This window comes from Chinchilla lanigera, unplaced genomic scaffold, assembly GCF_000276665.1.
Source record: "Chinchilla lanigera isolate Chin_1 unplaced genomic scaffold, ChiLan1.0 scaffold00012, whole genome shotgun sequence".
In the NCBI taxonomy this organism is placed as follows: Eukaryota; Metazoa; Chordata; class Mammalia; order Rodentia; family Chinchillidae; genus Chinchilla; species Chinchilla lanigera.
In genome coordinates, this window is record NW_004955413.1 from 22778900 (window position 1) to 22850148 (window position 71249).

At 47.9% G+C, this 71249-nt stretch overlaps 2 protein-coding genes and 1 pseudogene across 2 annotated transcripts; 1 reads left to right on the forward strand and 2 right to left on the reverse strand.

Annotated features, from left to right (window-relative positions):
- Positions 1-2040: 2040 nt before the first annotated feature.
- LOC102018376 (apolipoprotein L2-like) lies at positions 2041-24184 on the reverse strand. The gene is made up of 4 exons (XM_013511518.1): positions 24165-24184; positions 10783-10869; positions 6802-6928; positions 2041-3714 (listed from the first exon to the last, which is right to left on the reverse strand). Exons 2-4 carry the CDS (start codon positions 10865-10867, stop codon positions 3015-3017), a joined length of 912 nt encoding a protein of 303 aa, XP_013366972.1. The 5' UTR covers positions 10868-10869; positions 24165-24184; the 3' UTR covers positions 2041-3014.
- Positions 22262-25327, forward strand: LOC102007214 (annotated as a pseudogene).
- Positions 25328-47554: 22227 nt separating this feature from the next.
- Positions 47555-58656, reverse strand: LOC102017758 (apolipoprotein L3-like). The gene is made up of 4 exons (XM_005379156.2): positions 58499-58656; positions 56203-56289; positions 52089-52215; positions 47555-48868 (listed from the first exon to the last, which is right to left on the reverse strand). Exons 2-4 carry the CDS (start codon positions 56285-56287, stop codon positions 48070-48072), a joined length of 1011 nt encoding a protein of 336 aa, XP_005379213.1. The 5' UTR covers positions 56288-56289; positions 58499-58656; the 3' UTR covers positions 47555-48069.
- Between the last annotated feature and the right edge of the window lie 12593 nt (positions 58657-71249).

Here is a 71249-nt window from a genome sequence, read left to right on the forward strand (position 1 = left end):
TCATAAGTGTGTTATTTGTTGTCCACGTATTTGTAAAATTGCTCTGGTTTCCTTTGCATTTGATTCCTAGTGTCAGTGTGCTGTGATCTGATAGTAGCATGAGGCTAGGGCATGGCAATACTGCTGAGGCCATTGGGCACAATCTAACAATTGAAGACTTGTTAGCCACAGGCACAGAGCAACAGCACCCTAGCCTGACATGAGATCAAGCCAACCCCTGCACCGGTACCAAACTTCTCACACAAGAACACACCAAACTTGGCCCCTCATATCAATCTTCTTGCACAAGATCAAGAGGAACCACCCAGATCACCTATCAAAAACTATAAAAGGATGGCAGGAATTGATTTCGTAGACACTCCCCTCTTATTCTGCTTGCAGGCCATACCTTCTCTATTTCTCTCACAGCACCCTCTTCTCCTTGAGCACTTCCTTCGGCCCTTCTTTTCCCTTTTTCTTACGTTTGCCCTATGGAGATGACCATCTATCACATTCACCAGTTGTTCCATCTAGTTCATTGAACAGAACAATGAAAACCAGGAATTTACTGCTAGTCCTTATCACATCCAACAATATATGTGGCAAAGCCTAACAGGAGGGCCAGGAGGTGAGGTCTTTGGGCACAAGTATGTCTCTGAATCTGTGTCTGTCTCTCTGGTCTGTCTCTGTCTTTTTCTGTGTCTCTCTGTTTCTCTCTCTGTGCCTCTCTCTCCCTCTGAAGCAATGGACTCAGGTTTAGAAGGACCAATTTAAGGACTGCTTTAGATTTCTTTCTCTGTTCTTCCCGTAGGAAGGCCCCAATCCTTTCTTTTTTTATTTTGTTATTTTAAAAATTTAAAAAACTGACAAAACAACAATGAAGACAAATCAAAACAACACAAAAAACAACAAAAATGATACATGACTTCAAGAAAAAGTGATAGAAATTTACAATGGTTGCTATACTACATACTGTTATCTTCAAAGAAGGTGCTCAGTCTATTAGATATATGAATGAAAGATTGGTCAAACAAGCAAAGACAGTAACAAGTAAAAAATAAATAAATAAATAAAATATAGGTGTATTGCTGATGTATGTAGTTTATTGAGAAGAACAGTACATGTTTAACATTTTCTTTTTTCTTGACCAATATTACACGCTTGAATTTGGTAATTATAATGACTGATCTGAAAACAATATGCAGTATAAGAACCATTTTTGAACTTCTACCATTTTGTATGCTGAAGCTCTGCATCATTTCCAGTCCTCTCCTAAGTCTTTTCTTATCCCTTCTCTTCCAAGACAGGCAGGGAGAAGGGGTAGCTAGAGGACGGTAAAAAAGAACTAGTGGAGGTTGGGACCCCTGGTCCTGCCAATCACCATCACAAGAGAGACGCTGGTGTGCACAGCAGAAAGCCTGCTCACCTTCAGTCTCAATACCACAGGGCTGAGCCATGTAAGGGGGCTCCTTCAAGTCCTGCCACAGTACACTTGTGGCAACAGCTGGAGAGATGAATGAGTGAACAGGAATGCTGAGACCCCGGGAGAAGGTTCATAAGAAAAGGAGATTGGGCAAGGGGTTCACAGTTGAGGCAGTCAGTCAGGACAGCAAAGGCTCAATGTGTCACTATAGGGGCCATCCTGACCCAACCACAGGGATCTTGACATGTAACCAATATGATCCCTCCTCAGTAACCCTTACCTCTTTTCCCTCTGCAGTTTTCCACATACCATAGCTATACACAACCGTTAGAGTCGTATCTGGGATTTCACTCTCAGATCATAGCGATATCAGTGCCAGAATGTACCTTCTCACATCTTTGTTGTCTGGTTAAGGTAAAACAAGGTGCAGTCTGCCTTGGGTGAAGTTACTTCTGTCCTGACTATTGTGTCAGCACCTCCGTCTGCCCCAAGTAGTGGAATGCACTGGGTTTGCTGCTGCCCTTGAGCAGGACTCTGTCCCTACGTTCCCAATAATGATTAGACTCTGTATTCATGCATCTTTTTTCCTTGGCCTCATGGCAATTTATGCCTATGGACATTGGTTAATTTAAATCCAATTTTTCCAAAACAATAAGAAATATTTATTAAACTAGTCTGCAAAATGTAATACAGGAAGGAGAGACAAATCTGAGCTACCTCTTGTCCAGCATTCCGTTTTCCAAAGCATGAAGAGAGTGAAATTCATAGAGGTTAATTTTCTTCAGGCCTCATTGTTTTTTCACCACACACCACCAGCGTCCTTCATTGGTTCTCAACTCTGCTGAGCTGGCCATGTGTGAAGAGCTCCACCAGCTCTACTGTCTTTACTCCCCACCGCCCACCACCATCAGCAGCACCGTGATCACTACTATCACTCCCAACATCATCACCAGTATCATCACCCACCACCACCATCATCATCATCATTATCACTGTCATGGTTGAACTCACTGCATGACAGAGATAAGCATTTATTGACACTGGAAAGAAAGAGACACAGACCAGGAAGGGTATACTGTGCTGTTGTTGGATGTCAGACTGTGCGAAAGGTGAGAAGCAGAGTCCTGTTTTTGAACTTCTGTTTCCCTGAACTTCCCACTGCTTCTTCCTGCAGCTGCTTCTATCCAGGGCTCCAGTGAATCTTTATGAAAAAAGAAACTCTTTCCTCCTATCTCCCACACCCTTTAGTCACTGCTTCTCCCTTATGTCAGACCCCAGGGCCCTACCTTCTCTTTAATCCACTTCATCTGCATTAACCCCTCCCTGCTTGGGCTCAGCCACAGAAATGCACAGTTCCTGAACACCCAGTTGCATAGACTTGATCTCACCCTCTTTTTCCCTCTGCAGCACTTCCTGCCTTTGTGCATGTGCTTGAAATGCACCTGGGCCCTGAGCTCTGCACTGCTTGGGGACTCTGTCACTTAGTCAGGTCCAACTGCAAACTCTCATGGATCTGGATGAGCTCCTCCAGCTTCCTCTCCAGATCCTGAGCCCGCTTCCACAGCTCTGCAGCTGATTCTGTCTTTGCCCCCTTGTGTAAATGCACTGAGTCTTACACAAGGTTGTACACATCCCACAGAAGGGTAACACCAGCAGTTGCTGCACCTGTGATTGAGGCACCTCTTGACATTGCCAGAACATTGCTTTCAAGGGTTCTCTGCACCTGCTCACCATTTTGGACTGAGATTTGCCGAGGACTCATGAGGCGGGGGGCTTTAGCTAGTAACTGAGGAGTGGATTTGGGCACATTAATAGCACAGATATTCTTCTCAATGACTTCGAAGACTTGCCCACACTTCTTGGTTGCAGAAACAAATTTGGGCGTGGCCTCACCCACAATCTCTAGAACCTCCTTCTCTGTGTCCATTTTGCTTGACAGCAGGCGACTGGCTTCAGTTTGTACTGCCGACATGTTTGAGTGGTCTATGATGCTTGCAGAAACACCAGTCACAGCAGCAGCTGCTCCCAGCCCTATTCCAGTGGCTGACAGCGCCAAACTACCACCTGCTGTCACAGGTGCCAGAGCCACGCCAAGGATGGTGAGGATGCCAGAGACAGCACCGCTGGAGCCGGCCACCACGTTGGTGATGGTGCAGTCCTTGTGCACTTTGTCAACCTTCTCTGCAAGGGCATAGAGCTTGGCTATGCCCTCCTGCAGCTGCTTTCTCACATGAGGAAATATGTTCAAGAACCTCTCCCTCGCCTGGAGGCTCACCTTAGTGAGAGCATCACGCACAGCATCTGCCTCCTCCCTGGAACAGTAAAGGTCAGGGGGTTAAAAAAGGCAGTTTGTCTGTTTGGAAAATGGGTTCTGGAAGGTCTATCCTGCACACATGACAAAGGTTCATTATAATAAAATGAGAAACAATTACACAGTTGCACAGAATTTTTCTTTCAGAGAGAAACATGTTTTGGATATCATTATTTCATAAAGGGGTCCATGTCTGTACATCACTTTCAGATGCTCTTTTTAACATGGGTATGTGATAAAGCACCATCTCATGCAAGGTCATTGCCGTGATGAGCAACATCTTTGTGGAGCAGAAACTCTGTAGAGGAACACGAAGAATTGGAACAATAGGTGGGAGAGCCTTAGATCAGAGAATCTTAATGCATAGTGAGGGAAAACCTGCACATTGCCCTCAGCTGTGAGGTTGTGATCTGTAGGTCCCAGAAATTCCTCACTGCTGGAGTGTCCGTGTTTGCCTGGGGACAACAGTGGCTGAGCATTCCTACTCCAAAAACATAAATTTGGAAAACACCAAAATCTGAAACCTTTTGAGCACCGACATGGACATGATGCCACAAGTAGAAAGTTCCATGCCTGACCCACAGGATGGGTCTCAGTCAAGGCACAATCTTGCTGAAAAATTGTATGAAATTACATCCTTCCTACCCGCACAAGGTGTAACGAAACATAAATGAATTTCATGTTTTGTTTTGAGTCTCATTCCCAGGCTATTTCTTAATGTTTCAGCAAATATTTGAAAATCAGGAAACATCTATCATGGAAAACCCATGGATTTCCTATATTGGATAGGGATTCCTATATCCCAGGGACTTCCTATATTGGATGCTCATCCTTACTGTGTGATGGATGACAGGGTGTTGGGGATCATTTCTGACTTCCAGAGAAAATGCAGGCTAAAAGGATTGACCTATAGGAACAGATGGAACCTCCAGGTTAGCCCTGAAGTCTGGAGAACACAGCAGAACCAAAATTTAGTTAGGACCCTCTGACCCACTTTCCCAGTAGGCTTTGACCTTGGCTTTCCAGTGCATCCAGCACTTGCTCAGCCACACATCAGGGTGATGTTTCCCTCACAGGCTGAGCCTTGCAGCCCGGCATTCCCTTGTGAATTGTCACACATCACACGTGGGAGCGCACTGTGTCCTGTGGAAAATGCAAGCTTTGTGCTTGACACCTGTCAGATTATGCACTCTGGTGCCCTCTCTATGACTGGTTTTACCCTGGGGATGTCCCCGTGATACATTGTAAGTGTGTAATAAACATTTGTAGTGATTCGCCAAGTCCCTCTAGTGAACTGTCACATCTGCATGAGGTTTTGGGGAGTTCTCAGATTTGCAGTGATGTCGAAAATAAGGGTAGCCTGAAAGACTGTGCCTTTGGTTCACTCTGAGTAATAAGATATAAAAAGTAAACCCTCTCAGGCAAAAGAGATAAAAATTTCAGTTGGCCTCCCACTCACTCTATTCCAATGTCTGGGGCCCTTTGCACTTTGAGCTGAAGGTCAATGCATTCACCTGCTGCCTGAGCTATTTGGGAAGAAGGAGACCTAGAGGTTTACCCTGGCTCCATCCTCTCTGCCTACCCTGGAGTTCATGTACACCCGACTTTATGACCAGGACTTTCTGTTAATGTCATGAGCAGAAATGACACCTTCGCCAGGAACAAATCTCATGAGCTTGTGCAAAGGCCATGTGTAGTGAATTGGGAGAACTTGAGACCCATCTCTGCATCTACAGCCTGAGAACCCTGTAACTGCACATGATAATAGAGAAGTGCTCTCTCTGCTGGGGACTCTCAGTGTCCTCAGACTCACAAACTACACAAAGTAAATTGCACAAAGTTGTCAACAGTTCTACTTGAGGAGTTTGTCACTAAGCCACTGCCTTCCCAAAGGTCAGAGCTACTTTGCGTGAATAGAAGAAGGTCCCAGATGAGAGCAGAGAACTCCTCAGTGATGAGCAGGGTACAAAGGAGACAACCACCCACCACCTCAGCCCTCTGAGCTATCTGCGATGGGTCACCACAAGGGTAGGAAACAAGCCCTCGCCGACTGCGTCTTCTGCTGGGCCAGGACTCCCCATGCTTTCAGCCTCCAGCACCCGCCTTCTCTCACTCTGTCCAGCCCTGCAGCCCCAGGCTTCTTATTACTGCTCCATCCCAGGCCCCATCTGCTCCATCCTCAGTCCTGGCTCTGACCCTGTCACAGGTTGCTGTGGGCCTCTGGAAAGCTGTCTTCCCCCTCTGACCCCCAGCTCATTACAGTCTCATCAGATTGAATCTCTGCTCCCACAGAACACATCACAATCCTGGTGTCCCAGCCATCAGCCTGCAGCCCTACAGCTGACGGTCAGCCAGGGTCCACCCAGCTCTATCCTATTCCATGTTGGTCTCTCTGCATCCTGGCCCAGGACAGTTGTACACACCAGCACTCCCAGCACTCAGGAGGGTGAAGCAGGAGGATGGCAATTTTGATGCCAACCTGGGCAACACAGGAATTCAAGAGCAGCCTGGACTACACAAAATGCAACAAGTGACTTTCTCAAAAGTAAGTGTCCTGTTGTGTTGGTACAATTCCTCAGATGCAAAGGTAAATGGCCTCAGCCAGAACCCCACAAACACCCTGATGAGGTCTACATTTATTTGACTTTCTCAAGCAAGTCCTCCCTGCCTCCCTACTGCAAGGAGCAGCCTCAGCCCTGCTCTCTCCCTCCTGCCCTCTCACAGTTACCTTCTTACCTTCGCTTGAGCCCCTGCTGTGTGTCAGCCACATGCTCAGCACTTTCACGCACTAGCCAACTTTTCTTACAAACTCGATGGTTGAAGAAACTAAGGCAGAATGTGGTGAAGGGACCAGCAAAGGTCCCATAATGTGCAGTTGGCAGCAGGGAGCTATGGGTGCTCTGTCCCTGAACCCTGAGGCCACTCATGGCCAGGAAATGATATGGAGATCAAGTCTCCCAGGGATTGTGGGGAAGGGGCTCCCTGAACCCCAACCACAGGAACAGGCTGGAGGGGGTGTGTCTGTCCCTGACAGCCTGAGTCCAGTGGGGATCAAAGTGGCATTGCTGGGACGCCCCATACAGGTGACCTGGTCAAATCGGTCGTCTCCACCAGTATCTCCCAGGCGACATCGTCAATCAGCAGTTGCTGCAGATGCGCACTGCTCAGTGTGTGCAGGATATGCTCAAGGACGACCTCTAAGAAGCTGTCAGTGTCTGGTGGAGGAGAAAGGACCAGGGTCAGTGACAGAGCAGGAGAGTGTAAACAGCTTTGAGTACAGGTGGTTCATATTCACCTAGGACCTGCTGTCACATCAGACACTTTAGATGGAGAAACTAGTGTTAAGGACCAAAATGTGTGCCCCAAACTTGTATGTTAAGCCCTGAACCCCAGTGGCCAAATGTGGAGATAAGGCTTTAAGGAGGTGTGGTAACTGATATAAAATGAGATGATAAAGGTAGGGCCCTAATCTGTAGGACTGTTGTCCTTTTTTTTTTTTTTTTTTTTGTTTTCCAGTACTGGGAATCGAACTCACAACCTTGTGCTGTGCCACTGAGCTAAATCCCCAGCCCCAGGACTGTTGTCCTTATAAGGACAAATCAATCTCTCTCTCTCTCTCTCTCTCTCTCTCTCTCTCTCTCTCTCTCTCTCTCTCTCTCCTTCTTCTTCTTCTTCCTCTTCTCCTCCTTCTCCTTCTTCTCTCTCCCTCGCCCTGCTCTCAGAGAAAGGCCATGTGCACACACAGTGAGAAGACTCCCTCTGCAAACCAGGAAGACAGCCCTGATGGGAAACCAGCCCTCCCCACCTCATCATGGATTCACTTCCAGAACCAGTAGAAAAGAGGCTTCTGTTGTTGAAGCTGCCAGCCTGTGGACCCTGTGGCGGTCCCAGGAGGGGACTAGCACACCGGGGAAGCGCCTTCAGCACAGAGCTCAGAAAGTGCACCTCAGCCTGGGGAGCGGCAAACTCCCACCATTGGGGTCACCTACCCCGTGCCCACTGTGTGTCACCGGGTGTACCTGCATCTTCCAACGTGAGTTTCAAACCCTTAGTACATTCTGAAATTCATTCATTGGGTTCAGAGCAGCACTTTTAAGAGGAAACAGAAGTATCAGTATCAGAGCATGTAGAGCACAGTAAGGTTGTGTGTTGCTTTTGCAAATTATTTATCTGACATTACATATATGTTTAACTGGTCAATTTTTTGTAACCCTTAGAAGATTCCTGTTTGTAAATTTTCCTATAACTTAAGCAATCTACTTTAGAATTCACTGGTTAGATTTTTAAAAATATATAAATGTATGAAACTATGTACCACCGGATACAACTGTGATGAAAACAGGATCCTTGTGCTCTGAGCCTGGCAGTGGAGGGCATTGCTCAGGTGGGCGGGGAGCAGGTGGGGCTGGACTCTCCACTCTGACCCTTGTGATCCTGGGACAAGGCTGAGAGGCTGCCTCTGTTAAAGCACTGACTCCTCCTGGGGCCTGCACATGTCCAGCGGGAAACTACAGCAGGGTGGACACTTCCTCATCGCTTCGCACAAGCCCCGCCTGCCCAGTGCTGAGACAACGGCCACCAGACCCCCTGACACAGGCCGTGTGACTGTGCACACTGCAGGCCCCTTGTCTGTAGAATCCGGGGCTCAGCACAGCACCTCTGAGGCCGGGCTGACCACACAGGGCCTCGTGTCTTCCCTAGAGCTGCACCCGTCCAGGCTCCTTCCCTGCTTTCCACCATTACTTTGACCAGTTGGGGCTGAAAGGAGTAGCCGGCCCTGATTGGTCAGGAATCAGGCAGCTGGCCTGGGACTCTGGAGACAGTTTCTGCACGTGTCAGGAAACACACTTTCCGGTGGGATCCGGGCCCAGGCTGCCCACTGGTACACAAGAAAGGGTCATCCGGAAGCCAAGCAGCCGCAGCCCTGCTCGGGTCCAGTCTTCCCCCTCCCTTGTCCTTCGCCATCGCTCCTGACGGCACAGTTTGCTCTCAGGGCTGGAGAATTGAGGAGGGACTCAGCTGAAGGTGTGGAGTGGAGGGAAGAAAACAGGACTGAGGGAAGGAGGAGCTCATTGGGGAGGAGCTTGTTTCCTTTCCCCTTAGATTTTCCTTTTGTGAGAGCTCATTGGAACCAGCTCAGTGTGGAAGCAGTTGCACCTGGTGAGCAGGTGCCTGTCATGGCAGGGCAGGGCAGGGCAGGTGCCGGACACAGCTCCATGGGTGAAGCAGGAGGCAGAGAGTGGGCAAAAGATGTAACAGTTCCAGAAGGGGAGAGACCCACACTCATGGAGCTCACCTGCTATAGCTGAGCCTCACAGTACCCTGCAAAACACTGTTCTCCTGGGACGGCGGACGGGAGGGCCTCCAGGTCACATAGATGTGAGGTGGCAAAGGTCTCACTGGGCTCCAGTGCAGTGGCACTCTGGGTCACTCTTCCTCCTGAGCCTTGAGGAGCAGTTGGGCCCCACAGGGCAGGGGCTGGAGGGAGCTGCCTCCTCGTGGGCAGTGCCCCAGGGTCAGTGCCTGGACAGGCAGGAGGGGCCTCCCCCAAACAGTCCTGTTCTCATCTGTAGCTCTGACTAGGAGGAGGGCTGGGGAGGAAGTGTGCACCTGGGCCCTGTCCCTGAGGAAGGTCAAAACAGCTGTCGCCCAGGGTGTGCTCCATCCCCCAGGCTCCGGGCTGCTATTTAAAGGCAGGCAGTCATCCTGCTCCAGTCCCTCTGCCCTCACCCCCGCCAGGCAGAGGCCCCAGGTCTTATGAGGGAACAGAGAGGGTGATGGGGAGAGGACACAGCCATGTAGATCCCATGGAACCCACACACAGAGGAGAGGTGGAAGCCACGTTGTACTAAGAACCTGGCTGGGAACACCCGTGTTTGCTAAAGATGTTGGTTGGTGTTTATCGAGGGTCTGCAGTGTGCAGCCTCCTTCCCTGCACCTCACTGAGTTATCGCACACCGTCCATGGCATGAGGACATCTATGGCCAAGTTTTCAGAGAGGTGCAGGGGCCAAGACGTGAACTCAATACACACAGGTCCAAATCCCACGTATTGAAGACTACACTCTACTCCCTAAAATACACTCCCTATATACTCACGCAAGCGTGTTTATTGTCAGTGACGCTTCTCATCCCAAATCCATATCTGGAACCCTGTGCCCGTGGCCCTGTCTTAGTAATCTTCCCCGTGCCCTGGGTGCTGTCTTTCCTCCTTGCTTCCTTACTGCTGCGGCTGCCGAGCGCCCTCTAGTGCCCTGCCCTGCATTTTGCAGCTCACATTGTTTTTCATCTTTTGTAAGAACAATGGTGCAAAGCATTCTCCTTGTGTAAACTTTTCCTCCATTATGCACCCGTGCTCACTGTGATGCTCTCCACCATCTTAAGGTGCCTCAATAAGGTCCTCTCCAACATCAAGGAACTGACAGCTCCATGCTCTTGGAATTCCCAGCTTCCATGAGCTGAATACCTTTATAAATGACCCGGTCTCAGGGATTTTATTACAGTCATGGACACATGCTCTCAGCTACAAAGAATGACTGTATTCTGTTATCAAGAACAGCTTTACCTGGTCCTTGTTCCTGCCCTCTACAGATAGGGTTGTTGAGATGCCCAGAGATAGAGGCACCCCTCACTTTCCACGGTCACAGTGCAGAGCCTCCTCCACCCACCCAACCTGAGACCATCCACAAGGGTTGTTTCTAGCGCCCCTGCCTGCGGGCTGTGAAATCACACCCCGCCTCCCTCAAGATATGAAGTGAAGTTCACCTGTTTTACTGACCATGGGAGTGACCAGCGTGTGCCTCGGCTGGGGGACACTCCCTTCAGAGACACAGATGACTTCTGCCATGTGAGAAGGAAAGAATAAGCCATGCGGGTGTGAAGTGTCCCTGTCAGGCCCACCCAGGATGGGGACAGCTCCCAGCAAGTCCTTGTCTCTGACTAGGACACAGCAGGTCTGGTCACATCCAGATCCAGCTCTTTGCTCTGTGACATTGTCTCAGCACCACAAGGCTCCCATGGCCACGGGATGCCTGGCCGCTAAGTGCAAAGTGACCCTCTTCCCCTCTCACCTGGCTGTTTCTGGTCTTGGCCACAGGACATCTGGGTGTCTGCTCTCTGCTGCTCCTGGCCATCAGTGGTGACCGTCTGACCCATCCCTGACGAATGACGCACAAGAGAAAGTTGGCTGAGAGAATTCTTGGGCTCTTGTTGCTCTAAGGTACAGGAGTGACAAGAGAGCTGGCTGCCTCTTCACCTTCCTCCTGAGACACCCTGCATTCTGAGGTCTCTTGATGCTGGGACTGTGAGCTGAGGCTGAGGACGGGGCAGACAGAAAAAAACCCGGGGTCTTGGTGACTCCACACAATGTCAGTGAGTCTGCACCCTGGGTCTCATCCTTCCTTCTCACTCTCAGCTCTGACTCTTGTCTGGAGCCTCAGCTGGGTGCCCATAAGAGTCACAGTGAGCACGTTACTGTGCCTGGGCCTGCCAGCTGCTCCGTTCCTGCGAAGGCTGTTGGTGGAGAAGGGAGGTGCCCGGGAAGAAGCCCGGTGGCGCCTCCCTGGCTCTGTCCTGGCCACAGCCTCAGCCCAGCCAAGGGGCCCTCCCTTCCCCATCAGCTGTGTTCTGGGTTCCCCAGGACACAGAAAGAGGTTCCAGCCTAGCCTCTTCTGTTGGGAGCAGCTGGAGCTGAAAACTGGTCATCTGTGTGAGGCCAGGACAGAGCCAGAGTGCCTCAAGCACTCAGGCTACCTCAGTCTTGAGAGAAACATCCTGTCTGGACAATTTCAGTCATTAGTCACTAGGCAACTAGGGTTCCCTGGTGAGACACTAACTTTGCAAGAGTAACAATAAACACTCCTACTGTTATTGTGCAGGTCCTTTAGCCCATCAGGTAAGAGGCCACTGCACCTGACCCCAGCTTTTGTCTCTCATGTTTATTTTCTAAATCCCCCCTCAACGCCGTTCCCCCCCCAACCACCAGGGACCACCGACTCCTACACTCTTCCTCTCAGTGGCCAGTATGGTCACCTTCCAAGGGTTACGACAGCACGCGCCTCCTAAGGGATACTTAATGAGCTGCCACGATCAAGTTCCAGCCCTGAACCCGGCGCCCAGGCCCTGCTGCCTGCCGCAGCTCCTCCGTCCTCACCTCTCCCTGCCCACCGTGCACCTTCGATCCAGGTCCTTCCTGGACCACGATCTGCACATCAGACATGAGGCCTGTGCTGGGCTGTGCCCTCCCCTGGCCGTCTGCCCCGCCTCGCCTCCATGCCAGGCCCAGCTCCTCCCTGCTGGCTGTGCCAAGCTTTCCCAGGCTCCCCTGGAAAGAGGGGATTCCTGGGTCCTTCTATCTGGACACCCAGGAGACTGGGTTCACCCAAGCCAGGGCCCTGTCGTCATCCCTGCTGCAGTCGCATTAAGACCCCTAAGACCAACCAGCATGGCCTCTGTCCCCAGCCCCGCCTGCCCTACACACTCATTTGGGAGGCACTCATGGGACACGGAGCCCAGCCTCTGAGGACACAGCCCAGGTAACCTTCCCTCCCAGGGGAGTAATATCATTAGTTTTTCCCTCTCTCCATGTTCAGCTCTTTTTAGCAGAGCACAACTAGGACTATGACTCACTTCACACACATATCGCATCCAGGACTTTAGGTCCTTTGGATAGTTCTACCATACTTCTGAGTTTCCACCTTGCGTCCTCTCCCTACAGCCTTGATATTTTATAGCAGGAGAAAGGGGAGAATGAAAAGGAGAAAATTCAATAACCACAGGGCTGACCTACAGTTGAAGAATGGCAGGTCCTGAGGTGGCCCCTCTCAGGCTTGGTGTCCAGGTGACCCCAGGACCACACTCAGGCCTAGCTCCACCTCCCACCCCCACCCTTCACACCTGCCACTCAGGAGTGTGGCCAGGGACTTTCAGGAGAAAGGGGTGGAGATTATCGCGTTAGTGCCCCGGCTGCTCCTCTGCTGGCACAAATCAGGGCACACTAGCTCTCCACAGCGATGCATTTGTAAACTAGCAACTTGGCCAGATTGGAAATAACCAGTACTGCCCATGGGTGTGGCCATGCGCTCCATCTTGGTGGGTGGGGTGTGGAACAATCTAGAGTTTTGGAGAATGATCAGCAATTCTCACCCAGTTTCCAAAGCCCCCAAGTGTGTCCCAGCCACTTAGAGTAAAAATGTGCAACAATGTGAGAGTGATGCTCAGGTTGGTCTTACCATGTAGGGGGCAATGAATCTTAGCATATTATTTTGGATAAAATAGTTTTGGTAAAAGCCTACATGGTGCCTTGGGAAGCCTCCTGGGACAGTGTAAGAGCTAATTCCCCAGATCAACACTGTCCAGGAATGTCTCCCCACGATAAGGGGGCGCCTAGGCCTAGTTAACCCTCCATGACCCTGCCTGGGCAGTTCCATCTCCTGGCCCTAGGTAAACATTGTAACCATAAAGTAAATGCATGGTTATCTAAAGGGGGACATATAAAACAGAGTACAAAAAGTATATATCATTGTGATTGGGCTCATGACCGGAGCCTGACCCGATTACATGGCACAAGGAAAACAACATGTGGCCAGGGCTATAACATTCCTTTCTGTTACTATGGAAACCAAAAATGTATCTAACGTGGGAACAAAGACAGGTCCACGCCCACTTCCCGGACTTGCAAGTCAGAATGAGAGGTGACTGGTCTAAATTAAAAACTTTGTCTGTTCTCTTTGGTCTCTTGCGGAATACAGCCCAAATTTTTGCCATAACAACCACCAAAAAAAAAAAAAAAAAATTGAAATAACCTACCATCCAACCATATGAGAGAACAGAATAGAGTCTCAGTTACAAAGCCACAGTGCTGCTGAGGACACCACTCTGCAGCCTGCCCCTCTCGATCCCCACGTCTGAGCACCGTGCCTGTCTGAGCACACAGCACAGCCTCTGCCTTGTTCTTCCCTCCCCAGCAGGCTGAGCCAGGGGACCGGTGAGAGTCCATGGAAACAGGCCTACCATCTACCTGCTCAGCCACCTGCCCTGGGCCCCAGGCAGCTCAGTCTCCTCCCAGGCCCTCAATTCCCCCATAGAACCTGGCACAGCACAGGTGCCCAGGGACAGTCTGGGTGAGATAACCCCAAGGCTGCTTGGATCATAAAAGAAACCCTTTTTCCCCACATGCCTCCAGAGCAGTCCCAGCTAAGGTGACCAAGCCACAAGGACAAGTGGGCTCTGGCTCCTCCTTTGGATCCTCCAAATTTTCAAAAGCACTGGCCACTACCACATCCACCTCTTCTCAGGGTCATCTGTCAGGTCTCACTCCACCTGTGCTGGGCCCAGGGGAACTTTGTGACCCATTTGTGCGGTCTTTTCCTCTCTACTGCTTAAGGTCTTATGGAGGAGAGCAGTGAGACACAAACCTGGGCACAAATCCAGCCTCTGCTGCTGCTGAACTGTGCGATCTGGGGCCCATCCCTAGCTCTCTGAGCTCATCTATGTCCTGGGGACACTATGGCTGCTCTGGCTTCCCCAACTTCCCAAAAACTCCACCCTTGTCTGTGATAGGACTCACCCCAGGTGTGCCGAGCTGTGCAGACCCTGTCACCAGCTGCGGGCTGAGCAGTGAGTAGAGGTCTCCTTGATGCAGACTCCCAATAGGGAAAGTGAAACTCAGAATTTCTGAGAAGCTCATGGTTACCCAACTTCCTGTTGGGAACAACATTCACCCCACCCTCCTTGCTGACACAAGGAGAGGAGCCAGCTCAGCCCTCACATGCCAGGTGCTTCCAGCCGGCCCACCTTGGGGAAAGAAAGACCAGCCACTGATAGATAGGGGACCCTCCAGTCACCATGCCCAGCACCCCTAGGGATTGTACCTACCTCATCCATTGTACACACCCTCTACCAGCAAACCTGCCTCCCTATCCCCTTTCACCATCAAGAGGGCTCCCACCCACCCTGCACCCTGCTTCGTGATTGGTGGATGCCTGCTTCGGATATCCTGTCCTTGGGTGGAGGAGGGGAACTCCGGGGATGGAGCAAGGGCCTTGCAAATACTGAACAAGTGCCGTACTGCAGACCACACAGGGCTCCTAGACTTTTACTTTTGCAGGGTCTTCCTACAGAGCTCCTCCTCACCCCTAGATCTCTCCTGTGCAGCTTCCTCTGAGTCCCTCCAGCATCTCTACCCAGACCCCACTGCCGGCTGCTCTCCTCCCAGCTAGTGCCAGCGTTTGACCCCAAACCCTGTCCTATCTCCCTCTCAGAACCAGTACTAAGACCAAGGACCTGCTGAGCAATGAAAGAGGCTTTTATTCCTGATGAGAAGTGGGAGGCAGACTCCAAAGCCATCTTCTCACTGTCAGTGAGTCCTTGGTCGATCAGCATTGCATGTCTATATCTGTTTTCATGAGAAACCACTTTGAAGATATCAATATGTAATACAGCAAGCATTGTTAATTCCCTACCACTTTGTTTGTAACTGCAGTGCTCACTTCGGCAGCACATATACTAAAATTGTTTGTAACTGCGTACTGTCTGTACTGTTCCTATGCTATTTTGTAAAATGTTGTCTGTCTGTTAATATTTTCCTCCTTTTATTTTTAAAATTAAAAAAACAAACAAACAAACAAAAACATCTTCTCAACCTGATAAGGGTGGGGAAGTCAGAAGTGTGAGGTGTAGAAAATGAGGACGGTGGGAGGGAAATCACTGACTCCTTTTCTGGGATGGGCTGAGATCCTCCTGGAACTTGGGCACCACCTCTTTTCATTTTGTTGAATGCTCTTTGGAGCCATCCCCATGGCCACTGTCAATGGTCATCTCCCTGGAAGGGGGAGACGCTCAGCATGAGAGTGGGATTAGAATGAGGGGAGAGGTTGCCGGGTGGTCACATTCACAGCCACCTCAGGTGCCACCAGTTTCAGCTAAGGAAGCACCTCTGGCCCTCAGGCATCTTGTCTTCAAAGTTAAATAAGTATAGGCAGGGTAGAAAATCAGCTAGCTCGGTGGGTAGTAACGGCCTGGGGCAGAGGAGCACTAGGGCACCTTTCGGGGCAGGGCCACTACCCATCCAGCCTAGTGAGTCGCACAGCTGAGTTTCAGGGGAATTTTCTGCTTCACCCCAGGGAGAAGACGCCGGGAGAGCTGGGAGCGGGCTGGACCCCACAAGCCAGCCTGGGCCTGTCCTGCAGTGGGCAAATGTTGATTAAGCCTCACACTCACACCCTGTCCATGAAGGAAGGTCAGTGAGTGACCACACAATAAAACTTGCATGGCTTTTACTGCTCTTTGATTGCACTGGTATTATAATTCTCTGAAGGGTTAGATTTTTCCTCTGTGTGTAAAATAGACAGATGATAACTGTACATATGGATGGGGTCTGATTCTGTAAGTGAGGAAACAGGTAAAGGGAAAGTCTGTGGCTTTCATTGGGAAAGTCAGAGGAGGAGCCAAAAACTCAACCTATTTGACCTTGGTACATTTGACATCTGTGGCCACCATTCTTTGTGTAAGGGCTTTTTGTTTCATTTGTCACTGTTTTCTGTAACCTCCCTTCCCCTGATTCTTCCCTGTTTCACTAGCGTGTCTTTAGCTTAACATCCACACAAACACACAGTGAGATGCAGAACCTGTTATAGACCCACAGGAGCGCTGGCCCCGCCTTGTGGATCCCCTCCTCATTATGCACAGCAGACCAGACCATCTTTGACAGGTTGAACATGGTGTCATGGTGGAACCTTGAAAATAAGCTGCAGACTCAGCTCAGGGGACAAACAGGTCCCTTATCTCCTGAGAGGTGAGCAGAGGCCATTCCACTGCAGATCCTGACATCTGCTACCAAACACCTCCGCTCAGCTGCTGACATCAAGGGAAAAGTCACCCAGCATGGCTGCAGCAACACATTGAGGACCTGGAAAATATGTTAGGTCTACAAGAGATTTCTGCCCCCTGAGAAGGGGAGCCTCATGCAATGGGGAAGCAGCCCTGACACTGCTCTGGAGACACCTGGCAGAGAGCACCATACTGCCCATGAAGGGTCCACAGCCATGGGACCAGAGACCCACTCTGCTCACCCTGCCCAGCCCTGGAGAGGTGAGCTTCACTCACACACACTGCACACTGAGTTGGATCCTCCAGGAAAGGCACCTCGTCTGTTCCTCCTTTCTCTAGGTACCATGGAAGGGATGGGTAATATATACCTAACAGAAGTGTACCATCCTGGTCATTTTTGAAGAGTGCTGTTCAGCAGCTTTCCTTGCGTTCACATTGTAGTACCACCATCACCACCATCATCCCTAAAACTCTTTTCATCTTACAAACTGAAATTTGCATCCCTTCAGTGATAACTTTGTTATTTTAAAACTGATTGTGTGGCTCCTGTGAAGTCACTCTCTGTCCTTCCCTCAATGAGGCAGTCGTTGCCATGTGACACTGGACCTATGAAGTCATCAAATGACCAGCAGAGACAAACATGCTGGAACTGCCAAGCGCGGGGCTGGTGGGGTAAGTGCGTTCATGACACTTTCATTATTTTTATCACTGTCTGACATTTCATCACTTTCATCACTGTCTGACACAAACAGCCTAAATGGGGAAAAATTGATTTCACTCAGAGTTTAAGAGGTTTCCATCCAAAGTTGGCTGGCTCCAAGGCAGGCATACCATGGCAGAAGGGTGTGGACCAGAGCTTCTAACCCCTCAGCCAAGCAGCAGAGAGCAAGAAACAGCCAAGAGAGAAGTTCTGGGAACAAGATACACCCTTCAAAGGAGCACCCCAGGGACCACTTCCATCCTAACGGCCATTCTGCTATGACCCCATCAGTGGCATCCGGGACCCTGTCATAGTTTCAGGCTCCACCTCTGAATATCATTGCTTTGGTGATGAAGCCTTCAATGCAGGAATCTGGGGTGGACACTGTGCACTTAAACCATGACAGGGAGAGAATGCGATCCATGCCCACAGCCCCTGATGACTGGATGCAGAGTGGAAGGGGCCACCGCTAGTCCTGGTCATCAGTAACCAGGCCATCAGCCTCGTGTGCCCAGCAATCCTAGTGTCTTTCTTCAGATGGGAAAATCAAGCGTGGCTAACAACTATCAATTTCAGGAAAGCTTAAACTTAAGTATAATGATGACAAAATCTAACCCATAATCTTAATGTTTTGGTGTTGAGGTCAATATCAATGTGTGTTTATATCTTTTTTATTTTTCAAACAGGGACTGGTTACTTTGTCCAGGTTGCTGTTCTCCTGCCTTGACAGGTGATCTCTCTCTCTCCCAGTCACTCATGCTGCTATCCCTCATGTGATGCAGGCACAGGGGCCTCACCAGAGCCTGCACCATGCCGTGTGGATTTTCAGCTACCAAAACTTCAAGCGAAATAAACCTGTGTCACCAGCCTCAAGTATTCTACTATAATAAGAGACAGCTGACTAACGTAAGCAGCGGAGGACAGATGAGTGCGAGTCAGGAGCAACCCCGGGGAAGGGGGCAGCACCCTTTGGCTCCACCCAGGACACTCTGAAGGATGGAGAGGAAGCAAGGACCGTTCACCTGCAAGGGACTTTGGTCGGTAACCCCTGCACTTCCAGCCATGAAGCCCCAGATCCTCATGGAAGATGGGTCAGGCACCTGGGCCCTGCCCACCCTCTGCTGGTCCAGTAGAGAAGTCCTAGAAGCCGAGGATGAAGCCCCACCTGAGGAAGGGCCAAGATGTAAAAAGGTGAGAGGATGGGGCACAGGAGGGGTGGTGGCGTTGCCCTTGAGACATCTTGGAATCAGGAGGGGCAAAGACAGAGGCGCTTCCCTGGGGGGTGTTCCCCCTCTCCCTGCATTCTGTGCCCTGCACAGAGGTGGAACCTGGCCTGCGCCTTCCGGACCTCTCAGAGCCCCGGGGAGCAGGGGGGATGGGACAGAGGTGTGAGGTCACCGCATGTGATTGCCAACAACAGACAAGGGAGCGCGAGGGAAGAGCTGGTGGCCAGGCAGGGGGCTGGGGCTGGGGATGCTAACAACACTTCTGGGTGTGGTATTTATACACAAAAGAGTACTACTCTGCAATGAGGAAAGAGACACAGTTTACAAGGATTTAACCTCTTTTTACTTTCACCTTGCCAGGGGATGTTCTTCCTGCACTCTCACTGACTGGTGCTTTTCCTTTTAGACTGTATCTAGTTTCCTCTGTTCTTTCAAGAAAGGGTGGTCCCCTAGCAGCACTGTGAAACTGAATCACCGTTTCGACTCCCACTTTAGTTTTCTGCTAGAGGAAGTCACAGGTCTCCTGTTAGAATCTTAATTTACCTGGACTTGGACCTCTTTTTACCTTCATCTTTCCAACGGATGTTCTTCCCACCCACTCACTCACTGGTACCCATACACTGTGTCTTGTTTCCTCTGTTCTTTCAAGAAAGAGGAGTCCTTGTGTCAGGCACAGGTCTTTGTGTTTTTCCATAGGGCAGGCACTTGATCAGGGCTCAGGGAAGCTTCACATGCAGGGACTGATTTTTTTTTTCCCTGAAGGAAAATCAGGGACAGTCAACTTGTGTGTCAAAGCCCAAATGTAGTAAGCAAAGGCCAGACAAAGGTCCCCATGCTGTCTCCTCCTTGCTTGTCACCCAGTTCTGAAACTTGAGTTGGAGGACACTCAGGAGTCCTTGAAGGAAGGGAGATCAGGATGAGAGCAAAGGCCTGGCATGGCTCATGGGTGTCACTCACCCTGTCTGTTCCACTGGACCTTAGGATCCTTGGTGACTACAGTAGTGCAGCCAGAGGAAGAGCCCAAACCATGGCCTGGTGGGCAATTTCTCAACATATAAGAAACCTAGGATTTCACTGTTTTATGCTTAAAATTAAGGAGCTGAAACCGAGATTTGACAGTTGGGATTTTTAAAGCTAAATGTTGAAAAGAACAGCCAGAAGTGGGGTGCGGGATCTAAGGGCATGAGGGAAGCGGCAGGTGGGACCTAAGAGGGCTACAGGTGAGCCGGTGGGCTGGGGGTCGCAGGCATGACAGAGGCCCAAAAGCAGCGGGAGCCGCTTTCCCTCATCTACCAGCATCTGCTACATGCGGGTTACGTGTGCGCGGCGCGGGAAGTGAAGGAGCAGAGCGGCCAGAAGAATTTCCTGGCTCAGGCTTTCACCCCTTTGGGCATCTATACACACTGGCAACAAACCTCAGAACTTGGCCAGGAGCAGAAGGCAGAGGATGATGCAGTGCTACAAGCCAGGCAGACCCGAGTGTCAGACACCCTCAGCAGCTCTGAGAGCTCCGAGGAGGAGGTGAAGGGGCAAGAGGCAGAAGCCAAAACTGCCAAAGCGACCCCAAGACCAGCACCTACCAACTCCTCAGCCATAGGGGTGGATTTGCCATCAAGCATGAAAGAAAAGGCCAAGGCAAAGACCTAGAGCGCCAGGAAAACAGTGAACTCTGTGCCACACCTTGCCTCGGGGAAGGTGGTAGTCCACTTCCTTTCTGGGAGGTCACCTAAGAAGTCGGCAGAGCCCTCCGGAAGTATCATATTGGTCTCAGAAACTGAGGAGGAGGGCAATATCCAGGCCTTTGCAGCCACTGTCGATCCTGGGACCGTGTCAGCAGGCCAGGCCGACAGCAAGGACACCTGCAGCTCCAGCGATGAAACAGATGTGGAGGTGAAGTCCTCAGTGAAAGTGCAGGTCAGACCTCCACCCACCCCTACCAAGGAGTCTTCAAGTAAGGCGGCCCCAAGCCCTGGGAAAGTGGGGGAGGTGATGTCCCAGGCCAGAGGAGGTGCCCTCACCCCAGCTGGAAGTGCCATGAAACAAAAAGAGGATTCAGAAAGCAGCCAGGAGTCTGACAGTGAGGAGGAGCCATCCTCTGTGGGAACCCCCAGCCAGGTGAAGGCATCTGAGAAAAGCCTCCAGGTTAGAGGTGCCTCAGCCTCTGTCAAGGGGACCCCTGGCAAAGGGGTCACACCAGCACCCCCCAGGAAAGGGGCCATGTGTGCACTTCCTGGGAAGGCAGGGCCCTTAGCCATGCAAGCCAAGGCAGGGAGGCCCGAGCAGGACTTGGAGAGCAGCAGTGAGGAGGAGTATGACAGCAAGGTCGAGACAGGGGCCGCCATGACTATGCTTCAAGTGAAGTCCTAGGGGAAGGCCCCTCAACTCAGAGCTGCCTCAGGCCTTGCAAAGGAGTCCTCCAGGAAGGGCATCTTTGCAGCATCCCCTGGAAAGACAGGGCCTGCAGCCACCTAGGCCCAGGCGGGGAAGCAGGTGGAGGACTTGGACAGCAGCAGCAGCAGCAGTGAGGAGCTGGACAGTGACGGGGAGACGCCGGCTCCCCAAATCCCACCTATGAACCATGTCCAGGTAAAGACTTCGGGGAAGAACTTCCAGGTCAGACCTGCATCAGGTCCCACCCAGGGGCAGCTGAGGAAAGGGCTACCCCTAAACCCCCTCAAAAGTCAGCCCCTGTGGCCATTCAGGTCAAGGCTGAAAGGTCCCAGTTAGACTCAGACAGCAGAGACAAGTCCTCTGACAGTGGCGAGGAGGCACCTGCAGCCGTGACTCCAGCTCAGGCAAAATCAGCTCTGAAAACACCTCACACCAAGGGTTCCCCCAGAAAAGGCACCCTCCTCACCCCCACATCTGCCAAGGGCCCCCCAGTGCAAGTGGGCACTCCAGCCCCTTGGAAAACAGGTACAGTGACTTCTGCAATGGCCCCAGCTATGCCTCAGGGCACCCAGAGCCCAGAGAGTGATTCTTCGAGCAGCGAGGGGGAATCAGAGGGTGAGGAGGCCACGCCTGGGGCAGCAGTGGCACAGACAAAGTCTCTGGGGAAAGGCCTCCAACAGCAAGCTGCCTCAGCACCCAAGGGCCCTCAGGGCAAGGGACCACCCCAGTGCCCCCTGGGAAGACAAGACCCACCCCTGTCCATGTCAGAACTGAGGCTCTTGAAAGGTCCGAGAGCAGTGAGGAGGACTTTGACGACAGTGAGGCAGCGACTCCACCACAGGCAAAAGCCTCAGGGAAAACCCCTCTGGCCAAAGTCAACCCAGCTTCGACCAAGGCGTCTACAGTCAAAGGGGCAGCGTCAGCTCCTGGAAAACTGGTCACTCCAGTTGCTCAAGGCAAACCAGGGCCCATGGCCAAGGGGAAGTCACCGGTGAGAGCCCTGCAGAACAGTGCAGCCTCAGCAAGGGGCCAGGCATCTGTACCAGCTGTGGAGAAGGCAGCGACCGCGACAGCTAGGTTGAGGAGAACTCAGACAGCAGTGATGAGTCCTCAGAGAGCTAGGAGGAGGCGAAGCCCTCGGGGAGGACCCCTCAGCTCAGAGCTGCCCCAGGCCCTGCCAAGGAGTCCCTCAGGAAGGGCGCCCCTCCAGCACCCCCTGGGAAGACAAGACATGCAGCCATCCAGGCCCAAGTGGGAAAGCAGGTGGAGGACTCAGACAGCGGCAGTAGCGAGGAGTCAGACAGTGATGGCAGGGGCTGGGGATTTAGCTCAGTGGCATAATGCCTGCCTGGCAAGCACAAGGGTGTGAGTTCGACTCCTGGTACCGGAAGAAAAATAAAAATAAAGCATGAATGGCCAACCTTTTAAAAAAAAAAGAAAGTGATGGGGAGACTCTGGCACCCTGGACCCCAACCACGAACCCTGCCCAGCAGAAGCCCTCAGGAAAGACCCCTCAGCTTAGACCCCTCAGCCCCTGCCAAGGAGTCCTCCAGGAAGGGCGCCCCTCTAGCACCCCCTGGGAAGACAGGACATGCAGCCATCCAGGCCCAGGAGGGGAAGCAGGCAGAGGACTTGGGTAGCACCAGCAGTGAAGAGTTGGACAGTGATGGGGAGATGCCGGCAGCAGACACCCCAGCCCAGGAAAACATCGCCTCAAAAACTGCCAGAAGCAACGCCCTGACCCCAGCTTCGCCAGAGAAGAACCCCCAAGGAGTCCTCAAAGAGGAGTGATGAGGAGCTGCCCTCCAGCCAGGTGATTAAACCCCCTCTGATTTTTGTGGACCCTAATCATAGTCCAGCTGGCCCAGTTGTGACCCCCACACAAGCTCAGGCTGCAAGTACCCCAAGGAAGGGCCAGACCTCCAGTAGCACTGCTGGAAGCTCCTCCTCCGAGAGTGAGGATGAGGATGTGATCTCCGCCACGAAGTCTTCCACTCTTGCAGGTAGAGCACATGTGCCCGTGCCTGCTGCCTCCACAAGGACAACCCCTAGAGCCAGCACCAGCGGGGAGTCCAGTCGAGTGTCAGAAGGTAAGAAACAGGAAACAGCAGTCTCTCAGGTGATAAGGAAGAACCCAGCTTCCCTCCCACTGACTCAGGCTGCCCTGAAGGTTCTGGCCAGAAAGCTGGAGATGCCCAACTTTCAAGTGAGGCTAGCAGTGGCGTGGGAGCACTGCCTGTGATGCGTCCACAGAGCACTCCTGTCCAGGCCAGAGCAGCCATCACTCTGAGACAACTCAAGCTCTCTGAAGGCCAGCAGAACACAGCCACTCCCTTGGGCCACCCCAAAGCCAAAGCCCCTGGCAGCTCAGACAGTGGGGACAGCAGTGACAACTCTTTGGGGAGTGAGGAGGATGCCAAGGGACCTCAGATGGTCAAGTCAGCTCCCAGGCTGGGTCCACCCCTCTCCGAGAGGGAGACCTTGGTGGAGGAGACCACAGCAGAGTTCAGCGAGGCTGAGATGGTGGTGCCCTCCCAGTCTCTCCTCTCAGGTTATGTGACACCTGGGCTGAACACGGCCAAAAACCAGGCTTTGAAACTACTACCAGGCGGGAATCAAACCCTGCAGTTTCCTCTGCTCCACCCACCAGAGATGACCCAGCCAGTGCGCAAGCACCAGAGCCGCAACACACAGTGGGCACCATGTTCCTTAAACCAGGTAGGAAAGAGGCTGTCTCAGTCCCCACACCTGAGAAGCCCTGGAAGCCCAAGAAGAAGGGTGTGAGCACCAAAGCCTCCCTGCAGGTGCAGCAGAGCAGCATCACCCAGCACCTCCTGGGCCAACCCTGGCCCCTAAACGAAGTGCAGGTACAGGCCTCGGTGGCGAAGGCCCTGTCCGAGCTGCTGCAAGCCACAGACACCGCCAGGGAGAGCAGCAGGAAGGGCCAGAAGCGGAAGATGTCAGGGGACCAGGTGGCCTCCAAGGCTCCCAAGGGCAAGAAAAAGAAGCAGCTGGCAGCCGGGGAAGGCAGGGAGGGTGCTGCTTCCTCAGAAAAGGCCGCAAGGACATCCAAGGGGAAATCAACAGGAGACAAAGCAAGCGGTGACATCAAGGAGAAGGGATCTCTGAGCTCCGGAAGGGCCAGGGCTAGGCCCGAAGGGGAACTTCTGAAGTGGAGGGTACAGATCAGAATAACCCAAAGAGCAAGAAAGGGAAGAAATCCAACAAGAAAAAAAAAAAAAAAGACAGGGAGAAAAAGTAAAAGAAGAAAAAGCAAAAAAGGCCTCAACCAAAAACCATGACTCACCATTCCAGAAGAAAAAGAAGATAGCAGAGCCGACGATGGTGTGAGGGGCCAGGCACCAGGTTCAGGAACTTCTTAATGGAGTAGCGACCATCCCCGGCCTCTGCCTTCTGCCCGATGGGGCACGGGACTGCGGTCTGAACTTGCCCTCCCTTCACAGAAGGCAGCAGCCAGCCATGGGGTCCTAGTGCTGGCCAGGCCAGTGGGCCCGCGGGGGCTGGTCGGGGAGAAGCGGCCCTGCTCTGGGCCCTCGCCCCACCTTCCTTCCCACTTCATAGAGATGTGTACGGTATATCTGTTTTTTTAAGTGACCTGCCTCCTTTGCCTCCAACACGCCCCAAGGCCTCAGGCCTCACACTGTGCCTCATGGACTCCCGCTGATCCTGAGGCTTTGTCTTCTCCTGAAAACTCAAAAATAAAAGAGTTGAAGGGGGAAAAAAAAGCTAAATGTTGTGCCCACTTCTTCAAGCAGAGAGGGACAGCTACCACTCCTGACTCTGGCATCAAGGAAGTTTGAACAGAAGCAAACTGTCACCTGTTTCCTGGGCCTACAGGTGGAACAAAGCGAGCTGAATTGACCCTGCGTATTTCCTGGCTTTCCTTCTACTCCTCTTGTATGTTAGGGTACTTCTGTGCCTTAGAGGAACGTGGGTGACTTGCCCTCACCATTTGGCCAAACCCTGAATAAACCCATATTTCCATTTTCAAGGGCTTTTCTCATACTTCTGATAGCAGGTAGGCAAACAAATCCAGAGAGTTTCAGCCTAGATGCAGTGTCTAGTCAAGTGACCCCAGAACCTGGTGACCACAAGGAGACCCATATCATCGCTGTGGACATGATGTGCCCTGGGGGGCTTCAACCAATGCCTGCTTGGCCCTGGAGGATGGGAATAAGGAGGGTCTCTTTCTCTTTGAGGTAGTGTCTGCCTTTGTCTCTCTTAATAAAATGGAAAATTAAATATTTTCAAGCAATCTCTGGGCTCAAAATCTGACACCTGAGTACACAGCATGCCCTGCACTTCCTTTTGCTTGTCTTTGGGTCTTGTGAGCCCATCCAGAGCTTGTGAGCCAATGTGAGTTTTCTCGTGAGCTAATTTGGGATTCAAATTCTTCAGCATCTGGGCTAGAGATTTAGCTCAGTGGCAGAGCGCCTGCCTGGTATTGCAAGGTCGTGAGTTTGATTCCTGGTACCAGAAAAAAACAGCAACAAAAAAAACCAAAAAAACAAATTCTTCAGCCTCTTGTATGCAAGGTCCTTTGGATATATGTGACTTTGTTCCAGTTTGTTTGGAAGAAATTTCTAAGGCTTAGATAAGCTAGGCTGTGTTTAAAGATCTCTGTTGTGCTTTGCATGGGAATGCAAAGCACTACACTGCAGAGCTTTCATGAGATTTTTGTTTACTTGTGACAGAGAGAACAATGGTTTTGCGTCTGTGTGGTATGACATGATCTATATAACTGAATATGTTCTTGAAAGCAACTGTCCTCAAAACTCCTGGGAATAATTTTGGCAACGATGTCTGTGACCATTTTATTGTTGTCCATTTGAGCTCATGTTTGTTGATGAATTCACTTTTGGGTTCTGTGTGTTTCAATTGTATATTTTATCTTGTTTTGAGAAAAGGCCCACATTCACCACCTTCACCAGCGGAGTCACCTGGCCCACACCACACAGCAGTAGAGACCCTGTGCACTTGCCAACCATGCTGCCCCCTTGGTGGGTACCACTGAGTCTTCCCAGGGCTCAGACCCCACTTCAGTTTGGCTGACAGTGCTGGGATTTCTGGACTAGTTTGTGAGCTGTGTGTTGTCTTATTTTTCCAGAGAATTAGTATGAGCCCTTTGCTCCAGCCACTTCAGTATCTAACTTTGCTTGTTTTTTCTTCTGTCCTTTCTTTTTCTCCCATTATTAAACCGTGCCCTCTTTTAGAAATTGTATGTGAAACTCATGAGAAAGATGCCAAAGATAAGAGACACCTAATCCTCCAACGCCACAGGTTGGAGGTGTCGGGGGAGTTCCCCAGAATGCAGTTGGGATGGGTCCAGGAGACAGCCTCCAGGTTGCTCCACCTGGCTAGCAAAGAAATGCAAGTATATACCAATACTAAAAGCAAAACCAGCTGCATGTATGGAAACTAATGTGGAAGGTGTGCACAGGAAGTGCAGAGTAGTGCCGGTAGAAATACAAGGGCGGCACAAACAGGAGGGAGTGGTACTGGGATGGAGGAGGAACAGGGAGGTGACATAAATCAGGCTTTTGGATTTAAATGATGTGCACCCAGCCACAGGTTCCTCTCAATCAGTATCTCTGAATATGACGGACAGAAATGATGAACAGTGGACAGGTCACCCCAGGGGCATCCAGTATGCATGACTCCCACACTTCACTCTGTTTTCATCCAATGTACGACATGCAGTCCTTGTGTACGATCTGTTAATGAAGTGTAAGAGGGGAAGTTTTGTCAAGCTATGGGATCTAAAATGTATGTACTGTGGCCCAGAGACGTAAACATTTCTGGGGCTTTATTCTTCCTATTTCTACTTCTTGTAGGACGGTGGAAGCAGGATTGGCCTTGGGGTGTTGCCTAAATTCAGGTGGACGAAGGGGGCATGACCCAGAGCCCCAGATGTACTATCTGTATCATAAGGAAGTCTCCAACCACGTACCTCAAGCCTTCACTCATCCCGAAAGTCATGTATTAGGGTTGACTGCCCCAGGTTTGGAGTTCACTACAATTCTGACAAAGGTGCAGAATAAGTGCAAGACATAGTGGGAAGAACTGAACTTGGGGTGAAATGTGAAGTGACTCCCATAAGCAATAGATTAAATTAATACAAAATGCAAGTCAACCAGCCAGCATAAAAAGTTTCCATTTTCAAGAGAAAAGGAATAAATGTGAAAAACAAACATCCCAGAAAGGAGAGATTGTTAAAGTCAACATTTTACATCCTGTCGCACCCAGTGGGTGAGTCCCTTACCAGCAGGCACGAGGAAAACCACAGAACAAAACCATGTCACCTGCCTACCCATACCGAGAAACAGAGAAGCACGACACTCTTTCCCCTGCAAACTCCTCAAGGCAGCAAAGCCCTCCCTCCTCTCTCAACCCTTTGTTCTAACCTTGCTTCCTTCTGATTCCACTCTCTGAACTCAGCCTCTCCCCGTGAATAAGTGAGGAAACAGCCATGGTTGCTCAGACCGAGGTTTCTCATTTGGTCTCTCTCTCCTCCATCCCTTTAACATGCATAATGCCTGAAACGCAGGGTAGGACCACCCCCTTAGAGGGACTTCAAGCCCTGTCTTGAGTCCCTAGTGCCTTAAACAGGCCACCCTGGGACTTTGACAATTAGACCTTGCCCCAGACACTCCCCCCCCCAGCTTCAGATTAGGTAAGACTTCTCCCTGTCCCCTCTCCATGCCTGTGAGACCTTTCCCATTGTCTCCAGCGCCCTCCTTGTTGCCCGCGTGGCCTCTGCTGCATGGGGTGGGAGGATATAGAGTCCAGTATGAGCCCAGGTTGTGCGCCCCTACCACAGAACGTTTCCTTCACCCAGTGCCCTTCTCCCCACCACCACCAATCACCTTGAGACACAACACCCAGCCTCAGTCACCCTGCCTATGCACCAGTCCTGGACTAAGGGTCCCAGTCCACACAACCCTGGCACCAAGTGCCTGCCCCAGCAAGCCTGGCCCTCCTCACCCTGAGCTCACTCACCAGCCTCACAGCCCTGGAAGCAGGGCATAGCAGGTACACAGTACCACCATAGATGCCAAGGTCCACACTGCACTTATGTGCAGAATGAGGCCACACCAACTACATGCACAGCCACCAGTAAGCCTCCCACAATGCCTGAATGCAAAGCCCTCCCTTCATGTGAAGGCACCTGAGTCCAAACTAGGTAAGGAAAATATGGGCCTGTGCTACCTCATCCCACCCTGTGCATCTGGACCCCTGGACACAGTAGACCACTGCCCTGGGCATGCGGGTGCTGCATACCTAGCCATGGCACTGTCTGGTCAACCCATGCTGTGCCACTGCACCCTCCTTGGGGCTGCCATAGAGTGGCTGCCTGGTTCAGCAAGTCAGTTGGTCTGTGTTCAGCCCAGTCCCACCTAGGGCTCTCCTTGAAAGCCCGATGCCAATCATAGAACCATAGGTGCAACCCATGGGGCTCAGGCTGACCAGTTTGCATGCTGCTCCTCTACTCTCCCTCATTTGCTCTCCTAACCCCCACTCCATCACTCTGCCACACACCCAGTGCAGACTACATAGAGTTCCCTTGCACTCTGCACCTCTATACCTGCACACAAAGTGGCAGGAATAAAAGACATGGTTCTCTCTCTGTCAGATCTCTCCCAGGTCAGCCAGCATCTGACCTCTTTCTCTTCAGACTCTTAAAGCCATGGTTTTTCTCCAATTTACAGAAAGTTAACTTAAAACCTCTTGACTGAAGACCACCCTTCCTTCCAGGAGGTTAAATTAACAAAGTTTATAACTGTTTGCCTTCATAAGGGAACAACTATTAACAAAGGATGTACACTTGTGCTTTACATATGCTAAGACATATAACATCTTCTCTTCTGGGTGCTCAACAACTAAAGTTTACAGACCAGAACTAGAGAAATATCTGGGCTACAAAATAGCCAATATTTTGGTTTTGACCCTCCAAGGTCAGCAGAGAGCCAGGACATGAGAGAACCTTTTCTACAGGATCTTACAACTTTGGTGAGTCACCCAATCTCCTGAACAGGAAGATTGCTGGACCCAAGAGGACAGGGATCAACAAATATACAGTGTGCCAAAAGAGGGTCACCAGAGAGAAAAGACTCTCCCATGCTTTCACAGAAATCAACATGGTCAAGCAAGATTGTGACCTATCCTTACAGCTGACACTGCCGAGGAGCTGAGAGTCTGTATACATGGCTCTAAAAGTAATGCCTGAGGAGGCTTACCTGACCTTGATAGACAACAAGAAGTCAATTTTGATTAACAAATGTCCCGTTTGTTGTTTGCCAAAGGTCTCATTTTAACTTGATCTCAAACACCCAGCAGAAAAGTATGATCAAAGAAGATAGATAAACTATTGTCGTCTGTTCATACACCCTCCAAAGTAGCAATAATGCACTGTACAGGACACCTCAGTGGTTCTCTCTGTCACCTAAAAAAATAAAATGAAATCAATGAGACAAGCCATCCTCCAAAATCTGATGGCCTTAGATATCCTAACTGCAGGACAAGGTCATACTTGCACAGTTATACAGGCTAATGTTGTGTGTACATTCCTAATACTTTTACTAATATCTGGATGACTGTTCAAGGTATTAGATGATAGGTTAATGTCACATCAGTTTCAAAAACTCTCTGTACCTTTTCATTGCTGGCTTTTCCTGGTAAAAATATTGCTGAGAGGGAATACAGCTCAGCAGTACAGCACCTGCTTGGTAAGCACAAAGTAGTGAGTTCAATTTAAAAAAAAAAAAAAAAAACATATATATACTTGTGTTATATTCAAAATAGCCTTCTTATATCAATATGTAATACAATAAGCATTGTTAATTCCCTACCACTCTGTTTGAAACTCTGTAATGTCTGTACTGATCCTATGCTATTTTGTAAAATGTTGTCAGTCTGTTAGTATTTTCCTCCTTTTATTTCTAAATAAAAAAAAAAAATAGCCTTCTTGATTGTGCTGTTTGGCTTGTTTCCTCCAGATTTAAAGCCATATGCCTACTCAAGATGAGAACACCTGATGTCTATCTCTAGAGGGGAGCTCTTTAACAGGGTAAAAAATGCTCCAAGTATTTCCAACTAGCTCTTAGATATTTTCTCATTCTCTCTCAAAAAATTAAAAAAACAATGCTTTACACCTCTTATTAGTCTCTACCAAGGCTTCCTTCTTCAGATATCACTATCACAGCTCAAATCAACTTTAACTTATTCTGGGGGTCCCCAAAGAACCCATACTGGCTCCTTCCCAGATCTTCTTGTCTTTACCACTGAAGACTAAAGATACCCAAGGGCTTTAGAGGTCCCTGGGATGTCTCAGTTGCTGAACCCTGGGTAACGCTTGCAGTGGAGGGTGAGTTCAGCCCTTTTTAAATCTATACAGGTGCTTGCCAGTCTACTTTGCTTTCCTTCCAAGGACCAACCTCCTTGGCCTCAATTACTGTTGTAAGCATTAACAGTAAAGTCTCTAGACTCTTAAATCCTCCAATGGGTGCCAACTGGGTCAACACCTTTTCCCACACTCATTTTTAGTCATCCTCACCTATTCTGCTCCTCTTCTAGGGCAGGAGCCCTTAATCCCATTGGCAGCTACTCTGACCACCCCAGGAAGCAACCAACACCTATAGTCACCCTAATGACTCCTTCCCTGATTCCCCCCATGGCTCCCATCATCTTCCTTCATTTCAATTCCTTCAAGTCTTCCTTCATTTCAATTCCACTTCTAACCCATCACTTGCTTTGTTCCAACAACTACTTACCATCTTTCCTGAGCTTTACCACTCCTACCCTTCCCAGCAACAATATCCCATCCCTGACCCAGTGTTTCAGGGACTGCAGGCTATTATTTCTGGCCTATTGCAACACTGTCTCTGAAACCCCATTGGTGCCCATTACAAACTCCCATTCTCCTGGTACAAAAGTGTTATGGTTTATGTCTGTGTGTCCCCCCAAAGCCTCCTGTGGCCCTGGGGCAGGCTATTAGAGTTTGAATATGGGTGTGAGAGCTACACCCACCCTGGGGTGGATAGTTTACATATGTGAGGGAGAGGAAAAAGAGTGCTTGGGGCATTCCTCCCCCATTCCGCCCCGGTGTAAGTGAGTTGTTGCTTAGCTGTGGCTGCCGCCCTGAGATGCAGCCCTCTGCCACGTGCCACTCTGCCTTATAATCGCCAAGTACAAATTGAAACTTCCACGAACTGTAAGCAAAATAAACCTTTCCTTCCTTAATTTTGGGCGTCAGGTATTTTGTCCCAGCAGCGAGAAAAAAGTAACCAAGACAAAAAGGAAGATGGCTCTTACGGACTGGTGCAAGGACCCCAGGCTATCAACCAGATTGTCTTCCCATACACCTCATGGTGCTGACACCCTTAGCAGCAAACAACAACTCCTCTCCTTTCTCTGTATAATGGGAGCCACTATGCCTCTGAGTTCCTGGCTTACTCTCCTCATTAAATCCCTCCACACACTCATAAAGGGAGACCCCCTCAATCCTTAGATCACAAGACCTCTCCCCACATGCTTTTTCACACATTAAAAGAGGCCCTATTACTCCTAGAAATGCTGAAAAGCACGAGCCATGCTCTACTCACTCTCTACTAATCCCTTAATCCTCAGGGACTCACGTCTCTCTCTCATTTCTCACAGTTCTCCCCGCTGCTCCCTTGCCCTTCCACTGGGACACAGATAGATCTGTCCTACATTCCATGCTGTTTAAACCCAGAGCTGGTCATGGAAACACCTTCTGGGAAGATCTGCCCTCTTTTGGTGTTTGCTTACCTGGAGGGATACCTACCCTGGACATTCCCCACACTCCGTTATGATCCAGAGTTCTAACTGCAGACATCTGTTGTGGACCTTATTGCCACACTCATTTTCACACACAGGTGTGAAAATTACCTCTTTCATTGCTCTCTGTAAGAAATTTTCCTTCTTCTATTCCCCCATTCTTTCTCACAGCCTACCTCCTCAAAAATCTAAAACCTCCACACCTCCCTACCAGTATCAATCATTAAAAACAGAGAGAGATGACAGACCCTTCAAGGCCCACCTCACTAAACTCACACTCCATCTCCATAAAGACGACATTTCCCTACTCCTGATCACTCTCCCTTGCATTTAAACTACTCCCTGGGGACCTAGGAGATACAGTCCCATTAGAGCTTTTTTATGGTAATACCTTTCTGTGTGGGCCAAACCTCAACCCAGGGGATACCTCATTAGAGACTATCTCCCAGTTCTGCAACAGGTCCAAAAGGAGCTATGACACACTGCCAACCTTCTCTTGCCTTCTCCTGACACCCAGCCTTTTGAAGATAGCCTGACTAACAGATGGATTTTACTTAAAAATATAAACCCCTGGTTGCTACAGCCCAAGTGCATGGGGCCTTTCCTGGTCATCTACAGTACCCTGATGAGGGTCCATCAAAGAGATCCTCCCCACTGGGTACATCACTCCCAAGTGAAGCTGTGTCCTGCTGATAATTCGCCTGACTACTCTTGTCAAAGTCGAAAGTGATTTTCTCTACTTCCCTCAGGCTGACCCACATTAAAAAGACCCCTGAATGCCCTGCCCATGCCTGTTCTGCCACTTCATACACTTCCTTAATTTCATCCACCTTGACCTTTCTTGGTTCTATGCCATGTCTCTCACGTTAGAGTCATTGCTTCTGTGGGTAAAGGATCTCTTCTTTCAAGAACCTGTGTGACTTCTCCCCAGATGGGGTCATAGTATCATCCTCTTCCTTGCACTTCCCTGTACACCTATCCCTTCTGTTCCTTCCACCACTGTGGCAGCACTGTCACTCCTCTTGATGATCCCTCATCATCTCTATAGGAACCTGCAGTTAACTCACTCCCTGGTAAGCCAGTCCAATCTTCCTTAGCCAAAATTACTGGTTTATACCTCCATATCTTCACCCACTTATACAGCTACTCCACTTCTTCCCCAGGTCTGGATCATTACTCACATACCACCTCACATACCACCCCCATAACATCCTGTCCCCCAAGAACTTTCTCCCAATTAATGTGCCCACACCATGCACAAGTCCCACATGAGAAGCCATGAAACACAGCACCCATTTCCCCTACTCTTTTTCTTTTTCTTTTTCATACTGGAAATTGAACTCAGGACCTTGTGCCTGCCAGGCACATACTTGTACCACTTAACTACATCCCTAGCACCCTACAGTTTTTCTCTATAACAACAAAGACATTGGAATATCATGCCTGAAAGGTGAGCCCATTACCCACAAGGACAGCAGGAATCCACAGAAGAATAAGGCCATGTCCATCCTCAAAAATGCAACCACACTTGCATCTGCCCCACCTCTTCACTATCTCTGCCTCAAATTCCTCAAGGTAGCAAATTCCTCCCCATTCCCTTAAATCCTTTGTTCTACCCTCACTACCTGCTCTTCCACTCTCCAAACTCAGCCCACTCCCACTAGAGTGAATAAACAGCCATGATTGCATATACAGAGTTTTCTCAGCTGGTCTCTATCCCCTCTGCACCTCTAACACACACCCCAACTGCCCATACCCTTAATAACTATGATGCCTCTGCACCTAATAAAAATGGGGAAATGCGGCAAAATATGCCTGAATTTGTGGCTCGCTCTGTGGGGAACATTTGATGTCCTGAGGTTTTAGTACTACAGTAAACTAGAGGACTTGGGTGACTGAGCAAAGGATAAAGTATATTTAGTCTTCTTCTGAGCTGAGCCTAAGTGATGATGCAATAGGCAACGTTTGCAATTTGAAGGCAAGCTCCTTCTGCAAAGACTGAAACCCATCATGAACAAAAAGCGGAAGGAAAAGCCTCAGAAAGCTCAAGAAATGTTTTCCCACAGTACGTGGGTGCAGATAGTGTTCTCTGCCTTTCAGATGTAAACATTCTACCTTACTCCAAAAGTCATATCTGGAAGGCAAGAATGAATAAAGTGGGGTAGAAAGAAAATACAGCACATAGTCATTTTTAAATTGTACTTTTAAGAAAAACTGCCACTTCAGAACACCAAACTTGCTCAGGCCCATTTGTGGGGAGACACTGGCCAAAGGAGCAACAAACCTGAAGGCAATAAGGAAGGGACTTGGGGGAGCAACAGCACCCAAGCTACTAGAATGCACAGTTTGAGTTCAGAGCAGAATGGGTAGGACAGCAGTCAGCAGAATTAGGAGCAAGTGACTGTGGGAGATGCTGGCCATTGTTCCTCTCTGTCCAATAGGTTTGCCTAAATGAGATCGACATGTGTTATGGAACATTCCATCCCGTTCCGCCACTGTCCTCTGACATAAGCTCCTATACAACATGCTGCTGTTATGGTTTGTATCTAAATGTCCTCCCAAAGCCTCATGCAGTCGTATCGTGTTTTTGAAGGTGGCTGAATCTAGAATGTGTGACTGTTTCATAGTGCATTGCTGGGATTAAGGGTGCTGGGATTATGAGTGGGTGGTGACTGGAACAGTCCGCTGATTGGATCAGCACTGCCTAATCAGGGAAAACTGGATACAATGTAAAAGACAGAAGGAGGCTTGTCCTTTGAGCATGGTGTCCCATGCCTGTAATCCTAGCACTCAGTAGGCTGAGGCAGGAGGATCACTAGGAGTTCAAAGCCAGCCTGAGCTACATAGTGAGTTCAAGGCAACCTGAACTAAATAGGGAGATCCTGTCTTGAAAAAAATCTCTCTCCTTTGTTGCTTTTGCTGTCTTCTCCCATCATGAATAGTTGCCCCTGTGCCTTAGAACCAGAGGATTATGGACTGAAGCTTCTACAAACTTTAGGCTGAATGAACTCTTCTGCTTTTCACATTGAGGGTCAGGTATTCTGTGTCAGCAATGAGGGAAATGTAACTAAGACAGAATTTGGTACAACAGAGTGGGGTCATTGCCATGACTGTACTTGACCATGTGGGAAGAGTTCTGAAAGGTTCACAGATGTGGCCTGAAAGACTAGAACTAGAACACATTAGGCTATCCTGTATGCGAGACTCTGGTCAGAACGCAGAATACTAGGCTGCTGATTGAAATTCTACTAATAAAGACCAGTCTCAGGAGATTTTTGATTGGAAGAAGGACTGCACTGGCTATGGACTGCAGACCACGTGGATCATAGCTTGGCAGAAAGTTTGTCTGCATTTTGCTCATGTCCAGAGACTTTGCCTGAGACTGAGAATAAGGCCAGTGTACTAATTACTCTGGCAGAACAAATTTCAAGGCAGTCAAATGTTGAAGTGCTGGCACGCCTACTTTTCAGGTCTCCTACCCAGATGTTGAGAATCAATAGCAAAGAGCTCAGCAGAATGAGTTAAGACATTGTGAGTTTGGCCAGAAAGAAAGCTCCAGTAAATCTGTAGAGTGCAAAAATAGAGCAGAGAAGATCTTGATTACTGACAATGAATAGAAGAGAAAAAATGGCCTGAAACCACAGGAAGCAGCAGGACACCACCCTTTGCAGCCTCAAAGTTGCAAAAGTGAAAGATTACTTTGAGAAGAAAGCCACAAAGCACCATGTTCCAGAATGGCAGTGGCCTAGAGAATTTGTTCCTCAGAAGTGCATTCAGAGTGCTCAGCAATCCAGGCATTCAATCCCTGCAGCCAAGAGAGAGGGAAGCCTGGCTACTGTTCCAGCTGGCAGCAGACCTGGGCATCATCCATGTGGTGCTGGTTTTAGATGAATGCAGAATGGAAGAGTTAGGGGGTTAAGAAGGCTTCCACACAGATTTTAGAAGTCCTGAGAGGCCAAGCAAAGTGCCCCTGAGAGGCAGTGCATGAAGCTGTCAGGATGAAGGTACAGTGGAAACCCAGAAGTTTAGAAAAGACAGGAACATGGATCATCTGAGGAAAACTGCAAAGAGAAAATAGAGCAGGCCCAAGAGAGAAGCCATGGGACCAATAACCATTGGAAGTGCCTGAGGGGCAGAGCCACCCAGGCTCTTTGGAGTTCACAGCCTGCCACACATTGCTTCAGATGCTGCAAGTGGAACTACAGGACTTAATGTCTGTCCTGCTGCATTTTGGACTTCCTTTGATTCCATTCCTTTGTTTTCCCCTATTTCTAACTTTTCTAATGGAAGTGTCTATCTTGTGCCATTGCATGTTGGAAATATTTGACTTTCTTTTCTTTTGTACAGGGGCTCACAGCTAAGAGTTTGCCTTAAATCTCCGAGGAGCCTTTTGACTTCAACTTTGCAACAATGCTGAATCTGTTAGGACTCTGGAAATTCTTGGACATGCACAAAACGTCTTTTTGCATAAAGGGATGTGAATGATTCTTTAGGGAGCCAGGAGCAGAATGTTATGGTTTGTGTCTACATGTCCTCACAGAGCCTCACGCAATCATAGGGATTTCTCAGAGGGCTGAATCTAGAGTGTGTGAGGGATTTGTGGTGCAATGCTGGGATCAATTGTGCTGGGATTAAGGGTGAGTGATTGCTTGATCTGTGTACTGACTGCATTGGCACCATCTAATCCTGGGACACTGGATACAATGTAAAGGACAGGAAGAGGCTTTTCTCTTTCTCCCTGGTTGCTTTTGCTGTCTTCCACTGCCATCAGGGTTGCCCGTGTGCCTTGGAGCCACGGGGGTATGGACTGAAGCCTCTATGAACTGTGAGCTGAATAAACCTTTCCCCTTTTAACTTTGGGTGTCAGGTATTTTCTCTCAGCGACTAGAGGAAAGTAACTAAGATAATTGTAAATGCTTTTCTTCTATCTCTGTGCTCCCCTGTCCTTCAGTTACAAATAAAGAACCAGAGAGTGTCAGTTGCTTGCTGTTTCCCTGAGGCTCTCTATTGCCCAAGAAGTAGCTCCTCCTGGTTCTTGGTGACAGAACTTTATCTCACCTCTATCTTCTTCATCATCTGTGCATTCAGGGTTGGACCCTGCCCCACCTACTTCCCTTCCCGGAAACTCATGCAGAAAATGTCTGTAAGGCAATAAACCTTTAAACTGGTCCTGGGCCTTTGCCTCTCACTTTTCTGTGCCCACCCCTAAGCCTGTGAGTCGGGCTCCCTCCTCCAGTCCCCATGCTCATAAAGGCACACTCTTAAAGGGGCCGCATAGCTCAGCTTCAGTGCTTTGCATAACATAGCCAGCCAGATGGGTAAACTTGAGACACTAGGAATACACATCCTAGATCAGGCATCTTGAGGACTCCTAGGAGCCCACAATAGCCCCAACCCTGATGATTCACCTGTCTCTTTTGTGGGCCCATACTCTCCTCTGAGTACATACTTTTACATATCGACAAAAAAGTCTCTTTATACCTCTCACCGACATCTCTAAAAATTACTTTTCCTGCATGGAAATCACCAAACTAGAACCTACCCTGTTGCTGGGGTGAGTGGGGATTCCCCACACCCGCTTTTCAAAACTCCTCAGACTGTATTGAGTGACAATGCCTCCAGAGGTACAACTTTAGGGTTGAGGATTGCTTACGAATATGAAAAAAGGAATCAGATCAAGATTTCAAACTTTAAGAGATGGTAAATAGCAAATCTCCTTTACAACTGCTCAATCTTTGTATGCATGTGTGTTTGTGTACCTGTGTATATTCCACATTATTTCTGCATGTGTATTTACATGGTACAAAGTTAATTTCCAATTAAATCAACATAAATTAAGAAAACAAATACAAATTACCTTTTATTTGCCAGACTTCTATAAATCTTTTAAAAATAAGTTGAATTAGTTCTGTCAAAGAAAAAAGAAGTTTGCTCAGTGCTGTTAACATATATTTTGCCTGCATTGCTAATCAATGAAGAGTGAATTTTAGTGTTTGAAATACCATATCTATTATTGCTATGCCTCAAGCAAAACAATATTAGACTCCTCCCCCTTTGAGAAAAAATATTTTACAATTTTTATTTTTATTAGTACATGTTTACAATACATAATGATTACATACCTCATGGGAGGGGGGACAGGTGCCTAACACACCTTAAATCTTTACACATCCTCTTCCCCTCCCATCCTCCCTTCTTTCATCTCTTGGTCTCCTCTTTTGTAAAAGATCTATCTCCCTGTTTCCTATGATCTATCTTGATTTTTCTCTTTATCTATATTTTGGGTTTCTCATATAATGGAAACCATGTGATATTTAAACTTGTGTGTCTGGTTTATGTCACCTACCATAATGCACCTCATGTCTCAAATTGTGTGGGTAAGCTACAAGTAACTGTTTGAAATAAGTTGTGTAACTATAAACAAGATAAAAGATTATGATTGCATGTGATACAAGTAAAACACTGAAGTAGTTTGAAATGAACTTAAAGTACTAAAACATTTTTAAGTATAAATTCAAGTACTCTTACCTTCTTAAAATCTATCAGAATTTTTTTTAGACAGTGACTCCCTGTGTAGTTTAGGCTTGACTGAACTTACTACACAGCCCAAGCTGGCCTCGAAATCATGGCAATCCTTCTGTTTCAGCCTCTCCAGTGCTGAAATTACAGGCCTGTGCCAGCACACCCAGCTTCACTTTCTTAAATGTGTTTCATAGATTATTGATTTGTAGAAACAATGTTTGATGTGCTATCAAGAAATACATGACCGGGGCTGGGGATTTAGCTTAGCGGCAAAAGCGCCTGCCTGGCAAGTGCAAGGTCGTGAGTTCGGTTCCCGGTTCCAAGAAAAACCAAAAAAAAAAGAAAAAAAAAAAAGAAATACATGACCGTTCAATAAGTTCAAGAGTAGTTATTCTAGAGGGAAAATATGTTTGTAGAAATGAAGACTTTAATCAACTACAATGTCACCTAATATAAGCCAGTAATTTGGAAAGATATCTTTAAAAACTAAACTTTAAGATTACTATGTGTCATATTGCTCATCATTTCAAGATATAAAATGAAGATCTCCCTGTTTCCTGTAACCTATCTTTTATGTTGCTCTTTATCTATATTTTGGGTTGCTCATATTAAAAGAAATGACATGATATTTACTGTTGTGTGTCTGGTTTTATGGTAGTTGCTCTTCTGTCATTGTTGAGACAAAATACACAACACCTAAAATTAAGGAAGGGAAGGTTTATCTAGCTCACAGTTTGTAGAGGTTTCAGTCCATAATCAGTTGGTTCCAAGGCAGGGTACATGGCAGAGGGACAACAGTTCATAGCAGTGGAAGGTACCAAAAGCAACAAGAGCAAAAATGGAAGAGCAAGCCTCTTTTCCCTCCTTATAGTGTGTGCAGGCTACCTGCCCTATAGTGGATGTAGCACTCCCAATGCCAGCACTACACAATGAATCAATCACAAAGTCTATATTCAGCCACCTCAGAAAACCCCATCACCAATGACTGCATGTGGCTTTCCAGGGGACATCCACGTTTCACTTACCATTAAGGTCTCAAGGAAAAAGAAATAACCTAAAGTATTGACTATATGCATGTCACCTCTCAAATTTTGAGGGTAAGCTACAAGTAATGGTTAGAAATAAATTGCAGAAGTATAATAAGGTAATAGTTTATAAATGCATGTGATACAAAAAAATAAATACATTGTTTAAAACTAAGTTAAAATACTAAAACATTTTCAAGTATAAATTCGAGTACTCTTAGTTTCTTAAAATCTATCACAATATACTTGGGTGTATTAGATGTCTCATAGATTGTTGATTCATGATGTACTATCCAGAAATATCTAAGAAAAAAGAAGGAAAGATGAAATATCTGATCCTTCAATAAGTTTAAGAGTTGCTATACTAGGGGAATAATATTTTCCTATAAATGACTTCACTCAACTGCACTGTCATTTAATACAAGCCAATAATTGGGAAAAACAACCTTTAAACAATAAATCTTAAGACGATTAAGGTCATACTGTTTATCATTTCAAGATAACATAAAATGAGTAATTAGGATAAGGGCAGCTCATTTTTTTTCCATGGTGAAGACTGAACCCAGGGCCTTTGCACTGAGCTGCATCAACAGCCTTTTATCTAACATTTTGAGACAATGTATTACTACTTTGTCCAGGCTGGGATCAAACTTGAAATCCTGCTTCTGCCTTACAGAGAGCTGGGAAGACTGCACCCCTTCATCTAGCTTCAGTTTTTACTTTTTATTTTAAGAGGAGTATACACTCAGCTACTCAGGCTGGGTGAGAACACGAGGCCCACCCCACTCCCAGCCTCTTTCACTGCAAAAATAACAGGTGAGCACCACCACATCCAACAGGACAACTCATTTAATGTTTAAGTAACAAAATGTTTTAGGAAGACAATGGCTGTTTTTCTGTAAAAGCCCATAAGTAAATACCACTCTAAATGATTAATATCTGTAAAACACTTGGCTTTTTCATAAATCCCTTTCTCTGATTTCCATCAAAGCTCACTGGAGCAGTGGAGCTCGAGGGGTACTGGGAATGTGTAATAAACACAGACCAAATACTGGAGAAGCCCACCAGATGAATTCCAGTATTGGGAGTATTTAGAAATGGGAGCATTTAGAAATGGGAGCTGGGCCGCTCCCTGATCCTGCACCACCTACACCCAGGTCCTTGGACTCACCATCTTGGGAGAAAAGCAAACACCCTAAGGTGAGAAATGGGGTTCCTCAGTAGCAGCAGGCTGCTGTGGTCAGTGCCTGGCCTGGAAATCAACCCCTACTGCCTGCCTCTCCTAACTCTGTTCTCCCTAGGACAAGGAACCCAGAAGCTCACAGATCCTAGCAGTGAGAAAGTGAAAGCCAGACAATCATTCAGAGCACAGTGACTGAGTTAGCATCTGGGTCCTTTTCCATTCTTGGATCACCAGAACCAATGTCATCAAAATGGCCATATTATAAAAAATGTTATGCCAATTTAATGCAACTCCAATACAATGACATCAGCTTTTTTCACCAAACTAGAAAAAATTCTAAAATGCATATGGACCCAGAGGAGATTCAGGATAATGAAATCAGTCAAGGACCATAGGTGTAAGGAAGGAGACACTACAATCTCAGCCTTCAAGGTGCGCTATAAAGTTACAGTCTTGAAGTCAGCATAATATTAACATTAGAAAAGACATGGTAACCCATAGAATATAATGAAGGATGTTAAAACAACCCCAAGAACCTTCAGCTGATTTTCAATAAGGTGTCAATAATATGCGCTGGAGAAAAGAGAGCCCCTTCAAGAAATGCTGTGGGGGAAACTGGGTATCCATATGCAGAAGAATGAATCTTGATTCATATCTCCCATCCTGCACATAGATGCAAATGCAGAAACACTGGGTTTGCTGGAACTAAACACATGTAACTATAAAGGCACAGGCATTGGTAAAGACTTCCTGAAGAGAGCACCAGTTGCACAAGAAATAATACTAAGAATCAATACATTGTATTTATGTCAGATTAGAAGCCTTCTGTACAGCAATAGAAATAACCATCAGAGTGGAGACAGACTAAGGAATGGAAAAATGTTTACTAAGTACTCATCAGACAACTAATATTTAGAACACATGAATAACTGACAAACATAGATCTTCCCAAATAAAGGGCCCACCCAAAAATGTACAATTGAAATGAAGAGACACTTTTCAGAAGAAGCAGTGCAAAGGGCAAAAAACTAAATCAAAATATGTTGGGCATCTTTCACCATCAAGAAGGAAAAGCAAATCAAAGGAACTCTGGCTCTGCATTACTCCAAGAAGAACTATTCAAGGACTCAAATAAAAACAACAAAGGCTGGTGAGGTTAGGGGAAAAACCTCATCTAAATTGTTGGTACAACCACTCTGGAAATGAATATCAAGAGTCTTCAAAAATGAAAACTAGAAATTCCACTAGACCCAGAGGTTCCTCCTCTGAGTGTCTTCCCAAAAGAGCTGGAGTCATGATATTACAGTGATACATGCACAACAATCTTTATAGCAGCACAAACCTAAATAGATAGTCATGCAAAAAGCCTATGTGCCCATGGATAGATGAATGGATTAAGAAAATATGGTGCATATATACACAATGGAGTGCTTAACCATAGATAAGGATGAATTTGAGTCTTTTGTTTTAAGAAATGGATGGTTCTTGAGAACCTGATGCTACAAGGAATAAATCAAATACAGAAGGATAAACATAACGTGGTTTCTCTAATATGAGAGACAAAAAACAAATAATTTAAGAGAAAAATAAAGGAGAGATGAAAAGGAGATCTGAGAAAAACAAAAGAAAGAGATGGAAAGGAGTTCTGAGAAAGGAGAGAAAAGAGAAGGGGAACAGGGAGTAAAAATGATCAAGATGTGATATGTATATGTTTCAGTTCCCCAAGATCAATATGATTATACATCACAAACATATGCTAATAAAAGAGTTTGTCTATGTGACACACTGCTGATACTCTATTTAATGGGTGCTAAAAAGTTTCCTTGCTTTTCCACAATAGGTCGACAGACACTATATGCCTATTCACTCCTTATGTAAGTTAAGGGCTTTAACTGTTGTTTGTACATTGCTGTCCATTTGGAAGAAAACCTTGCAAGATTAAGAAACAGAAATTTGGGGCTTTGCACACCCCAAATATGGTACATTGTGTAAGATTTTTTTCTTGAAAATGGACAGAGATTATATATCCAGGACATTCATAGATTGTTTAGAATATATGTATATCAATACCAGTTGGTCCACAAATATTTGGAAATCAACAAATAAGATTGTATACTAATTATATAATAGAATGAATTCTGAAAGTTGATATTAGGAGTTTTTTTTAACGTTTTGGCAGAATTCTTAAGCTCAAGAAATTAAATGGAGTTGGGGTTTCTTTCCTTATACTGAGCTTAAATTTTAAAAAAAATATTTTTCTTTTATATTTTTAGAGGATTTTTAAAAATACACTCATAACTTGGTACTCAACAATGTGAAAACTCATCAGTTTAGGTACTCTGTATATTGTGAGTTGAAAACATTGAGCTTTTTTTCTTCCTTGTTGGAAACGCAACCCACATCCTCCAACTTGAGGGTCTCAGTTGCCTCAGACTTACTACTCTTTCCATCCACACACGGTGTTTGGTACATGGTGGTTTTGGTACGTGTGCCTCCTAGAACGTGTCAGTGATGAGTACCAAGTACCGCTGTACTGGAAACAGAGGTGGAAATTCTTCTCTCTGTGATAGCATCATTTTGTAATAGTCTTAAAAATTATGTATTTGTTTTCAATGCACATGTCTTTCCAAAAAAATCATTTAAATGAATTCTGGTTAAAAACAATTTATACTTTAAAAAATGTTTTTAAACAAAAACTGTTTTTAGATTTTAAAAAAACCCTACCATATAAACTGGGTTTTCTCTTTCTTATTAATCTATTTTACGTTTTTCTTACTAATTTTATAGCTATTACCTCCCTGAGGTTCAATCTGCTATAGAATAGATAAGATCCAACTTGACAAGATGCTCTAGGTGAACACATATTAATGACCATTCTTTCTAAGCTTCTTTTGTTGCTCAGCTTTGGTGGAAAAGAATTTTGAACACTGACTCCAGTCTCTATGATTTCCCCTGCTGAACGGAAACCTGACAGATCACCAAGAGTGGTGTCCTCACACCCAGGGACATCACTGCAGAGGGTTAATCAGCTGTACCTTCAGAAGACGAAAAGCACATTCAGTGAAAAGGTGTAGGGGAATGGTATTGTTAGGACCCAGAAGGAGTCACTACTATAAACCCTACCAAAAAAGTAAGCAGACCATATAGGTTACATGGAGAAAAATCTTAGGCCTCAGTGCCTAAAAGCTAACGCCTTCACAGTAATGGAGCTGTGCATCTCTGTGGGCTTTAGCCTCTTGTGGTATTCACCTTCACAGTCTTGAATCCTTTCATAGGCGCTCCAGCTGCCTTAATGGAGTCTGCACACCAAAACAGCCATACACAGCCTTCTACTCAACACTGTGCCCCAAATCCCAAAATGTTGAGAAGTGGAGCAGCTGAGGGGGGAATTAAAAGAGAGAAGTATAAATGATATTGAAATGAAGCTTAGCTTCATGTCTGGCTTTCTTACACTGAGAGTGACAAATGCCACCTACATATCTTGTGACAGAATTGTTCATTTAACATTTGTCTGGGCCTGCTATTGGGCCAAAGCCTGGAAGAGTCTGCATGTGCATGTTTGCTGGACTTGTTCTCCCTCTGCTGTGTTACAGGGCTTCTGAGTGTTCCAAGGAGAAAGGCTGCCCTCTGAATTTGGGCAAAATTTAAATAAACTCATTGTTCAATTTTTAAGAGTTTCCTCATACTCTTCCTAGTGAGCAGTTGAACCATCCAGATAGTTGGGGCCCAGACTCAAGCTCTGGTCAGATCCCCAGTAACATGGTCACCAAGAGACAGATAAAAACTCTCTGCCTTCAGTGTACATCCCCATAGGTCAGGTGGGGCCCTGGCTAACCTTTTCCCAGTTCTGCAGTGTGAAGAGGACAGGTGTTCTTAGAAGCTGCACATTGTTCACAGGCCTGGGGGTGGGGTTACATATTGTAATGAGGCAGGTCAGTGGAGGACCTTGGGCTTATCAAACTCATTGGGCCTACAATTTATTCAAAATATTTAAATCAAAATTCACACCCACTCCAGCTTCTTGGAGGACCTCAATATCATGCCATCATCAAGTCTTACAGGACAACAGAACTGTGTGGCAGAACAATTCACCTCTCTGCTTTGTCCAGTACCCCAGTGATGTGTCAGAAATCAAAAGTGGGTGCTCATGAGCCCACTCAGGCTGAGCACACTGCTTTCCTGCCCACTAGACTGTCTCTGCTCCTGAAGAGACATTTAATAACTTCTTCCTTCCCCAGAAGCCTAGTGTTTGCCAAATGGGCCCTGTAACTGCCTGGATTGGACAGATGCTACGTTCATTCAGTTCACATGCAGGGTCACTCAGCGGGACTAAACTCTTGTCACCTAATGGCACACAGCCCCACAAATGAATGCTTTGGTTATGCCTGAAGCTGTCTGCATGGACTCAGTATCAGGTCAACAGGGAGAAACGTCCTTAAGAGTTAAACACTGCTTTGTAAATCTTCTATGTTTAAATCTGTGCCCACTACTGAGGACATTGTGTCTTATTCCTAGTGTTCATGGATCTGGACACTAGAAGGGTAAGTTGATTTTTCATATTACTGTTAATTGTCATCGAAAAGTCAGTGTTGTCTGTTGTGATTTCACCTCTTACATTTTCGATTTCATTGAAGTGGTTCATTTTTGCCACTTTGAGTAAGTTTTCCAAGCAGTTTGTATATTTTCTTGATTATTTCAAAGAATCTGGTCTTTAGTCCATTGATCCTTTGTACTTTTGACCTCTTTTTCATTGATCTTTGCTCCAATCTTATGACTTCCTTCCTTGTGCTCGATTTGGGGTTGGACTGTTATTATTGTTCTAGAATCTTGAGGTGCATGAATATGTTATCCATTTGAGCTCACTCTACTTCTCTAACATGAGCATTCGCAGCAATAAACCTCCCTCTTAGGACCATTTTCATTGTGTCCTGTAGGTTCTGGTATGTTACACTGGCATTATTATTTCCTCCAAAGAATTGCTTATTTCTTCCTTAATTCTTTTCTTTGACCCAGAGAGTGTTCATAAGTGTGTTATTTATTGTCCAGGTGTTTGTAAAATTTCCATGGTTTCTTTTGTATTTGATTTCTAACGTCATTGAAGCATGAGTCTAGGGCATCGCAATGTGCCTTGGGCATTGGGCACAACATGCCAATTGAAGACTTTTTAGCAACAGGCACAGAGCAACAGCTCCCTGGACTGACGTGAGATCAAGCCGAGCCCTGCACCAGTACCAATCTTCTCACACAAGAACACACCAAATGTGGCACGTCATATCAATCTTCTTGCACCAGATTAAGTGGAACCACCCAGATCAACTATCACAAAAAAGAAGAAGATGGCAGGAATTGGCTTTGTAGACACTGCGCTCTTGTTCTCTTAGAAGTCTGTTTCTGCTTGCAGGCCATATCTTCTCATTCTCTTTGAAAGCATCCTTTTCTCCTCCAGCACTGCTTTTGGGTATTTCTTTCCCCTTTTTCTATTTTTGCCCTATGTAGATGACCATCTATCACATTCACCAATTGTTCTCTCCAGTTCATTGAACAGGACGATGAGAACCTAGAAAGTACTGCCAATCCCTATTACACCCAATAATATATCTGGCAAAGCCTAACAGGAGGGCCAGGAGGTGAGGCCTTTGGGCACAAGTATGTCTCTGTCTCTGTCTGTCTCTCTGATCTGTCTCTGTCTTTCTCTGTGTCTCTCTGTTTCTCTCTTTGTGCCTCCTTCTTGAACCAATGGACTCAGGCTTAGAAGGACCAGTGTAAGGGCGGGTTTAGTTTTCTTTCTCTGTTTTCCCCGGGGGAAGGCCCCAATCCTCTCTTCAGTCTTTTCTTATCCCTTCTCTTCCAAGACAGTCAGGAAGAATCAGGTAGCTAGAGGATGGTAAGAAATAACTAGTGGCAGGGGCTGGGGATTTAGCACAGCGTCACAGTGCCTGCCTAGCAAGTGCAAGGTCATGAGTTTGATTCCTGGTACAGGAAAAAAAAGAAAGAAAGAAAGAAAGAAAGAAAGAAAGAAAGAAAGAAAGAAAGAAAGAAAGAAAGAAAGAAAGAAAGAAAGAACTAGTGGAGGTTGAGACCCCTGGTCCTGCCAGTCGCCATCAGAGGAGAGACACTGGCATGCACAGCAGAAAGCCCGCTCACCTTCAGCCTCAATACCACAGGGCTGCGCCATGTAAGGGGGCTCCTTCAAGTCCTGCCACAGTACACTTGTGGCAGCAGCTGGAGAGACGAGTGAGAGAGCAGGAATGTTGAGACCCTGGGAGAAGGTTCATAAGGAAAGGAGATTGGGCAAGGGGCTCCCAGTTGAGGCAGTCAGTCAGGACAGTGAAGGCTCAATGTGTCACTATGGGGACCATCCTGACCCAACCACAGGGATCTTGACCAATATATAACCAATATGATCCCTCCTGAGTAATCCTTACCTCTTTTCCCTCCACAGATTTCCAGCATACCATAACTACACACAGCGCTGAGACTGGCCTGTGGGACTTTACTTTCAGATCGTAGGGATATCAGTGCCAGAATGTACCTTCTCACATCTTTGTTGTCTGGATAGGGCAAAACAAGGTGCAGTCTACCTTGGGTGAAGTTACTTCTGTCCTGACTATTGTGTCAGCACCTCCTTCTGCCCCAAGTAGTGGAATGCACTGGGCTTGCTGCTGCCCTTGACCAGGACTCTGTCCCTATGTTCCCAATAATGATTAGACTCTGTAATTCTGCATCTTTTTCCTTGGCCTCATGGCAATTTATGCCTATGGACATTGGTTAATTGAAATCCAATTTTTCCAAAACAATGAGAAATATTTATTAAACCGAAGTCTGCAAAATATAGTACGGGAAGGAAAGACAGATCTAACATTCTTCTTGTCCAGCATCCCCTTCTCCAAAGGATGAGGACAGTGAGATTCAGAGGCAGGTCCTCTTCAGGTCTCACTGATTTTTTTCCCCATACCACCAGTGTCCTTGATCAGTTCCTCAGCTCTGCTGAGCTGGCCATGCGTGAAGAGCTCCACCACCTCTACTGTCATCACTCCACACCATGCACCACCATCATCAGCACCACCATCACCACTACCACCCCCTACAACATCACCAATACCACAACCACCACCACCATCATCATCATCATCATTATCGACATCATGATTGAATTCACTGCCTGACAGAGATAAACGTTTATTAACACTAGAAAGAAAGAGATTCAGGTCATGAAGGGTAGACTGCTCTGTTGCTGGGTGTCAGACTGTGCAAAATGTGGGAAGCAGAGTGTTGTTTCTTCTCCCGTATCCAAACAGTTGTAATTGTGCCACTCCCAAATTCTGCTCTTCTGTCTTCCTGAGCTTCCCTCTGCTTCTTCCTGCAACTGCTTCCAGGTCACCAGTGAATTCTTATGACAAAAAAACTCTTTCCTCCTATTGCCCACATCCTTTAGTCACTGCTTCTCCCTTATGTCAAGCCCCAGGGCCCTGCCTTCTCTTTAATCCATTTCATGTGCTTTAACCCCTCCCTGCTTGGGCTCAGCCACAGAAATGCACAGTTCCTGAACACCCAGTTGCATAGACTTGATCTCACCCTCTTTTCCCCTCTGCAGCACTTCCTGCCTTTGTGCATGTGCTTGAAATGCACCTGAGCCCTGAGCTCTGCACAGCTTGGGGCCTCTGTCACTTAGTCAGGTCCAACTGCAAACTCTCATGGATCTGGATGAGCTCCTCCAGCTTCCTCTCCAGATCCTGAGCCTGCTGCCTCAGCTCTGCAGCTGATTCTGTCTTTGCCCCCTTGTGCAAAAGCACTGAATCTCGCACAAGGTTGCACACATCCCACAGAAGGAAGACACCTGCAGTTCCTGCACCTGTGATCCGAGCTGCTGTGGACATTCCCAGCGCAGTCCCTCCAATGATTCTCTGCACCAGTCCACTTTGGAATGACATCTCCCCAGCTTTCACGAGGCGGCTGGCATTGGTTACTATCTGAGGGTCGGACTTGGCCATGTTAATGGCATTCATGAGCTTGTCCTTGCCTTGGGATGCTTGCCCACACTTCTTGGTTGCAGAAACAACCTCCTTCTCTGTGTCCATGCTGGTTGCCAGCAGGCACCTGGCTTCACCTTGCGCTGACAACTTGTTTGAATGGTCCACGAAGCTGGAAGAAATACGAGTCACAGCAGCAGCTGCTCCCAGCCCTATTCCAGTGGCTGACAGTGCCAAACTACCACCTGCTGTCACAGGTGCCAGAGCCACGCCAAGGATGGTGAGGATGCCAGAGACAGCACCACTAGAGCTGGCCACCACATTGGTGATGGTGCAGTCCTTGTGCACCTTGTCAACCTTCTCTGCAAGAGCGTAGAGCTTGGCTATGCCCTCCTGCAGCTGCTTTTTCATGAGAGAAAATTCATTCAAGAACCTCTCTGTGGCCTGAAGGATCTTCTCAATCAGAGCCCCACGCACAGCATCTACCTCCACCCTGCAACAGTAAAGGTCAAGGGGTTAAGAAAGGCAGTTTGTCTGTAAAATGGGTGCTGTAAGGTCTATCCTGCATACATGACAGAGGTTCATTATACGTGAATGAAAAAGAATTGCACAGATGCACAGAATTTTTCTTTCAGATACAAATATGTTTTAGATACCATTATTTCATAAAGGGGCCATGACTGTATATCACTTTCAGATGCTCTTTTTAATGTGGTTGTTTGATAAAGCACCATCTCATGCAAGGTCAGTGCTGTGATGAGGAAAGTATTTGTGGAGCATAAACTCTGTAGAGGAACACAGAGAACTGGAACAATAGGTGGGAGAGCCTTAGTTCAGAGAATCTTAAGGCATAGTGAGAAGTAAGCCTTCATCAGGGCAAGCCTGCACTTTGCCTTCAGCTACTAGGTTGTGATCTGTAAGTCCCTGGAATTCCTGACTATTAGGAGTGTCCACGCTTGCTGGGGACAACAGTGGCTGAGCATTCCTACTGCAAAAATATAAATCTGAAAAACACCTAAATCTGAAACATCGAGCACCAACATGGACAAGATGCTACAAGTAGAAAGTTTCATGCCTGACCCAAGGGATGGGTCAGAGCCAAAGCACAATCATGCTGAAAAAACCCTCTGAGGCAAAAGAGATCAAACAGTTTAGCTGGCCTCCCACCCACTTTATTCCAACATCTGGTGCACTTGGGCACTTTGAGCTGAAGGTCGATGGATCCAGCTGCTGCCTCAACTGATTGGGAAGGAGGAGACCCGGCAGTTTACATCCATGCTACGCACACAAGGTGTAGAGAAACATAAATGAATTTCATGTTTTCCTTTGAGTCACATTCCCAAATTATCTCTTAATGTATCAGCAAATGTTTCAAAATCAGAAAACATCTATCATGGAAAACACTCCTTATCCCAGGGATTTCCTATATTGGATGCTCATCCTTACTATGTGATGGATGAGAGGGGGTTGGGGATCATTTCTGACTTCCAGAGAAAATGCAGACTAAAACAATTGACCTCCAGGAACAGATGGAGCCTCCAGGTCAGTCCTGACATCTGGAGAACAAGGCAGGACTAAAACATTGTCAGGACCCACTGACCCTCTTTTCCACTAGGCTTTGACCTTGGCTTTCCAGTGCATCCAGCACCTGCTCAGCCATGCGTCAGGGTGATGTTTCCCTTCACAGGCTGAGCCTTGCAGCCCGGCATCCCCTTGTGAATGTCACACATCACATGTGGGAGCGCACTTGTCCTGGAGAAAATGCAAGCTCCATGCTCGACACCTGCCAGGTTTTGGCCTCTGGAACCCTCTCCATGACTGGTTTTACCCTGGGCCTGTCCCCATTATACACTGTAAGTGTGTAACAAACATCTGTAGTGATTCGCCAAGTCCCTCTAGTGAACTGTCACATCTGCAAGGCATTTGGGGGAATTTTCAGATTTTCAGTAGATGTCACAAATAAAGCTGGTCTGGGAGACTGTGCCTTTGGCCTTCCCAATTTGGTTACCTCCGAGTAATAAGATATAAAAAGTAAACCCTCTGAGGCAAAAGAGATCAAACAGTTTAGCTGGCCTCCCACCCACTTTATTCCAACATCTGGTGCACTTGGGCACTTTGAGCTGAAGGTCGATGGATCCAGCTGCTGCCTCAACTGATTGGGAAGGAGGAGACCCGGCAGTTTACCCTGGATGCATCCTCTCTACTTAACCTGCAGCTCACATACAACCCCAACCCTATGAGCAGGACCTTCCTGTCAGATGTCATGAGCCAAAATGACACCTTGGCCGGGGACCCTTCTCATGAGTTTGTGCAAAGCCCATGTGCAGTGAATTGGGAGACCTTGAGACCCATCTGCATCTACAGCCTGAGAACCCTGAAACTGCACACGATAATACAGAAAGTCCTCTCTGTGCTGGGGACTCTGTGCCCTCACATTCTCACACTATGCGAAGCAAACTACACAAAGCTGTCAACCATTCTACCTGAGGACTCTGTCACTCAGCCACTGCTTCCCGATGGTCAGGGCTACTCTGTGTGAATAGAAGAGGGTCCCAAAAAAGAGCAGAGAACTCGGTGATGAGCAGGGTGTGAAGGAAACAACTGCCCACCGGCACAGCCCTCTGAGCTATCTGGATGGGTCACAACAAGGGTAGGAAACAAGCCCTTGCTTACTACGTCAGTGCTGGGCCAGGACTCCCCATGCTTGGAGCCTTCAGCACCTGCCTTCTCTCAGTCTGTCCAGCCCTGCAGCCCCAGGCTTCTTATTACTGCTCCATTTCAGACCCCATCTGCTCCATCCTCAGCTGGGCTCTGACTCTGTCGCAAGTTGCTGTGGGCCTCTGGGAAGCTGTGCTCCCCCCTCTGACTCCCAGCTCACTACAGTCTCATCAGATTGAATCTCTGCTCCCACTGAACACACCACAACCCTGGTCTCCCAGGCATCAGCCTGCAGCCCTGCAGCTGACAGCCACCCAGCTCTATCTTACTCCACGCTGGTCTCTCTGCATCCTGACCCAGGACAGTTGTACACACCAGCACTCCGAGCACTCAGGAGGCTGAAGCAGGAGGATGGCAAGTTTGATGACAGCCTGGACAATATAGAAGATCAAAGGCAGCCTGGACTACAAAAATCACAAGTGACTTTCCCAAAAATACCACAAAAGTAAGTGTCCTGTTGTGTTGGTACAGTTCCTCAGATGCAAAGGTAAATGGCCTCAGCCAGAACCCCACAAACACCCTGATGAGGTCTACATTTATATGACTTTCTCAAGCAAGTCCTCCCTGCCTCCCGACTGCAAGGAGCAGGCTCAGCCCTGCTCTCTCCCTCCTGCCCTCTCACAGTTACCTTCTTACCTTCGCTTGAGCCCCTGCTGTGTGTCAGCCACATGCTCAGCACTTTCACGCACTAGCCAACTTTTCTTACAAGGAATCTCGATGAATGAACTAAGGTGAAACATGGTAAAGGGACTGGATAAAGCCCCATAATGCACAGTTGGCAGCAGGAAGCTGCCCAAGGTGGATGCCCTGTCCCTTTACCCTGAGGTCACTCACTGCCAGGGAATGACATGGAGATCATGTTCCTAAGGGACAGTGAGGAACAGGCACCCTTAACCCCAACCATAGGCCCAGCCTGGAGGAGGTGTGTCTGTCCGTGAGAGTCCCAGTCCAGTGGGGATCTGGGCAGCATTGCTGGGGCACCCCACACAGGTGACCTGGTCAAATCAGTCGTCTCCACCAGTATCTCCCAGGCGACATCGTCAGTCAGCAGTTGCTGCAGATCCGCACTGCTCAGTGTGTGCAGGATATGCTCAAGGACGACCTCTAAGAAGCTGTCAGTGTCTGGTGGAGGAGAAAGGACCAGGGTCAGTGACAGAGCAGGAGAGTGTAAACGGCTTTGAGTACAGGTGGTTCATATTCACCTAGGAGCTGCTGTCACATCAGACACTTTAGAAGAGAAACTAGTGTTAAGGACCAAAATGTGGCCCCCAAACATGTATGTTAAGGGGCTGGGGGTTTAGCTCAGCGGCAAAAGCGCCTGCCTGGCAAGCGCAAGGTCGTGAGTTCGGTTCCCGGTACCAGAGAAAAACCAAAGTGAATTCAAGGCCAGCTGAACTGCGTAGCGAGACCCTGTCTCAGAAAGAAAAAAAAAAAAAAAAAAAAAAAAAAAAACATGTATGTTAAACACTGAACCCCACTGTCCAAATGTGGAGATAGGGCTTTAAGGAGGTGTGGTAACTGAGATCAAATGAGCTCCTAAAGATAGGGTCCTAATCTGTACCACTGGTGTCCTTATAAGAACAAATCTCTCTCTCTCTCTCTCTCTCTCTCTCTCTCTCTCTCTCTCTCTCTGTCTTTCTCCTTCAAGTTCTTCTTCTTCATTTTCCTCTTCTTCTTTCTCTTCCTCTTCTCCTCCTTCTCCTTCTTCTCTCTCCCTTTCCCCACTCTCAGAGAAAGGCCATGTGCACACACAGTGAGAAGACTCCCTCTGCAAACCAGGAAAAGCCCTGACTGGAAACAGCCCTGCCCCACCTTCATCATGAATTTCGCTTCCAGAACCAGTAGAAAAGAGGCTTCTGTTGTTGAAGCTGCCAGCTTGTGGACCCTGTGGCGGTCCCAGGAGGGGACTAGCACACCAGGGAAGCGCCTTCAGCACAGAGCTCGGAAAGTGAACCTCAGCCTGGGGAGCGGCAAACTTCCACGCATGGCGTCACCTACCCCGTGCCCACTGTGTGTCACCTGGTGTGTACGTGCCTCTTCCAATGTGAGTTTCAAACCCTTAGTACTTTCTGAAATTCATTCATTGAGTTCAGAGCAGCACTTTTAAAAAGAAATGGAAGTATCAGTATTAGAGCATGTTGACTACAGTAAGGTTGTGTGTTGCTTTTGCAAATTATTTAGGTGACATTACACATACAGTGGCACCTCAGTTCACGAACTTCATTCTTTCCATGATTCTGGTGGCAAACAGAGCTGGAAAAGAACTGAATCAAAGCCAGTGCTGAGGTTCAGTGTTGACCCGATGGGGAAATTTGATTCAGTTTTTAGGCAGTTCGATTCGCAACCAGAGCCGGGGTGAGAATTGAGTTTGTGAACTGACACAGCACTGTATGTGCTATACTACATACATAGCATAGAGAGTAAATGTATGTATATTTACAGGGAGAGCAACGGAAAGTAGAGTCTCTTAATCCATGGGACCTAGAAAAATATTTTTCAAATTTTATTTTAGTGAACACATACTAATTGTATTTATCAAGTATAGTGTGATAGTTCAAGGAAAGTTCTACATTATTACCTCAAACATTTCTCATGTCTTTGTCTCGAGAATATTCAAAATTTTTTCCACTATGTACTGTGATAGAGACAATTAAAAAGAATTTTCAAGTCCCTTAGAAAGAAAACACAGAGCACACGTGATATACTACTTGCTACTAATGATAATCAAACACATTCATGTGTTGACATGGAAACAAATGAAGCTTCACCTTACATGTGGTAAATAGTGTAAAGGCTGTAAGTGGTCTCAGGTCAGCAGAGGGCAGAGTTACTGCCTGAGTCACCCAGAAAGTGTGTGTGTGCAGGACAGGAGGTAACGGAATTACAGGCGGGGGCTGGGTACCAGTGTATATTCCTGTGTGCTACTGAGACATAATATAAAATGTATAATATAAAGCTTGCCCTCAGGGCTGGAGAAGAAGTGAGGAGGGACTTGGTTCTAGGTGTGGAGCAGAGGGAAGAAAACAGAACTGAGGGAAGGAGGAGCTCGTTGGGGAGGAGCTTGTTTCCTTTCGCCTTAGATTTTCCTTTTGTGAGAGCTCATTGGAAGCAGCTCAGTGTGGAAGCAGTTGCACCTGGTGAGCAGGTTCCTGTCCCTGGTACTGCAGGACAGGTGCTGGACACAGCTCCATGGGTGAAACAGAGTTTGGGGGTGGGCAAAAAATGTAACAGAGTTCCAGGAGGGGAGAGACCCACACTCACCGAGCTCACCCCACTATAACTGAGCCTCATAACACCCTGCAAGACACTACTCTCCTGTGATGGGGGAGGGGAGGGGCTCCAGGTCACACAGGTGTGAAGTGGCAAAGGTCTCACTGAGCTCCAGTTCAGGGGCACTTCCTGAGTCGCTCTTCCTCCTGAGCCAGGAAGATCAGTTGGGCCCCACAGGGCAGGGGCTGGAGGGAGCTGCCTCCTCGTGGGCAGTGCCCCAGGGTCAGTACCTGGGACAGGTGGGAGGGGCTCCCCAAAACAGTCCCATGCTCACCTATACCCCTGACTAGGAGGAGGGCTGGGGAGGAAGCGTGCATCTGGGCCCTGTCCCTGAGGAAGGTCAAAACAGATGTCGCCCAGGGTGTGCTCTGTCCCCCAGGCTCCGGGCTGCTATTTAAGGGAAGGCAGTCATCCTGCTCCAGTCCCTCTGCCCTAATCCCTGCCAGGCAGAGGCCCCAGGTCTTATGAGGGAGCAGAGAGGGTGATGGGGTGAGGACACAGCCATGTAGATCCCATGGAACCCACATACAGAGGAGAGGTGAGAACCACGTTCTGCTAAGAACCTGGCCGGGAACACCTGCGTTCACTAACGACATTAGTTGGTGATTATCGAGAGTCTGCAGTGTGCAGCCTCCTTCCCTGCACCTCATTAAGTGTTCGCACACTATCCACGGGTTGAGGACTTCTATGGCTCGTTTTAAAGCTGTGGGAACCATCAGGAATGTCAGTTAATGCACCCAAGTTTTCACAGAGGTGCAGGGGCCAGGACTTGAACTCAATATTCACAGGTCCAAATCCGATCTTTTGAAGACTACACTCTACTCCCTAAACTACACAGCATATATACTCACGCGTGCATGTTTATTGTCAGTGACGCTTCTGACAGCAAATCCATATCTGCTACCCTGTGGCCATCTCCCTGTCTTAGTAAACTCCCCTGTGCCCTGTGATGCCTTTCCTTCCTTGCTTCTATACCGCTGTGGCCACTGAGTGACCTCTGCTGCCCTGCCATTCGTATTGCAGCTCACAGTGCTTTTCACATTGTTTTTCATTGTTTTTATAAGAACAACAGTGCAGAGCATTCTCCTTCTGTAAACTTTGCCTCCATTATGCCCCCTTGCTCTGTGATGCCTTCCACCATTTCATGGTACCACAAGAAGGTCCCCTCCAATGTCAAGGAGATGACAGCTCCATGCTCTTGGAATTCCCAGTTTCTGTGTGCTAAATAAGGCTCAACTTTATAAATGACCTGGTCTCAGGGATTTTATTATGGCCATGGAAAACTCTCGGCTACAAAGAACGCCTGTTATTTTGTTATCAAGAACACTTTTACCTGGCTCTGGTCCCTGCCCTCCACAGATAGGGTTGTTGAGATACCCATAGGTAGAGGCACCCCTCACTTTCCACAGCCACAGTGCAGAGCCTCCTCCACCCACCCGACCTGAGACCATCCACAAGGGATTGTTTCTAGCGCCCCTGCCTGCGGGCTGTGAAATCACACCCCGCCTCCCTCAAGATATGAAGTGAAGTCCACCTGTTCCACTGACCATGGGAATGACCAGCAGGTCCCTGGGCTGGGGGACACTGCCTTCAGAGACACAGATGACTTCTGCCACGTGAGAAGGAAAGAATAAGCCATGCAGGTGTGAAGTGTCCCTGTCAGGCCCACCCAAGGTGGGGACAGCTCCCAGCAAGTCCTTTCCTCTGACTAGGACACAGCAAATCTGGTCATATCCAGGTCCAGCTCTTCGCTCTGTGACATTGTCTCAACACCACAAGGCTCCCATGGCCACGGGATGCCTGGCCACCAAGTGCAAAGCTACCCTCTTCCCCACTCACCTGGCTTTTCCTGGTCTTGGCCACAGGACATCTGGGTGTCTGCTCTCTGTGGCTCCTGGCCATTAGTAGTGACCTTCTGACCCATCCCTGACAAATGAGGCACAAGAGAAAGTTGGCTGAGGGAATTCTCAGGTCTTGTGGCTCTAAGGGATGGGAGTGACAGGACAGCTGGCTTCCCCTTTCACCTTCCTCCTGTGTCCAATCCTTCCTGACACAGAGACACTCTGCATTCTGAGGTCACGTGACACAGGGACTGTGAGCTGAGGCAGAGGATGGGACAGGCAGAAAAACCCGGGGTCTTGGTGACTCCACACATCGTCAGTGAGTCTGCACCCTGGGTCTCATCCTTCCTTCTCACTCTTGGTCTGGCCCTGACTCTTGTCTGGAGCCTCAGCCGGGTGCCCTGAGGGACACAGTGAGCAAGGCACTGTGGCTGAGCCTGCCAGCAGCTCAGTTCCTGCAAAGGTTGTTGAAGGAGGAGAAGGGAGGTGCCTAGGAAGCCCAGGTGGCGCCTGCCTGGCTCTGTCCTGGCCACAGCCTCAGCCCAGCAAGGAGCCCTCCCTTCCCATCAGCTGTGTTTGGGTTCTCCAAGGGGACAGAACAGAGGTTCCAGCCTAGCCTCTTCTGTTGGGAGCAGCAGGTGCTGGAAATTGATCATATGTGTAAAGCCAGGACAGAGCCAGAGTGCCTCAAGCAGCCAAGTTACCTCAGTCTTGAGCAAATCATCCTGCCTGGACAATTTCAGTCATTAGTCGCTAGGCAATGTTTCCTCTCGAGATACTAATTTTGCAAGAGTATCAATACCCGCTCCTACTCATGTTGTGCAGGTCCTCTTACCCATTAGGTAAAAGGCCACTCCACCTAACCCCACCTTTTGTCTCTTCTCTTTATTTTCTCAATTCCCTTTCCATTTTCTCCCAAGGACCACCAAGAGACCACTGACTCCTACACTCTTCCTCTCAGTAGCCAGTATGGTCAACATCCAAGAGTTACAACAGCACACGCCTCCTAAAGATCCTTAATGAGCTGCCACGGGCAAGTTCAAGCCCTGAACCTGGCACCCAGGCCCTGCTGCCTGCTACAGCTCCTCCATCCTCACCTCTCCCTGCCCACTATGCACCTTCATTCTGGGCCCTTCCTGCACCATGATCTGCACATCAGACCCAAGGCCTGTGCTGGGCTGTGCCCTCCCCTGGACGCCTGCCCGACCTCCCCTCCATGCCAGGCCCAGCTCCTCCCTGCTGGCTGTGCCAAGCTTTCCCAGGTTCCCCTGGAAAGAGGCGACTACTGGGATCCTTCTATTTGGACACCCAGGAGACTGGGTTCACTCATGTCAGGGACCCCTGTTGTCATCCTTGCTGCAGTCACATTAAGACCCCCAAGACCAACCAGCGTGGCCTCTGTCCCCAGCCCCGCCTGCCCTACACACTCATTTGGGAGGCACTCATGGGACACGGAGCCCCAGCCTCTGAGGACACAGCCCAGGTAACCTTCCCTCCCAGGGGAGTAATATCATTTGGCTTTTCCCTCTCTCCATGTTCAGCTCTTTCTAGCAGAGCACAACTAGAACTATGACTCACTTTGCACACACAATACACCAGTGATTTTAGGTCCTTTGGATAGTTCTACCAGACTTTTGAGTTTCCACCTTGCGTCCCCTCCCTATAGCCTTGATATTTTATAGCAGGAGAAAGGGGAGAATGAAAAGGAGAAAATTCAATAACCACAGGGCTGTACTACAGTTGAAGAATGGCAGGTCTTGAGGTAACCTTCTAGGCCTGGTGTCCAGGTGACCCCAAGACCACACTCAGGCCTAGCTCCACCTCCCACTCCCGCCCTTCACACCTGCCACTCAGGAGTGGGGCCAGGGACTTTCAGGAGAAAGGGGTGGAGATTATCCCTTTAGTGCCCCGGCTGCTCCTCTGCCGACTCAAATCAGGGCACACTAGCTCTCCACAGCGATGAATTTGTAAACTAGCAACTTGGCCAGATTGGAAATAAACAGTACAGCCCACGGGTGTGGCCATGCGCTCCATCTTGAGGAGTGGGGTGTGGAAGGTTCCAGAGACTTGGAGAATGCTCAGCAATTCCCACCCAGTTTCTAATGTGCCCCAAGTGTGTCCCGGCCACTTAGAGGAAAAGTGTGCAAGGATGTGAGAGTGATGCTAGAGAGGTTTGGTTTTTAACACCAAAAAGAAAGGAAATAATTAACCATCCAACCAGAAGAGAGCACAGAATGCTGCTCTGCCTTCCCCAACTTGTCAAAAAACCTGCCTAGGTCTGTGTTAGGACTCACCCCAGCTGTGCTGAGCTGTGTAGATCCTGGCACCAGCTGCAGGCTGAGCAGTGAGTAGAGGTCTCCTTGATGCAGACTCCCAATAGGGAAAGTGAAACTCAGAATTTCTGAGCAGCTCATGCTTACCCAACTTCCTGCTGGGCGCGACATTCACTCCACCCTCCTTGCTGACCCATGGGGAGGAGGCAGCTCAGACCTCACACGCCAGGTGTTTCCAGACAGCCCACTTTGGCTGGCGGAGAAAAGATCAGCCACTGACAAATGGGGGGACCCTCAAATCACCATGCCCAGCACACCCAAGGTGGGGTGGGGGTTTGTACACAATCTCATTCATTGTACACACCCACTCCCAGCACACGCACCGCCCTGTCCTCTTTCACCATTGGCACACGGCTCCCACATGCCCTGCACCCTGCTGCATGCTTGGTGGATGCCTGCTGAGGACATCCTGTCCATGGACTTGGGGGAGGGGAACCCTGGGAATGGAACAAGGGCCTTGCAAATATTGGCAAGTCCTGTACTGCAGACGGAACTAGGCATCTAGACTTTTACTTTTGTGGGGTCTTCCTGCAGAGCACCTCCTCTCCCCTGGAGCTGTCTTCTGCTGCCTCCTCTGAGTCCCTCCATCTCTGACCAGACTCCTGCCCGTTCCTCTCCTCCTACCTAGTGCCAGCGTTTGACCCCAAACCCCGTCCTTTCTCCCTCTCAGAACTAATACTAAGGCCAAGGACCTGCTGAGCAATGAAAGAGGCTTTTATTCCTGATGAGAAGTGGGAGGCAGACTCCAAAGCCACCTTCTCAACCTGATAGGGGTGGGGAAGTCAGAAGTGTGAGGTGTAGAAAAGGAGCACCGGGAGAGGGAAATCGCTGACTCCTTTTCTGGGGATGGTTAAGATCATTGTGGAACTTGGGCACCACCTCTTTTCACTTTGTTGGTTGCTCTTTGGAGCCATCTCCATGGCCACTATCAACGGTCATCTCCCTGGGAGTGGGGGATGCTCAGCATGTGAGTGGGATTAGAATGAAGGGAGAGGTTGCCGGATGATCACAGTCACAGCCACCTCAAATACCACCAGTTTCAGCTAAGCAAGGACCACCAGCCCATAGGTGTCCTGTCTTCAGAGATAAATAAGCATAGGCAGGGTAGAAAATCAGCTAGCTCAGTGGGTAGTAGCAGCCCGGGGCAGAGGAGCATAGGGCACCTTTCGGGGCAGGGCCACTACCCATCCAGCCTAGTGAGTCGCACAGCTGATTTGCCAGTGGAATTTTCTGCTTCACCCCAGGGAGAAGACACCGGGAGAGCTGGGAGGGGGCCGGACCCCACAAGCCAGCCTGGGCCTGTCCTGCATCGGGCAAATGTCGATGAGGCCTCACTCTCACACCCCGTCCCCATCCATGAAGCAAGGTCAGTGAGTGACAACATGATAAAACTTGCATGGCTTTTACTACTCTTTGATTGCACTGATATCATAATTCCCTGAAGGGCTAGATTTTTCTTCTGTGTATAAAATAAGTTGGTGATAACTGTGCATATGGATGGGGTCTGATTCTGCAAGTGAGGAAACAGGTAAGGAGAAAGTCTGTGGCTTTCATTGGGAAAGTCAGAGGAGGAGCCAAAACTCAACCTATTTGACCTTGGTACATTTGACATCTGTGGCCACCATTCTTTGTCTAAGGGCATTTGTTTCATTTGTCACTGTTTTCTGTAACCTCCCTTCCCCTGAATCTTCCGTTTCACTAACAGGTCTGTAGCTTAACAGCCACACAAACACACAGTGAGGTGCAGGACCTGTTATAGACCCACAGGAGCTCTGGCCCCGCCTTGTGGACCCCCTCATCAGCGAGCACAATGGACCAGACCATCTTTGACAGGTTGAACATGGTATCATGGTGGAGCCTTGAAAATGAGCTGCAGACTCAGCTCAGGGGACAAACAGGTCTCTCATCTCCTGGGACGTGAGCAGAGACCGTTTCACTGCAGGTCCTGACATCTGCTGCAAAACACCTCCGCTCAGCCTGTGACATCAAAAGAAAAGTAACACAGGATGACTGCAGCTCCACAGTTGGAGACCTGGCAAAAGTCTTAGGTCTAAAAGCAATCTCTGCCCCCTGAGAGGGGGATCCTGATGCAGTGGGAAATCGGCCCTGACAATGCTCTGGAGACACCTTGCAGGGAGCAGCACATTGCCTCTGGAAGAGGGAGGGCCCACAGCCAAAACACACAGGCACCCACTCTCCACACCCTGCACAGCCCTGGAGAGGAGGGCCTCGCTCACACAAGCTGCACACAGTGTTGGGTGCTCCAGGACGGGCACCTCCTCTGTTCCTCCCTTCTCTAGGGAGCGATGGATGATATATACCTAATGTAAAGTGTACTCTCTTTGCCATTTTTGAAGTGTGCAGCTCAGCAGCTTTCATTGCGTTCACATTGCAGTACCACCACAGCTACCATCATCCCTAAAACCCTTTTCATCCTGCAAAACTGAAATCTGCATCCCTTCAATGATAACTTTGCTATTTAGAAATGAATTACTTGGCTCCTGTGAAATCACCCTCTGACTTCCCTCATGGAGGGAGTTGTCACCATGTGACACTGGACCTCTGACGTCATCAAGTGACCAGCAGAGACAAACTTCCCAGGACTGCCAAGCAAGGGTTGGCAGGGTGAGTGTGTTCATTACACTTTCATCACTATCTGACACAAACCGCTTAAATGGGGAACAAGTGGTTTGTCTCAAAGTTTGATAGGTTCCATCCATAGTTGGCCGGCTCCAAAGCAGGAATATCATGGCAGAAGGGCATGGATGAGAGCTTCTGAATGGCTAGCAAAGAATTGCAAGTGTACACCAATGGTAAAAGCAAAAGCAGCTGCGTGGATGGAAGTTAACGTGGAAGGTGTGCGCAGGAAGTGTAGATTAGTCCAGTACAAATACAAGGGTGGCACAAACAGGAGGAAGTGGTACTGGGATGCAGGAGGAACCGGGAGATGACATCAGTCAGGCTTTTGGATTTAAGTGATGTATGCCCAGCCCAGGTGCCTCTCAGTGGATCCCTCTGGATATGATTTACTGAAATAATGCACAGTGCACAGATCACCCCAGGGGCATCCAGTACGCACGACTCTCCCACAGTTTGCTCTGTTTTCATCCCATGTGCTACATGCAGTTCCTGTGTAGGAACTATTAATGAAGTTCAAGAGGGGAAAATGTTTATCAAACTATGGGATCTAAAATGTATGTACTGTGGCCCAGAGATTTACACATTTCTTGGATCTTTGTTCTTCTTATTTCTGCTTGTTCTAGGACAGTGGAAGCAGGATTGGCCTTGGGGTGTTGCCTAAATTCAGGTGGATGTAGGGGACATGACCCCAGAGCCCCAGATGTGCTATGTGTAACATGAGGAAGTCTCCAACCACGTACCTCAAGCCTTCACTCATCCCGAAAGTCATGTATTAGGGTTGGCTGCCCGGTGTTTGGAGTTCATTACAATTCTGACAGAGGTGCAGAATAAGTGCAAGACACAGTGGGAAAAACTGAACTTGGGGTGAAATGTGAAGAAGCAACTCCCATAAGCAGTAGTTTAAATTAATCCAAAATGCAAGTCCACCAGCTAGCATAAAAAGTTTCCATGTTCAAGAGAAAAGGAATAAATGTGAGAAACAAACATTCCAGAAAAAAGAGATTCTTAAAGTCAACATTTTGTATCCTGTCGCACCCAGTGGGTGAGTCTCTTACCAGCAGGCACGAGGAAAACCACAGAGCAAAACCATGTCACCTGCCTACCCATCCCGAGAAACAGAAGCACAGCCACACTCTTTCCCCTGCAAACTCCTCAAGGCAGCAAAGCCCTCCCTCCTCTCTCAGTCCTTTGTTCTAACCTTGCTTCCCTCTGATTCCACTCTCTGAACTCAGCCTCTCCCCGTGAATAAGTGAGGAAACAGCCACGGTTGCTCAGATGCAACTTTCTCATCTGGTCTCTCTCTCCTCCATGCCTTTAACATGAATAGTGCCTGAAACCCAGGATAGGGCCGCCCTCCTCAGAGGGACTTCAAGCCCTGTCTCGAGCCTCTAGTGTCATAAACAGGCCACTGTGGGAATTGGCATCTTACACCTTGCCCCAGACATTCCCCCCCCAGCTTCAGATTAGGTAAGACTTCTCCCTCTCCCCTCTCCATACCTGTGAGACCTTTCCCATGGTCTCCAACTCCCTCCGTGTTGCCCATGTGGCCTCTGCTGCATGGGGTGAGAGCATATGGAGCCCAGTATGAGCCCAGGTTGTGCACCCCTACCACAGAATGTTTCCTTCACTCAGTGCTGTTCTCCCCACCACCACCAATCACCTTGAGACACAGCACCCAGCCTCAGCCACCCTGCCTATGCACCAGTCCTGGACCAATGGTCCCAGTCCACACAACCCTGGCACCAAGTGCCTGCCCCAGCAAGCCTGGCCCTCCTCACCCTGAGCTCACTCACCAGCCTCACAGCACTGGTAGCAGGGCGTAGCAGCTACATGCTGCCACCATAGATGCCAAGGACCAAGCTGCATTTATGTACAGAGTGAGACCACACCAACTGCTTGCATAACCCACCAGTAAGCCTCCCACAGCAACTAAATGCAAAGCCCTCCCTCCATGTGAGGGCACCTGAGTCCAGCCTAGGCAAGGAAAATGTGGACCTGTGCCCAACTCATCCCAACCTGCACCACTGGACCCCCGGCCATAGTGGGCCACTGTTGTGGGCATGCTGCCACTACTTCATCTCTGGCCACAGCACTGCCTGGCCAACCCATGCTGTGCCATCGCACCCCCCCTGCTGCTGCCACAGGGTGGCTGGTTCAGCAAGTGAACTGGACTGTGACCGGACCAATCTTACCTAGGGCTGCTTTGGAAGGTCCGATGATGCTCACAGAGCCATGGGCTCAACCGACGCCACTCAGGCTGACCAGGCTCCATGCTGCTCCTCTACTCTCCACCACATGCTCTCCCAACCCCCACTCCACCACTCTGCCATAGACCCATTCCAGACTACATACAGTTCCCTTGATCTCTGCCTCTCTATACCTGCACACAAAGTGGCAGGAATAAAAGACATAGTTCTCTCTCTATCAGATCTCTTCCAGGTTAGCCATCATATGATCTCTTTCTGTTCAGACTCTTAATGTCCCAGTTTTTCCTGAATTTACAAAAAGCTAACTTTAAAACTTTTCATTGGTGGCCACCCTTCCTTCCAGGACATTAAATTAACAAAGTTTACAGCAACTGTTTGCCTTTAACAGGGGACAACAGCTATTGAAAAGGAATTTACACTTGTGCTTTACATATGCTAAGACATATAACATCTTCTCTTCTGAGTGTTCAACAACTAAAGTTTAGAGACCAGAACTAGAGAGATAACTGGGCTACAAAATAGCCAATATTTTGGTCTTGACCCTCCAGGGTCAGCAGAGACCCAGGACGTGAGAGAACCTTTTCTACAGGATCCTACAACTTCAGTGAGTCACTCAATCTCCTGAGCAGGGAGATTGCTGGACCCAAGAGACAGGGATCAACAAATACACAGTGTGCCAAAGAAGGGTCACCAAAAGAGAAAAGACTCTCCCATGCTTTCACAGAAATCAACATGGTCAAGCAAGACCATGACCCATCCTGGCAGCTGACACTGACAGAGGAGCTAAGGGCTCTATACATGGTTCCAAAAGTAATGCCTGAAGGGCTTACCTGACCTTAATAGACAACAAGACGTCAATTTTGATTAACAAAAGTCTTGTTTGTTTTTTGCCACAGATCTCATTTTAACTTGGTCTTAAACACCCAGCACAAAACTATGATCAAAACAGATAAACTATTGTCATCTGTCTGTACGCCCTCCAAAGCAGCAATAATGCACTGTAGAGGACACCTCAGTGGTTCTCTCTCTCTACCTAAAAAATTAAATAAAATTAACGAGACAAGCCATCCTCCAAAATCAGATAGCCTTAGATATCCTAACAGCAGGACAATTACAAAGTCTAAATGTTGTGTGTACATTCCTAATACTTTTGCGAATATCTGGATGACTGTTCAAGATATTAAATGACAGATGAATGCCACATCAGATTCAAAATATCACTGTATCTTTTCATTACTGGCTTCTCCTGGTAAAAATATTGTTGGGAGGGAATATAACTCTGCAGTACAGCACCTGCTTGGCAAGCACAAGGTTTGAGTTCAACTAAAAAAAATGTATATATACATTTGCATCATATTCATAATAGCCTTGTTGATTGTGTTGTTTGGCTTGTTTCCTCCAGACTTAAAGCCATACGGCTACTCAGAATGAGAACACCTGATGTCTAGCTCTAGAGGGGACCAGTTTAAAAGAGTAAAATTTCTCCAACTGTTTCCCACAAGTTCTTTGATGTTTTCTCATTCTCTCTCAAAAAATTAAAAAAGCAATGCTTTAGATCTCTTATTAGTCTTCTACAAGGCTTCCTTCTTTAAACATGATTGTTACAGCTCAAATCAACTTTAACTTATTCTGGATGTCCCCAAGGACCCCCAACAGGCTCCTTCCCAGAACTTCTTGTCATGGCCACTGAAGACTAAAGATACCCAAAGGCTTTAGAGGTCCCCTGTGATACCTCAGATGCCAAACTCTGGGTAACACAGTGGAGGGTAAGGTCAGCCCATTTTTAATTTATACAGGTGCCTGCTAATCTACTTTGCTTTTCTTCCAAGGACCAACCTCCTTGGTCCCAATTACTTTTGTGAACATTAATAGTAAAGTCCCCAGACCCTTAACTGTCCCAGTCTGGTGCCAATTGGGTAAGCATCTTTTCCCACACTCATTTTTAGTCATCATCACCTGTTTCCTCCCCTTCTAGGACAAGACACCTTAACCACATTGGCAGCTACTCTGACCATACCCAGGAAACAACCAACTCTTATGGCCACCCTAATGACTCCTTCCCTCACCCTTGCATGGATCCCATCGTTTTCTTTCATTTCAATTCCAGAGTCTGGAAGTGAAACTCTTCCAGCCAATCACTGGCTTTATTCCAACAACTGCTTACCATCTTTCCCAAGCCTTACCACTCCTACCCAGCCATCAACAATATCCCATCCCTGACCCAGCATCTTGGGGACTGCAAGCTATTATTTCTGGCCTATTGCAACACAGTCCCTGAAACTCCAGTGATGACCCTTACAAAACCCCCATTCTCCTGGTACAAAAGGCAGATGACTCTTACAGACTGGTGCAAGAACCCCACGTTATCAACCAGATTGTCTTCCCCATGCACCCCATGGAACCTAACCCCCACCAACAAACAACAACTCCTCTCCTTTCTCTGCATCATAGCATACTCCAGCCTCTAAGTTCCCGGCTTTACTGTCCTCATTAAATCCCTCTATAGACTCATAAAGGGAGACCCCCTCAGCCCTTAGATCACAAGGCCTCTCCCTACATGATTTTTTACACATTAAAAAAGGCCCTATTATCCCCTAGAAATGCTCAAAAGCACTAGTCATGCCCCACTCACTCTCTACTCAGCCCACAATCTTCAGGGACTTACGTCTTCCTCCCACTTCTCACACATTGTCCCCTGTGCTCCCCTGCCCTCAACTAGGACACAGAGAGGCTTGTCCTACTTTCTGTGCTGTTAAGCCCAGAGCTGGTCATGGAAACACCCTCTGGGAAGAACTGGCTTCCCTTGGTGTTTGCTTAACTGTGGGGACACCTGCCCTGGACACTCCCAAACTCTGTTATAGCCCAGAGTTCCAACTGCAGACATCTGCTGTGGACTTTATTGCAACTCTCCTTTTGACACACAGGTGTGAAAAATACCTCTCTCATTGCTGTCCATAGGAAATCTTTCTTCTTCTATTTCTCCATCCTTTCTCACAGCCTACCTCCTCAAAAACCTAAAACTTCCACACCTCCCTACCAGCATCAAACATCAAAAAACGTTGAGAGAGATAACAGCTTCCTCAAGGCCCACCTAACTAAACTCAGGTTCCATCTCCATAAAGACTACATTTCCCTACTCCTGATCACTCTCCCTTGCATTTAAACCATGCCCTGGGGACAAAGGAGATACAGTCCCATTAGGGCCTTTTTTATGGTAATACCTTTCTGCTTAGGCCAAGCATCAGCGCAGGGAACACCTCCTTGGAGACAATTACCAAGTTCTGCAACAGATCCAAAAGGAGATATGACACACTGCCAACCTTCTCTTGCCTTCTCCGGACACCCAGCCTTTTGAAGATAGCCTGACTAACAGATGGATTTTACTTAAAAATATAAACCCCTGGTTGCTACAGCCCAAGTGCATGGGACCCTTCCTGGTCATCTACAGTACCCTGATGAGGGTCCATCTAAGAGATCCTCCCCACTGGGTACATCACTCCCAAGTGAAGCTGTGTCCTGCTGATAATTCGCCTGACTACTTTTGTCAAAGTCGAAAGTGATCTTCTCTACTTCCCTCAGGCTGACCCACATTAAAAAGACCCCTGCCTGTTCTGCCACTTCATACACTTCCTTAATTTCATCCACCTTGACCTTTCTTGGTTCTATGCCATGTCTCTCATGTTAGAGTCATTGCTTCTGTGGGTAAAGAATCTCTTCTTTCAAGAACCTGTGTGACTTCTCCCCAGATGGGGTCATAGTATCATCCTCTTCCTTGCACTTCCCTGTACACCTATCCCTTCTGTTCCTTCCACCACTGTGGCAGCACTGTCACTCCTCTTGATGATCCCTCATCATCTCTATAGGAACCTGCAGTTAACTCACTCCCTGGTAAGCCAGTCCAATCTTCCTTAGCCAAAATTACTAGTTTATACCTCCATATCTTCACCCACTTATACAGCTACTCCACTCCTTCCCCAGGTCTGGATCATTACTCACATACCACCTCACATACCACCCCCATAACATCCTGTCCCCCAAGAACTTTCTCCCAATTAATGTGCCCACACCATGCACAAGTCCCACATGAGAAGCCATGAAACACAGCACCCATTTCCCCTACTCTTTTTCTTTTTCTTTTTCATACTGGAAATTGAACTCAGGACCTTGTGCCTGCCAGGTACATACTTGTACCACTTAACTATATCCCTAGTGCCCTACAGTTTTTCTCTATAACAACAAAGACATTGGAATATCATGCCTGAAAGGTGAAGCCATTACCCACAAGGACAGCAGGAATCCACAGAAGAATAAGGCCATGTCCATCCTCAAAAATGCAACCACACTTGCATCTGCCCCACCTCTTCACTATCTCTGCCCCAAATTCTTCAAGGTAGCAAATTCCTCCCCCTCCCCTTAAATCCCTTGTTCTACCCTCACTACCTGCTCTTCCACTCTCCGAACTCAGCCCACTCCCACCAGAGTGAATAAACAGCCATGATTGCATATACAGAGCTTTCTCAGCTGGTCTCTGTCCCCTCTGCACCTCTAACACACACCCCAACTGCCCATACCCTTAATAACTATGAGGCCTCTGCACCTAATAAAAATGGGGAAATGAGGCAAAATATGCCTGAATTTGTGGCTCTCTCTGTGAGGAACATTTGATGTCCTGAGGTTTTAGTACTACAGTAAACTAGAGGACTTGGGTGATTGAGTCAAAGAATAAAGTATATTTAGTCTTTTCTGAGCCGAGTCTAAGTGAAGATGCAATAGGCAATGTTTGCAATTTGAAGGCAAGCTCTTTCTGCAAAGAATGAAACCCATCATGAATAAAAAGAGGAAGGAAAGCCTCAGAAAGCTCAAGATATGTTTTCCCACATCAGGCAGGCACAAATAATGTTCTCTGCCTTTGTGATGCAAACTTTCTACCTTACCCCAAAAGTCATATCTGGAAGGCAAGAATGAATAAAGTGGGATAGAAAGAAAGCACATAGTCATTTTTAAATTGTACTTTTAAGAAAAACTGCCACTTCAGAACACCAAATTTGCTCAGGCCCATTTGTGGGGAGACGCTGGCCAAAAGAATAATAAACTTGAGGGCAATAAGGAAGAGACACCTTGGGAAGCAACAGCACCCAAGCTACTCAAATGCACGGTTCAGGTTCAGAGTGGATCAGCAGGACAACAGTCAGCAGAAGTAAGAGTAAGTCACTGTTGGAGATCTTGGCCATCGCTCCCCTCTGCCCCAATAGGTTTGCCTAAACTAGGTTGACATGTGTCATGGAACATACATCCCATTCTTCCTCTGTCCTCTGATAGAAGCTCCTATAAAACATGCTGCTGTTATGGTTTGTGTGTAGATGTCCTCCCAAAGCCTCGTGAAGTCATATGCTGTTTTTGGAGGTGGCTGAAGCTAGAATCTGTGATGGATTATAGTGCGTCGCTGAGATTAAGGGTGCTGGGATTATGATGGGTGATTACTGGATCAGTCCACTGATTGGATTGACAATGCCTAATCATGGAATACTAGATACAATATAGCAGACAGAAAGAGGCTTGTCATTTGGGCATGATGTCCCATGTCTGTAATGGTAGCACTCTGTAGGTTGAGGCAGGAGGATCTCTAGGAGTTCAAAGTTAACCTGAGCTACATAATGAATTCAAGGTAGCCTGAACTAAACAGGGAGACCCTGTCTTAAAAAAAATATATCTCCTTTGTTGCTTTTGCTGTCTTCCCCCAACATGAATGGTTGCCCCTGTGCCTTGGAACCAGAGGATTATGGACTGAAGCATCTACAAACTTCAGGCTGAATAAACCCTTCTGTTTTTGACGTTGAGGGTCAGGTATTTTGTGTCAGATATGACAGAAATGTAACTAAGACAGAATTTGGTACAACAGAAGTGGGGTTATTGCCATGACTGTACTTGACCACGGGGCTCAGGAGCCTGTGGGAATGACTTGTGGGAAGAGTTTTGAAAGTTTCAGCCCTGTGTCCTGAAAGGCTAGAGCTAGAACACCTTAGGCTATCCTGCATGCGAGACTCTGATCAGAACGCAGAATACTAGGTTGCTGATTGAAATTCTACCAGTAAAGACCATTCTCAGGAGGTTTCTGCTGGAAAGAAGGACTGCACCAGCTCTGGACTCCAGACCATGTGTGTTATAGCTTGGCAGAGAGTTTGTCTACATTTTGCTCATCTCCAGAGAATTTGCCTGAGAATGAGATTAAGGCCAGCATAGCAATTACTCTGGCAGAACAAATTTCAAGGCAGTCAAATGTTGAAGTGCTGGCATGCCTACTGTTCAGGTCTTCTACCCAGATTCATGTTGAGAATTAAGAGCAAAGAGCTCAGCAGAATGATTTAAGGCATTGTGAGTCTGGCCAGAAAGAAAGCTCCAATAAATCTGTGGACTGCAAAGATAGAGCAGAGAAAATCTTGTTTACTGACAGTGAACAGGAGAAGAGAAAAGATGGTCTGAGAACATCACAGGAAGCAGCACAACTCCAACCTTTGCAGCCTTAAAGTTGCAAAAGTGAAAGACTGCTTTGAGAAGAAAGCCACAAAGCACCATGCTCCAGAATGGAAGTGGCCTAGAGAATTTGTTCTCAGAAGTGCACTCAGAGTGCTCAGAAATGCAGGCAATCAATCCCTACAGCCAAGAGAGAGGGAAGCCTGGCTACTGTTCCAGCTGGCAGCAGACGTTGGCATCATCCACCTGGTGCTGGTTTTAGATGCATGCAGAATGGAAGAGTTAGGGTGTTAAGAAGGCTTTCACACAGATTTCAGAAGTCCTGGAGGTCAGGCAATGAATGTGCCCTGGAGAAATAGTGCATGAAGGTGTCAGGATGAAGCCAAAGGAGCAGTAGAAACCCCAAAAGTTTAGACAAGATGGGAACATGGATCATCTGAAGAAAACTGCAAGGAGAAAGCATAGCAGGCCCAAGAGAGAAGCCATGGGAGCCACAACCACTGGAAGTGCCTGAGGGGCGGAGGCACCAACTCTTTGGAGTTCACAGCCTGCCACACATTGCTTCAGATGCTGCAAGTGGAACTACAGGATTTAATGTCTGTCCTGCATTTTGGACTTCCTTTGATTCCATTCCTTTGTGTTCCCCTACTTCTAACTTTTCAGTTGGTATTGTCTATCTTGTGCCATTGAATGTTGGAAGTGTTTGACTTTCTTTTCATTTGTTCAGGGGCTCACAGCTAAGAGTTTGCCTTAAATCTCAGAGGAGCCTTTTGACTTCAACTTTGCAACAATGCTGAATCTGTTAGGACTCTGGAAATTCTTGGACATGCACAAAACGTCTTTTTGCATAAAGAGATGTGACCGATCTTTGGGGAGCCAGGAGCAGAATGTTATGGTTTGTGTCTACATGTCTTCACAAAGCCTCACGCAATCATAGGGATTCTTCAGAGGGCTGAATCTAGAGTGTGTGAGGGATTTGTAGTGCAATGCTGGGATCAAGCGTGCTGGGATTAAGGGTGAGTGATTGCTTGATCAGTGCACTGACTGGATTGCCACCATCTAATCCTGGTACACTGGATACAACGTAAAGGACAGGAAGAGGCTTGTCTCTTTCTCCCTGGTTGCTTTCACTGTCTTCCACTGCCATCAACAGTTGCCCATGTGCGTTGGAGCCAGATGAGTATGTACTGAAACCTCTATGAACTGTGAGCTGAATAAACCTTTCCCCTTTTAACTTTGGGTGTCAGGTATTTTCCCTCAGTGACTAGAGGAAAGTAACTAAGACAGTTTGCAAAATGCTTTTCTTGTATCTCTGTGCTCTCCTGTCCTTGAGTTACAAATAAAGAACCAGAGAGGTGTCAGTTGCTTGCTGTTTCCCTGAGGCTCTCCATTGC

Excerpts from the sequence above, each read along its gene's own strand:
- LOC102018376 (XM_013511518.1), bottom strand. The coding sequence starts at position 10,867 with ATGGGTCAGACGGTCACCACTGATGGCCAGGAGCAGCAGAGAGCAGAC. Across the intron at positions 6,929-10,782 it reads CCAAGACCAGAAACAGCCAG|ACACTGACAGCTTCTTAGAG; the intron begins GTGAGAGGGGAA and ends CTCCTCCACCAG. Across the intron at positions 3,715-6,801 it reads GAGACGACCGATTTGACCAG|GGAGGAGGCAGATGCTGTGC; the intron begins GTCACCTGTATG and ends TTACTGTTCCAG.
- LOC102017758 (XM_005379156.2), bottom strand. The coding sequence starts at position 56,287 with ATGGGTCAGAAGGTCACTACTAATGGCCAGGAGCCACAGAGAGCAGAC. Across the intron at positions 52,216-56,202 it reads CCAAGACCAGGAAAAGCCAG|ACACTGACAGCTTCTTAGAG; the intron begins GTGAGTGGGGAA and ends CTCCTCCACCAG. Across the intron at positions 48,869-52,088 it reads GAGACGACTGATTTGACCAG|GGTGGAGGTAGATGCTGTGC; the intron begins GTCACCTGTGTG and ends TTACTGTTGCAG.